This window comes from Phragmites australis, chromosome 10 (genome assembly GCF_958298935.1).
Source record: "Phragmites australis chromosome 10, lpPhrAust1.1, whole genome shotgun sequence".
NCBI lineage: Eukaryota > Viridiplantae > Streptophyta > Magnoliopsida > Poales > Poaceae > Phragmites > Phragmites australis.
The window spans coordinates 3869752-3941840 of NC_084930.1; the positions used below are offsets into that span (position 1 = coordinate 3869752).

The 72089-nt window shown below is 42.7% G+C and overlaps 3 protein-coding genes and 1 long non-coding RNA gene across 5 annotated transcripts in view; 3 read left to right on the forward strand and 1 right to left on the reverse strand.

Annotated features, from left to right (window-relative positions):
* Positions 1 to 5901: 5901 nt before the first annotated feature.
* LOC133930458 (patatin-like protein 3) lies at positions 5902 to 7816 on the forward strand. The gene is made up of 2 exons (XM_062377112.1): positions 5902 to 7004; positions 7106 to 7816. The coding sequence occupies exons 1-2, from the start codon at positions 6093 to 6095 to the stop codon at positions 7439 to 7441; spliced, it is 1248 nt and encodes a 415-aa protein (XP_062233096.1). The 5' UTR covers positions 5902 to 6092; the 3' UTR covers positions 7442 to 7816.
* Positions 7817 to 21187: 13371 nt separating this feature from the next.
* Positions 21188 to 27067, forward strand: LOC133883180 (cold-responsive protein kinase 1-like). 2 transcript variants are annotated; one of them, XR_009902827.1, is made up of 8 exons: positions 21188 to 21483; positions 23115 to 23300; positions 23423 to 23538; positions 23620 to 23830; positions 23937 to 24174; positions 24466 to 24616; positions 25155 to 25717; positions 25959 to 27067. XR_009902827.1 is itself a non-coding variant. In XM_062322412.1 (7 exons), exons 2-7 carry the CDS (start codon positions 23231 to 23233, stop codon positions 25512 to 25514), a joined length of 1146 nt encoding a protein of 381 aa, XP_062178396.1. In that variant the 5' UTR covers positions 21188 to 21483; positions 23115 to 23230; the 3' UTR covers positions 25515 to 25805. The 2 variants fall into 2 exon arrangements, 1 of the variants encoding a protein (XP_062178396.1); XM_062322412.1 differs by lacking the exon at positions 25959 to 27067 and having other exon boundaries at positions 25155 to 25805.
* Positions 27068 to 54771: 27704 nt separating this feature from the next.
* On the reverse strand, positions 54772 to 56237 carry LOC133930310 (uncharacterized). Its single transcript, XR_009911733.1, has 2 exons — positions 56032 to 56237; positions 54772 to 55789 (listed from the first exon to the last, which is right to left on the reverse strand). It is a non-coding gene; the product is annotated as an uncharacterized LOC133930310 (long non-coding RNA).
* Positions 56238 to 69114: 12877 nt separating this feature from the next.
* The window catches only part of LOC133883181 (metal transporter Nramp3), a 7112-nt gene continuing 4137 nt past the window's right edge, over positions 69115 to 72089 (forward strand). Inside the window, exons 1-7 of the mRNA XM_062322413.1 lie at positions 69115 to 69565; positions 70479 to 70640; positions 70986 to 71064; positions 71168 to 71208; positions 71377 to 71455; positions 71689 to 71793; positions 72064 to 72089. The exon at positions 72064 to 72089 is cut by the window's right edge and continues 84 nt beyond it. Of these exons, the coding sequence (XP_062178397.1) occupies positions 70512 to 70640; positions 70986 to 71064; positions 71168 to 71208; positions 71377 to 71455; positions 71689 to 71793; positions 72064 to 72089 (459 nt within the window). The 5' untranslated portion in view covers positions 69115 to 69565; positions 70479 to 70511. The remainder of the gene's footprint in view (positions 69566 to 70478; positions 70641 to 70985; positions 71065 to 71167; positions 71209 to 71376; positions 71456 to 71688; positions 71794 to 72063) is intronic.

A 72089-nucleotide genomic window follows, 5' to 3' on the forward strand; every position in this document is an offset into this window, starting at 1 on the left:
GCTAGCCGTGAAAGAGGATCGAACGCGTGAATTCTCTCCTGGTCAACCTCCAGCTGCAAGCAGAAGAGTACAAGATGTCAAGATCTTTGTCTGGATTTTTTTTTTGATGGATCCTTGCCTGGATGGTAGAGTTGAGACCTTGCATGACGATCAGTTTTTTTAAAATAAAAAAGTATAAAAAAGAGCATGAGATAAGGGTATGCATGGGAGGAAATGTGTGATCTTTGTCTTCTCTGAGCTCTGACCGACATACAGAAAGCTGTCCCAGTCTGAAAAAATGCCAGGATTTATTTCATTTTTGGACGGCAGCAGCTTTTATGCGTGCTTACCTGACAGTTCTTTTATATATTGCGCATACGTTGTGCGTGTGATCTCCGGGGGCACAGCCTCTGGCAAGTTGCAGGCCGGGGTGCGTGTTTTATGTACACCACTCCACTACTCGACAGTAACTTTATTCATTCACACTTCCTAAAGTATAATCATATGACTGTGGTACAATAGCGAGATTTGTGACTTGGATTTAGTTTCTGGTGAAGGCTTAGAGGGAGGTTGTGGGAGACAGTACAGCCTAACGGAGTAACGGCGGTGGTAGGTGTGGGGTGAAGCGGCGAGGCGACGGAGGACAATTAGATGGGTAGTGACGGGTGAGGGAAAGCGAAGCTAGGTTAGCACAGTGGTGGGTGACACCAACGGATCCAGCACTTAGGAGCGGTATCAGAGACGGGTGAAGGAGAACGAGAGGCGAGGATAAGCACGTGGAGGGTAGGAGACCGATGTGGTGAGGACAAGCACGAGAGAACAGAAGGTTGAAAAAGTGTGCAACACCATCGAATGCTGATTAGGCATTTGAGAACGTTGGAAAAAAAAAAGCATGTCTAAAGTATAGCATCGGCCTTATTTATTTATGGCTGTCAAAGAGAGTTCAGTGGATTTAAGGTGGTCCTTTAAAAACATTACTCCGCAGCCAAGTCTATTTATTATTCTCCAGGCACGCATGATTTGGCCATTTTTTAACTACTGAAAATATGAGCTTGGCAAAATTTGCAGACAGAAATACTTGTAAAGACAAGCCAGTTAGCTTGCAGGTCTGCACGATTTGGCCGATTTTGCTGTCAGAAATTCTTGTGAGGGAGTTCTGTGGCGAGCTCAAGCCTCCAGGAATTAAGGCTGATGCTATTTTTTAGTGTCTGGAATTAACGTTTGCTTCAGTTGATAACTCTCAGCCGTCTCATGCAAAATCGACGGTCTATCTAGTTTTTCCGTTCATCTTCAACCTCACGTTGCAACGATTTATCCTAACAATGTTCAGTGACTTCTTCCTTTTCACGATGCCATGACACGCTCCCTGCCTCCTGCCCTTCTCTGGTCGTCTCCGACGATGGCTCCACCGCTGGATCCATAATCGACGTCCCTCCCTCACTAACTTCTCGTTTTCGCGCTCCCCTACCATCAACCTTGCCCACCGCCGTCGCCAAACCCGCCTCATCGCACTGCCAAGCCGCCGCCCCTAGCCTCCCTATAAATCTAGCACCTTATCAGACAGCATCTTAAAAAAACCCCTTCACTGATCCAGCGGCGATACATTAACATGAACATCTGAAATATAGGAAGCCCGAAGAATTAATCCAAGGCAACCATACCATACTCATACTGTGTTTGCCATATGAATTTGTAAGCAGGGACGTTGGATGGATGGGTTGGGTTAAGAAGTCTTTGTGATGCGAATGCGACGTAGCGTCGTAGCTCTGTATTGCGAAAAAGGAATGTATATTTCCGCTGTTCCTAGTAGTTGGATAGATGCATGTACGCTAAATATCTCAATCTCGACAAGGATACGACCATGGGAAACAAACACATGCATGTAGCTAGATTAGGTTTTTTTTTTGTTAAAGTAGTTGTTCGCGTCAGCTGAATTTTGAAGCGCTTTTGTTTCAACACGGGTAGTCCTTTTCCTAAGGATCAAGTCATGCCATGTGAATATATCTCTTTCATGCAAACATATCATTTTCTCAGACGTAGATGTGTGAAGTTCTTTTTTTACTGTTCTCGAAGAACAACTTTACAGTTGATAGGGAAGGAACCATCCCTGCATTCAAGGAGTGCATGCAGATGCAGCCATCATGAATAGTCAAACATGGCCAAGCCTTAATCCCAGTCCGGCTGATCAGCTTTATCAGTTGAGATTTGCATACGCATGAACATATGCATCATACAACAGGTCTCTTTGACAGAGCTTCAATTTTAAAAATCTACTTTCAAGAATTCAAGTAGCTGGAGAGTTGTGGATACCTGAAAATAAATTTGTGTGCCATTTTATTTCTATTTTAACTAAAAAATATAAACTTCAATAATTTTATTTTAATCTACAATATCAAAAGTAAAGTTGAAGCTGAAGCTGTGACAAATACCAATATCATATTCCTCGCATGCCGCGTACACATTGAACATATGGAGCAGAAGCACACGTCGCATACGTGGAGATTCAAGAAGTGTTTTTTCACATGCGTGTTGGCCATTAAGCACGGTCGTATACTTAATCCACGTACTAGCATGCATAATTCGTCGCCTTGGAAAAAGGCGAAACAAACGTAAAGACAGCACAGGAGCAGAGAGGAAACAGATCAGAGGAGGCTTCATCAGTTCATCCCTCTTGCGCAGGGCTTGGCGACGCATGCTTGCTTCTAGGAAAGAGCAAGCAGACAGGCAACCCGGATGCGGACGAGACATGCAGATCGACAAGATTCGTTTAGCATTCGGCAGCTGCGATCTAGTTCTTCTCTCTTCTTTTTTTTCTTCTAAAAATAAAAGGAAAGTTTGTACGGGTGATGGCTCAACAGACGCCAGACGTCCTTGTCCATGCATGCACGGGCGACGCACCAGTATGTATCTCATTTTCATATCGCATCACAATCAGATATTATATCTGACAGTGATCGTGGTCTATCTGGCACCATTATATGGCCTCAAACTGTTCTAACAACAGCACATTACGCCGCTCATCTTGTTCCATGTAAATTCCATCTAAAAATATCTAGTACGTACTAGTAGTATTCAAGATATCTAAAAAATATGTAATTGCCTCTAAAATATCTAGTACTTCTGAATTTTCATGCGTATCCATGTCCGTTTCCATTTCCATTCCAGAGTTTTGAAGTGGTAAAAGAAGTGAAGAACTACTGAACACCTGCTCCCCCGTGAACTAAATCAAGTTTGCTTCAGAACAGCATGCTACTAAACCTAAACTAGTAGTAGTACTGTTCTCCAGGGGGGACAAGAGTTAGGAGGTAAGAACCGGTAGAGGTAAGTCAGAGATGAATAATACCGTAAACAGCACTGGTGAACAGTAGTCTATAGTAATTTACTGGTCATAAGGACAGCATATGAGATTACTGTTCATAAAGTACTATGCGTTGTGCTAATATTCATACAGTACTGTTCATGAAACTATGTTTACGTAGGTAAGCAATGAGTAGTGTTCACCCTGTGACTTATCTCATAATTCAGATGAGCCGATTCCTATGATGTAGAATGCAAGACCCTGTTCTCCAGTAAGCCCAAAAGTAGAAAAGCAGAGCATCCGAGAGAGAGAGAGGGGGGGGGGGGCAGGAAGAATTAACAATGTGCTTAGCATCAAGTTCCTTGTTTTAAAATTGGACCTTGCCTTGTGCCTACCTTACATCAAGGGACACCTTTATTTGAGTCTCTGCCATAGTCCTCCCAACTCCTTTTAGGCGAACCTCTCAAGAAAGATCCATGCGAAGCACAAGCAACGGCAAGGGGAGAGATCGATGCAATAATTAACGATCATAGTTAGCCTAAGAAAATAAATAATCAAGGACCACGGATTGAGTTGAGCACTTAGAAAACTATGGCGATGCCGGGCTAGTAGCACACAACTTTGCTTGTATATTTCTGCTTCGGTTGCCACCGAACCGTGATCCATGCATGCATGCATCCGTCCACCGGTTCCGTTTTCCCGGTGGGTCGCCGTCGCAAATGATTACGCCGGAGATTGTTGGATAGATGGATGGACGGACGCGGCGAGCGATGATGAGCGTGATTGCAGTGGCTTATTGGTAGCAGGGTGGGAGCACGGCTGGAATAGTATCATATTAATTGGGTAAGAGCAATACATCCGGCTTAAAATTATATAGTCTCTTATCTCATTGGCTATCTTTTGAGATGTAGAAAGACACTTACAATTTTACAATTAATATCCGAGTTTGGTCAATAAGATGTAGCCCTACAATCTTTATTCAATAGACACGAGTATGTATGAAAGGCTGATGTACTGTTTATGGCCATAGAGCATGACTCGTTCTTGTATGGTGAAAAGATGGTGAAAGGTTGACAGACGTCAATATGTGAAAGAAGAACCGATCCAACAATCACGTAGCGGTTGGTGATTAAGGCCGGCCGCGGATTGAGTAAAGCTTAAGCTGAGACGATCGAAATGGAGCGAAAAAGGCGTGGGAGCCGGAGAGTGGCGATAACTAGCTGATCGAGTGTGCCAACTGCTAAGCAAGCTAGAGAGGCGGGAATCATTGGGGGTTTCGCTTTACGAGCGCGAAAGAAACAAGGCTCGAATGATGCTCTTTGATAAGGGACACACTGCGTTTTTTTCTTTAACTACTAAGTTGGCTCACGTTAATAACGTGATTAATCTTCTTATAATATTTTATCATAATAATATTTAGTTAAAAATTAGTCTCTTTAATTTTTTATAAGGATAATGTTATTTAAATATAAAATGTATAAAATTAAAAAAAAAGATAAAAAAAATATATTAGTGGAAGAGAAAAATATTTATGCTCTAAATTTGTACCCAAATTGTGTGTGTATACATATTGGTTTGATTCATATATATTTTGATTAATTGTCAAATCCGTGCGTTGGGGTGAACGCAACCCAATTAAATCAAAATTGTTTTACTTTGCCCACGTTCGGTTTGATGCGACGACCTTGAGCTACATATCATTTCTTAATCTATTATCTTATTACAAATTTTGATTTTTTATTATGAATTTTAGCTATTGATTAATTATATTTTACATGGACTCTTTATTTAGGTACTTGATTTTTATAATAATTTGATTTTTTCCTAAGACTATATTTGATATGGATCTTTCTTTTTTCTATTCTAACCCCAATTTCAATTATTATTATTATTATTTATTTGTACTATTTATTTAGATATTTTGCTTACTAAACTGTATGTAAATTGAACACCTAATTTTCTCTAACTTTTAATTTAGAATTTAGCTATTATTAATCATATTTGATATAAGCTCTTTGGTATAGATTATTTTCTTTTTTCTAATTAACATGATGATTTTGTGACCTCAACAACCTGGCTCCTTTTTACATTTAAATAATAATATAATATATCGATCTTCAAGGGCATGGATATGTTTAGAACTTTGGATAGATTACAGGTACTATTTTACGTAGTAGTTTATTTCACTATTTCAGGCATGCAGCTTTGGATCGATGATGTGCGGGAGTAATCGATTGGGAAGGATCAAGTAAAGGTCCGCACTTCCTTGTCCTTAAAGTTTCTCCCAAATCCTCATCGAGTAAACTCATAGAAAAGAGTTCCATGCATATAAAATTAAAAAAGATGACCATAATATATGGTCCCATCATCCCGGATTATTCGGACTAACAACCAGCCAAGGACCATCTGATTCTTTTTTTAATTCCTGAAACCGAAGGACCATCTGATTCTACACTTCAGCTTGTGCAGAGTAGAAGCTAGAAACTGTGCATTTTAGCTTGTTAACAAAGTGAAGCACATTCATTAACCAATCGCCGTGCTTGCACAATACAAACGGAAAATGAAAAAAAGATTTTTTTTTTCAAAAAAAACAGAGCGCTAACCGAATTGCCGAAGCATTCAGTCGTCAAGCCTGGACAGAACAGGTCCGGTGCGCCGTGGCGGGAAGGTAGAGTGCCCGGCTCCAGTATAAATTCTCCCGGGAAGAAGCAGCCGAAGCACGCACACTCGCCTTCCCGATCGATCGCATTCTCTCGCGACACGAAGCATTCTCCACGACCCAATCCAAGGGCCGAGCCGAGCAAGCAAGAAACAGATGCCTCAGCCCACTAGGGAGATGGCCGACGCCTCGCTCGAACTGTTCGACCAGATGCTGCTGCTTCCGTCCCTCGCCACCGCCGCCGCGGGGTTCGGCGGCTCCTCCCGCCTCAGCCAGGAGATCTTCTCCATCCTCGAGTCCAAGTTTTTGTTCGGGGTGCCGCCGGAGGGGGCCTGCTCTGCGGGCCGCGTCCGCGTCCTTTCCATCGACGGGGGTGCTGACGGCGGCGCGCTCGCCGCGGCCGCGCTGGTCCGCCTCGAGCGCAGGCTACAGGAGCTCTCCGGAAACCCGGCCGCACGCGTCGCGGACTTCTTTGACTTGGCCGCTGGCTCCGGAGCCGGGGGGTTCCTCGCGGCGGCGCTCTTCGCGTGCCGGATGCCCGCCGAGGAGGCGCGCGGCGTCGTTGTCAAGAACCGGAAGGTGCTGTCCGGCCGCGGCGGGCGCGGCGGGCTGTTCCGGCGCCCGGAGGCGGTTTTCAAGAAGGTGTTTGGGGACCTGACCGTGCGGGACGCGGCCAAGCCGCTGTTGATACCCTGCTACGACATGGCAACGGCGGCGCCGTTCGTGTTCTCCCGCGCCGACGCCGTCGAGGCCGAGGCGTTCGACTTCCCGCTGTGGCAGGTCTGCGCGGCGGCGTGCGGGGTCGGGCCCGCGGAGGTGGCGTCCCTCGACGGCCGGACCAGGCTGCGCGCCGCAGCGGCCACCGGCGGGGGAGGCGCCTCGGCCGCCGTGGCCAACCCGACGGCCGTGGCCGTCACGCACGTGCTCCACAACAAGCGCGAGTTCCCCTTCGCCGCTGGCGCGGGCGACCTCGTCGTGCTGTCCCTCGGCGGGAGCGCTGCCGCCTCGGCCCTCCGACCCTCGTTCTCTAGCCTCCTGCGCATCGCCGGAGCTTGCCAAGCCGACATGGTGAGCCAAGATTCTTCTTGACTACCATTTCTTTGCAAAGACACCACAATTGTACCATCTCCACTTGCCAGGACTAACCGGACGCTGTCTGCGCTTTTTAGGTGGACCAAGCCGTATCAATGGCGTTCGGAGAGAGCAGGGCAACCAACTACATCCGTGTCCAGGGCAACGGCATTGCCACCGGAGAGACGGCCGAGGCGGCGCTGATGGAGCGGAGCGTGGAGTCCGTGCTGTTCCGTGGCAAGAAGCTGATGCCGCAGACCAACGCCGAGCGCCTCGACGGCGTTGCCGAGCAGCTGGTCCAGGAACACCACCGGAGGCTTGAGAGCAAGACGCCAGTGGTGTTCGTGAAGCCCTCGGCGACGCCGCGGACGTCGTCGGCGTCGGCGTCCACGCTCATCACCGTGTCCACCAACTCCTCCTCGGAGTCGCCCTGAGACGGCGGCTTAACTAGCTTGGCCTCCTTTTCTTCTGTTTATTTATTCGTCTGATGGCTTTTAGTTAGCGTGGCGCCGGCGCTCTGGTTTTGGTTGCCTGCCGGCGCCGCCTGGCGCTCGCTCCCGGTCCCGGCCGCCGTCGCCGCCGACGGCGATTGGCGTGCGGCCGGGAAGAAAGAGGAGGGTTGTCGAGTGACAGTGCCAGAGATTTTCTAGCTAGGGAAACGCTGCGTCGACGGCGAGATTTGTGTGGGTGTGCGGTGTGCGTGTGCTGCAAATGCAATGTACGTACGTACGTAGATTGTCCGGAGCTTGGATTGCAATGTAATGCTATCAGTGTGACGTTTACTGATGACAACTGTTCTTGTCCTGCAATTCACCAAGCATCACTCCTGAACACTGTGATCTTTTTTCGCTCTGAACATTTAGGCGTGAACTGATCGCTCGAAATACAGCAACCTGACATGAACTCATTGCCATCAATCTACTCACTCTGCATCCCAAAACAAAAACAAAAAAACCCTACTCCTCTGTAATCAGCTGCCATTTCGGAGAACAGACTCTGCCGACCGACACCGACAGCATCATTGATGTTTGGGAGGCACAGAGCTCACTCTTGCATTCTTGTTGGTCCGGGCCGTGCTTTCGCCTGGTTCATGTTTGAGGTGCATCATCGGCATATTTGTTGTTTCAGCCCATTTGATCAGTCCTTCTGGGCCGAAGCTCGAACGTTCTTGAACTCATGTAGTAGTACTCAGCGTGCTTTCTTGAAGATTTTCTTCTCCGAAAAAACTCGAGTTGACCATGATGTCGACGGACGATGATCTCCCATCGAAGAGGACAAAGGCAAAGGCGCCTGTATGGCAAGTAGGGTGTAGCAGACAATGTAGAAGACACGACACGACACGACTCGGGTGCCCTTGACACGTCACCTATCTTGCCCTGGCTGTTGTCATGGGCCAGTCACGACATTGTGCGACAGCTACGATGTCAGGGCTAGGAGCTTAGAATGCCGTAAAGGTTGTTTCTCGGAAGAAGAAGGAGAAGAATTCTTCGAAGACGACGAAGAAGAAGAAGCAGAAGCAGGGAGGAGGACGTCGTCAAGGTTGAACTAGCTCGTCCAACGATGCCAGGCTCTGAAGAGTTCATGGTACTAAAAGAAACTCCGTCCATTTACTTCCAGATCCTTCTGCACCGAATGATGAGTTGAATAATGAGTCTAGCTAGTACATGTCAGTAGTGTGTTGCTTCGTCACGCACGGATTACTCTTCTGCTCTAGCGGTCTACCGAGCTTGACTCTCCATGCATGTCTTCTTCCCATTGCTTGACGAGGAATGGAAATATTTCCGGCGAACCTTCTCGGAGCGAGCTGCAAATTCTGCATCCATGTCCACCCAAGTCTCTTGCCTCGTTGCAACTTGCAATACTTAAGAGTCATCGTCCTGATGCTCGATCGTTGTCATGTCCGCCGGCCAGAAGCTCGAAGCCATCCTCCTCATGAGCATATTGGCCACAATGTGTGTGTCCGTTGTCAGCCTTTCATTGCTTGATTGATGGGAACGCCAAGACCACCACCACCGTTAGCTCGCTCCCCCCCCCCTCCCCTCGAGCTCATTGCCATTAACAACTCCTCTGTTTTTTCCAGGGCCTAAAGAGCACGTCTCGCCAATTGGATGTCCTACACGATCTAGATGCCTGACGATGTGTTCCAAGTATGTGTCCATACGTGACTTTAATCGGTTTAATGGAGCAATAGTCTTTGCACGTGAGATTCAATCGATTCAATGGATTTCCTTTTTTGCAATCTTAATTTTAGGTTGTACTCTGTATGGACTCTAGCATGTATGTAACTAATCCGCACCGTTATAATATGGACTGCAAACTGTTGTCTTTGCCGTTGATGTAGCTATTGTCGATGTGTTGGAAATTGCACTATCATGACGTTAAGGAAGAAAACATCGAAGGACATACACGCGCTGAGCCGAGACAATTGCTTTGGCACCCAACGTCCTTGTGTTATTGCTGAATCTCAACTCGCTCTTCTATGTTCATGCCTTAACCCACTGCTTTTCTCGTTGATGGTTTTTTCTTCATTTGCCACCAATCCCTAATTGGACCACGTTCATTTGATTCATTTGCCGTTGAACTTGAAATATCTTGTCTTTCTAATTACCAAACACTCCAAGATAGCTGCCGTCTTGTTGTCATAAGAAAAATCTGTTACAAAACTCACATCATCACTGGTCGGCAGCTTTGGACTCATCGTGTTCGTAGAACTTCGAGAAAGAAATCAGATTTTTCAATACACCCTGCTAATTACCAAAAGTTAAAAATGTAAAAATAAAAGGAATAAAAAAGATCCTATGACAAAAAATTGTTTCTTTTTATTAGACGCTGTTGCTGGCTGCTGAATCGTGAGTACATGTCTCGTGAGCAGTATATTGGGACGAAAGGAGCAAAAGGAGCAGAGGAAGCTTGCATGAGCCGAGCTATAGTACCAGGTGGTGCCGTGCTAGAGGAGAGGTTGGAAGGGAGGCCATACACCTACAGCCGCGTCTTGATCACGTCCAGTGAGCACAACACCGTCACTGACTGCGATTCAGACGTATCAGTGGTCTCTGATCGTTCATATGAGCTCCCGTGGGTTCAGTGTTCAACGTCTTATTTTATTTCGGGAACACCAGAGGTAATACGCATTGCATTTGCGATCTAATCGAGTCATCCTTTTGATTTTTATTTCACCTGTACCACTAAACCGTTAACATCCATACGATCTGGTCTACTTCCATCAAGAAGCGAAGAGCCTAAGCCCTCACCGGTTTTCTTTTGGATTGCAATGGACCAAGGCATCCTTTTCTCTCATCGTTTTCTTTTTGTTGAGTTGAGTTGCCGCCGCCGCCGTCGGAGTCGTGTTCCGTTTGCCGCCGGGACAAGAGCTGTTCTGCTCCGCATGGCTCCAATCTTCTCTCTTTTCTTGTTAATGTTTGAGTCAGATGCCAATCCTAGATATTTATGCTAATCTAAATCTCGGAGAGATCACATCCTTTATATTTTATTGGTAGATTGTATCAGATTCTAAATCGGATTGAGGATTGACTTTTTTTTTTTTTGCATACGTGAACATGGTAGCTTTTATGTACCCTGATTTCTAATGCCAAATTTGTGGCAGCCTAGAGATATAAAGGATATAATATCTTGTTTGGATCTATTTGGACTCTAAGTCCTAATCATATTTAACTTGGTAAGTCTGACTCTTTAGTTTAATCTGTACTGTTAGATATTTATAATAATTAATGATATAATTTTTTTAGATTAACATAGTAATTTTGTGACTCTAAGAGTGACCATCATGGCTCTTTTTTTTCCCCTCAAATAATAAGATAATAGATACATCTAAATATTTTAAAAATTATTAATAGTAAAAACTTTAAAATTTTGATCGAACTTTATCTAAAACGTCGTATATTTAGATAGGAGGGAGTATTAGTAATAGTCGCATGATGCACACGTCGTTGATTAATCCGGCGGCTAGCTGCTAAACCAGTGTGAAATCACCACCGAAAAGGTGAGAGAAACGTGAGCCTCTGGACGAGATAATTTGGCCGGACACCCCAAAGGCGTCCATATCTGCCATTACCTTTCTCGAACCTTTTGGAAACCTTCATCGAACATTTTTTAAAGCAATACCTTCCTCGAACCTCATCTTAACGATGTGGAGACGTCGCGCGTCCCCATCGTTTGCACGTCGTCCGCTCGTCAGATCTTGAAGACATGTAACCTTCTACTACTAGATTACCTGCGTCAAGAGGATTTGAAGCATTGTTTGGTCGGGTACCACGTATAGTTTCTATTTGCTACAGCTGAAGGTTACAGATTTTTGCTGAAAAGCAGTCTTTGTTGAAACTTGTTTATGAGTTTTAGATTTTGGCTGTTGATTTTAACGAGAAATTTTTAGATTTTTAACGCACTAAAAGTCAGAAAAGTCACTCCTAATCAACTTTTAGTTTATTTCATCAAAAACTAGATTTTCAACCTTTTAAAAAATAACAATAAACTAGTCTACTTATTTCAGTTTTTGACTTATGAGAAACCTCTTACCAAACCTTACCTGAGGTATGGTAAAGTTTGGTAAATATACTGGTCTCCGGTAGGTAGGATGAAAGGTTGAAAAATTATTGTAGTTAAAAATATAGGAACAATAAACAACTGTCACATAAAATCAAGCAAAATGTGGCAACAGTCCCGTAGATTATCTGTACACCATTGACGGTCTCTTTCGAGAACAAATGGGCAGGGCCTGCCGAACTTTCGGCGATTTTTTTAATAATATTATTTTATTGAAAAAATATAAAATAACAGTTAAATTTAAAAAATTGTAAGAATAATTACATGTTAGCACGCGGAATATCGATAAGGGACATGTCGGTATTTTATATGTTGACACCCTACGTGGCACTGGGTTTGGGGGCCTATCGGCAAATAGAATGTTGGTAGGTTGTGAACTCAGCTAAAGAGGTGTGCTACGTAGGATGTTCGTGCAGCATACCGACCTGTCGATATTCCGTATGCCAATAGGTGACGCGTGACCTATCAACACACAGAATACCGACAGGTGCCATGTTAGGCCTGTCGACATTCCACGTGCCGACAAACCTTTATATAATCCACGACCGCTATTTTTTATCCCATGCACGACCGTACACATCGCGAGCGGTAACGAACAAGCGATGGCAACGAACAGGCGGTAGCCGATGAGTGGGCGACTGCGGCGCATGGCAGAGTGCGGTCGGGCGGAGGAATATGGCGGGCAGCGGCAGCCGTCGCATGGCTTCAGGCGACAAGCAGCGGGGAGCAGCGGTGGCCAGTAAGGGTTTTTTTTTTCTTTTTTAAATAGTTAGAAATTTAGGAGTATTTAGAAAATAGATATAGTTAGAAAAATTAGGAATACTTAGAAAATTAGAAAAAATTAGAGTAGTTAGAATAGAGTCGGAAAAATTAGTATATAATAGTTAAAATAGAGTAGGAAAAAAAAATCTATAATAGAGTAGAAAAATTAGAAAATTTAGGATAGAAAATTTAGAATAGAGTAGATCTAGTTAGAAAATTTGTAATGGTTAGAAAAATTAGTATAGTTAGATAGAAAATTTAGTATAGTTTGAGACTTTAGGTTAGAATAGTTTGAGGTAGTTCAGCAATGTAGAGTATTTATAAAAGTTTGAATACTTAGATAATTTAATGTTAGAAATATTAAAAAAATAGTAGGAAAATAGTTAGAGAAATATCGAGTAGAGTAGATAATTTAGTAGAATAAGGATATGAAATTTAGAGTAGAGTAGGTATGATTCAGAAATTAGCTATATATAGAAAATATAGTATAGTTAGTTAGGAAATATAGAGTAGTTGGAAAAGTTCAAATATTTAGGTAATGTAGAGTTAAAATTTGTTACTTAATATGATTTGAAAATTTGATATTATTAGATATACGTATCTTTTATCGATGTAGGAATTGTATATTTGAATTGTTGTGGATTTTCGTAGTATTGTATTTAGAATGAAAGGAGGAAAATATGATTCATTTAGAATTTATAACAGAAAAATTTAGATACATGTAGAATAGATAATTTAGCATAGAGCATACATAGTTTGTAATTTTTTAATCTTTAGTAGTTTGAAGTTGAATTGTTATGAATGGAGTAATTGTTTTTGACAGCAATATATTTAGAATGATATAGTATCAACAAAAATAGTATGTTAGTGATGATATTTGATAGTTATGTAGAATACAAGTGATGAGGTTGGATAGAATTTGTGGTCGTAATTGTTGTATGTTGATTACAATTATTTAACCTGACGGAGTATAGTATGGTTGTTGAATCAGGAATGCCGACCGTAGTTGGGTTCATAGTTTTTTACAGCCCTGGATATGTCATGCATTGTGACAATGGGGTGGATCTGAGTAACTTTCAGTATGTAGACACGGAATTACATAGTCCGAGAGAGATTCGGCAGTCCCAAGTGTTAGGTTGGCTGTATAATCTACTGCAATTCAGTCCGGCACATCAGCGGTTGACGGTGAAGGTTCTGATTTCTAGACGTTGAGAAACCGACTAGCAGTGGGAGCTCTTGGAGGTTACATGTTCGAAGCAATGACAACAATTTGTGTCACTGGGGTTGAGATGGGGTTTTTCCCACTGTATCCTTGTAGAAGCGAGCGATGTTGGATCCACAGAAATTGGACCTGGCACTGTAGAAGTTGTTGGTGAAAATGTTGTCCATGAGGAGGTGCAGGAGAGTGTGGTTCCGAAGGTACCTCTGCAGACTAGTGCATAGGTTGAAATACAGACTGTAAGAGAATAACGTAACGACAAGGAAGAAAATTAGGTCACGATGCGTGCTGATCAGGGAGAGCAGGACAAGGCGTTAGTGGACCATATGGAGGCAAATAACGACAAGTTCCACATATTTGTAGACTCAGGTGCAGGAATCCCAGAAGAATGGTCGAATTTTGCTTTGGAGGAGTTAATGGTGAACGATGGACACGAGTTGGTATGGGAGTATGATTCTATTGTGGTGACTAAATACCAGATGTTTCATGACAAGGTCTATCTGCAACATGCAGTAAAAAGATGTTGTCTCTCGGAGGCAAGGGAGTTCCATGTCGTAATATCTAATCCTCGGACATACGGCGTCAAATGTTTAGCTGAAGGTTGCACTTGGCGAGTTCATGGATTGTTGCCGAGGTGTGGCACAATATGTTTAGCGTCTATCGTTGAGCCACATACTTGTAACTTGAGCCTACCTTTGCACGCGTACAGGAATATGAGCGCTGATTTTGTTGCAAATGTGATATACCCAGAGATAATGAAGAAGACTAGTATGTCTTCTTTTGGAGTTATGCATGCTATCAACACCGGATTTGGGTACGAGATTTCATATGACATGGCATGGAGAGTGAAATAGAAGGTGTTAGGGAAGATATTTGACACTTATAAGGACTCATACCACAACTTACCTTTACTGCTAGAGGTTATTCAAGGTAGGAACCCGGACATCTGCATTTCTATTCATGATTTTGTCAATCAGGATGGAGTCATTCAGCATGCTGAGGGAGCACGTCCCCGCAAGGAGTGCACGGTATGTAGAGGTCCGCATGCGAGGGGGCAGTGCGAGTAGTATCCGGTAGACACTCTGGCGTCAGGCGAGAAGGTTAGGCATGTCCTGGTACGCTAGCCAAAGAAGAAGAAAAATCTTTCAATCGAGACTATTATTTGAAGAATGGTGTGACAGTTTCTATGTTGTATTACTAATTAGATGGTGTTCTATGTTTGTAATATTTGTCTATCTATGTGCTGAAGCACTGTAATATTGGTATATCGTTGTATTATATAATATTCGAATAACGTGAGTATGTATTATAATATTTGGAGCATGTTGTATTATATACTATTTGGAGTTACTGGATAACCTGAGTATGTGATATTATGTATTATTATTTATGTTTTATTCTCTCGTGTTCAATTTTTATTTTGCATATTCTATATTGCATTACTATGTGCTTGTCATATTCCTTATGTTATGCAGTGTAATATTTTTTGCTTGTAGGTATGGAGCTCATCGACCCTGTGATCAATGTGACGCATTGAACACACTTGGATGACATGGACCTGTACCCATGCTTGCGCTTACATACTTCGGACACCTTTTGGTGACTTGACCAGCATTGTATCCCGAGGTAATAACTTTGTGCATTATATGTTTACTGTTGTAAATCACCTGATATTTTACTCACATTCTTTATTTTTTGTAGGTTGAGGGCATTGAGTCTCCTTCCTTTGGCCTGTCTACTCAACCCGACTAGGGACCGGGCCCCTCGGTTTCCCCTTGATAGGGCACTGCTGATAGCATTGGTCGACCACTGGAGGCTGAAGACGCACACTTTTCACCTAGCCGTAGGTGAGATGACTGTCACGCTGCAGGACATCTCCATGCCACTTGGATTGCCTGTGGCGGGGACTACTGTGTTTAGGCCAGATGTGCATGCTGAGTGGAGGGACGAGTTCCTCACTAGGTTCCATGGAGTCATCCCTGAGGGTCAGCAGCTTGATCAGGTGGCCTTCGACATGACCTAGGGTCCATCAAAGGCCTAGGTCCAGTAGTTCCGGGTGGACCGCCTAACGCCAGAGTCAAAGGACTAGAGAGTGCGATGGCACCTGAAGGTGTACCTGCTTTGTTTGTTTGAGTGGGTCCCCTTAACTAACACACACATGGACACCGTCGATAGGCGTTTCATCTTCTTCGTGCAACAGATTGAGGACGCCCCCTGGAGAAGGTCCCTTAGTTCAGTTGGAGCTCTGCGGTTCTAGCGCACACGTACCGGGCATTGTGTGAGGCCTGCAGCAGGAGGAGTGCCTCTGGGTTGATCGCATTTTGTCCTTTGCTCCTGATCCTGTGGTCATATGAGCACTTCAACATAGGGCACCCGCACCTGAGCTCGTACGACGAGTCTTTCTACTCCTCGACGAGTTCGGCCTGCACGACGTAGTGGACGGCTCTGTGATGGGTTCCCTCTTGTGCAAGCGTGACGTAAGTAATACAAGTTAATACATTTCTTTTAGTACTGTTATTTCATGATGCTTATATGCTCGACACTTTTCTTTTTCATGCAACCGAGGTGGGCGACGTCGATGACACGCTCTTCGTACCCTCAGTTCATTGCTGCATTTGACTAGCTGTAGACAGACAGGGCGCACTGGACATCGTACGACCACGAGGCGGTCACAACACGCGCACCTCTTGGCCTCTCCGACTTGTGCCACAGAGACAAGGCTTACTGGTTTATGCGGCGACGGCTGGTGTTCGATGTCGGTCGAGCCCTATTACCTGGACAGAGTGTTTAGGTAGTTCGGGTGTCACCAGCACTTTTCGCTGTCACGATGGTCGACGGACAACACTCACTTGTAAGTATTTGTTGTTACAGGTTCTATACTATTCACGTATGAAGTTCTGTAATCGTAACTTCGTCTTGTAGGATGACGCGGAAGGGTCATGGCATTGCGTATGATGCAACTTGGAAGGGTAAGTTGCAGGCGTGGGTGGACGACTGGGCGGACGTGGCTGCACGTCCACGTCCCCAGCGGGCCTTACGATCCTAGGATGGAGGACGCATACTTGCGTTGGTTTCATGAGGTGACGCGAGTTAGGTGCTTCCCAGTGCCTTCCGAGCCACCGTAGCACAATCCAGAGGCGGTGTACAACACAATGGTATGTGATGATGTTTCATTATACTGACTTTCATTCTTTTTATTAAATGTGTTCTCTCGAACATTGAAACCGAACACATGCAGGGACATTGACATGTAACTACTAGACATCGTGGACTGCTAGGAGTCAGACCCACTGCGGGTTGACCCGAGCGAGCTGATGGCCGGTTTGCGTCATCTGGCATGGTGTTGCCTTGATGGGTTTCAACATGCTTCGTGCCTGAGGGTACCGTACGTCGTCGAGCCTACCACACAGGTGAGGCCGCCGTCACGCTCTCGGGCTACACCCCCACGCTTCCACACCGAACCAGCCTCGTCATCTCTGCCACCACGGCTGCGGTACATGTCGACTGGTGGTTTCCGCTCGGGTGCTTCCATTCTAGGTTCATCACTACCAATGGTATTACTCGGGATTGTATCTTTCATGTGAACTATACTGTGACGCACGACATTTGACATAGCTGTACCATGCAGCAGTTCCACCCTCCTTTGACGTAGTGTTCGGCTCGTCGTGCTCCTTGACAGACGACTGGTTGACGGAGCTGACTGACAAGGAGGGTCCATCGCAGATAGCGGGGGCTCCTCCACCAACACAGCTATCGCAGTATGACCCTGCCACCCTTGCTGACGCTGCACGGCCTCGGCACCCTCTGCGTGACCCCTTGATGTACTTCACCGACCACGTACGTCATAGAGCAGCAGGTCGGCAGAGGTCACTGAGTGTGCCCAAGAAGTGCGCCTATGGCCATGGCGACGCCCCTTGACCACGTCTTTAGATAATACTTATACATATTTATATTATTTCTATTATGTGTTTGGAATGCCGTGTATGATATCTATGTCATTATTATGATATTAGTCATGGTTCTATTACATGTGTTCCCAAAACGTAGCATTGTGCAAACAAAATACTACGTTATATGACATGACGGAGCTTTATGCATGAAATGACCACAACACAAAGCTTTATGCATAAAATGACCACACATCTGTTGTGAATCAGGCTTTAGATACAAAGTGACCACATGACTCTGCTTTAACCATGAAATGACAACCTCTGTCCTGACTCAGGCTTTAGACACGAAGTGACCACATGACACATCTTTACTCATATTAAATGATAACATCTCTGTCCTAACTCGGGCTTTAGAAATGAAGTGACCGCACGCCAGACCTTTAGTCATAAATTAAATGACATTACATCTATCCTGACTCAAGCTTTCACACATGTAGACATGAAGTGACCACATCACATAGCTTTATGCATGAAATGACCACACATATGTCGTGAATCAGGCTTTAGACACGAAGTGACCACACGACTCAGCTTTAACTAGAAAATGACAACACCTTTGTCCTGACTCAAGCTTTAGACATGAAGTGACTATATGACGAAGCTTTACTCATAAATTAAATGACAACACCTCTGTCCTGACTTAGACTTTAGAAATGAAGTGAGTGCACGTCGGACCTTTAGTCATAAATTAAATGACATTACATCTATCCTGACTCAGGCTTTCACACACGAAATGACCATACGACACAACTTTAAGCATTCTATCCTGTAGCTAGGACACATCCTCACTACACGTAGTAAAATGATGAGAAAACACTCGTCCGTGACCTTATCCCTTATTCTATAGTACCTTGCCTCTTTCTCTATCTGTCGGCAGATGCTTTCGACATACGCGCGAAAGGAATCCCTGAGACCCACCCTGCCATCGCAATAACTCTCCCTCCAACACACTTAACATTTCCTTCCAGTATTCCCCCCTTGTGTATATAAGGGTAACCCATCCATGGCTACTTCATTTCCAACACAGTCCAACGCAATCTTTTCCATGGCTTCCGAGTCTGAGTCTAGGTCTGACATGGGTAAGGGAAAGATGGACCCTTACGAGTTATGGCACGACATCCATGATAGATGCAAGCGTGGGGATGAAGAGCGAATGAGAAATGAATACCCAGAGCAGAAGAATCGGAAGCTAAAGTTGGAGATAGAGCGCACAACGCACGCATGCCACGGTGCGACTGCGGTATAATAGCAAGCCTAAAACCGTTCATGTTTGTCACAGTTGCTTGGTTCCGTTGTGGGGTAAGTGTGCATGACATACTGCCGTGCTACGAATTTCATCTAATTCACCTGCTTCCCTCCAATAGTATGACAAGCCGAGGTGCAAATATGAATAATACGCATACGAAAAAGAGTACGCGAACATCAATTACGGCTATGATAAGACCCAATAGATATTTTCTTGCACCCGACAATCTATCTTTCCGTAAGACATGCTTCATTTAGTGATGAAGTACTACATGACATTGTAACTTGTCGTAGAATGTATATGACTAGTGTAAGAGTCGGTGCATATTGCCTTAAGTACTGTAGCCATAGACAGGCAATGAATGCTAACGATAACCCTTATATGTGATGTACTTTACTTTCATCAATGAAATAACCATAATTTATCATTCTACCAATATGTTTTTTCTAAGCCCAATGCTTTCATAGGATTCCATGCTTTTCATGCAGAGATAATAATAACTCCTTCCTGAACTGTTGCAGAATGAAATGACCACACAAAGCAACATATTTCATAAGGAATCTCTGCCAAGCATCAATGCCACAAATTCTCCAGCTTTCACAGGAAATCATATGCTCCAGCCCCATTCAAGCCCGTTCACTCAGTCCATGCACCAGCCCCCAACTACTATAAATAACCCCACCCTTATTCATAGATAGACCACTCATTCATCGACTCTCTCAACTACAATGTCTTTCTCAGCTCCACCAAATCCACCCAAGAAACATTGGAGGATTTTCATCCTACGGGGTGTCGAACCACTGATGTGCTTCTGTGGTGACCCTCGTAGGCTTCGCGAGTCCCAAGATATCTTCTACACCTATGGTCTGCGCTTCTTCATGTGTGCTAACTACAAGTACGACAAATTTTGACAGGGACCATACGAGTACCCACCAGTATAGCGATATAGATCACTCATGTGGGCCTTTCCATACAATTTCATGCACTCTCTTACTAATCTCCCATCTTGTTTCTTTTATCCAATCTCCTCCATCTATCTGCAACTTCATGCAATAGCTCGACATGGAGCAAAATTAGCACCAGAAATAGTAGGTGGATATGGAGATGAGATGGAGGAGGAAAGCTTACGAATGCCATGAGTACGAGCGACATCCGAAGGAACTACGGATGAAGCGACATGATGAGGAGCGCATCAGGAACACCACGAAGTAGCACGCCGTGGCTCAAGCAAATGAATCAGAGAGGGAAAGGAAGGGGGAGAGGGCCCGTCGCACTAAGGCGGGGGGCCTGATGCCCTGAAAAAGGGTAAATCTCTTAGGTGCACTCAGTAGAGAGCATCTATTGTAATTTGACCTATTTTTATTCCTAAAGGCATGTTAGGTTTACCAGTAGCATGCTATTATGTTAATCTTAGGCGTACCGTATATGCTAAATCGTCATTTCTTTATGGTTATAGTCCATCTACGCAGCGACAGTAAACCTTATGTTCCATGTAATGTTTACTAGCGTATGTAACTTCCGTGCCGGATACTATGATAATTGTGCTTTATAACTACTATTGTTCAAAAATTTAGATTTTGTATCCTCCCAACGCTACTTCACTAAATAAATATTCACACAATTTTACATCAACTAAATTAAAAAATATTGATAAAATTACATCGAATCAATATTGGCAAAAAATGAACCACTCCGTGATACCGTTTGGACAACCCTTTTAACTTCTTTTATAGGATCCACATTGAGTTCTGACAGTGCCTCGTTAAATACATAATATTCTCATAATTATTAATAAAAATCTTTTAATAAATATATTATTCTCCTAATTATTAATAAACAATTAATTAAAAAAGATAGCATAAGCCCGTAGGCAAATGAAGTGCTGATAGGTCTATTGGCATTCTGTTTGCTGACAGCCCTGTCAACTATCCGCTATCGCGACACCTTTATCTGTATCTATCTGGATGCCTGTCGACACTCGGAATGCTGATATGCTTTTGATTTGTATTCCGCGTGTCAACCGGCCTCCATACCTAGTGCCACGTAGCCTGTCGATATGTTAAATACCGACAGATCCCTTATCGGTACTCCACGTGCCGATAAATATCTATTTTTGAATTTTTTTAATTTGGCAATTATTTTTACAATTTTCAAATAAAATAATATTATTTAAAAAATTCCATCTACTTTCTACTCTGCACATTGCAAAGTTGCAATTGGATTACCCGGTCTTACTAAATCTGAATAAACTTTCACCTTGGTCAAGGCAAATTCAACTCAACTCTGCCTCCGAGCTCCAGCTCAGCAGAGCGCGGCTTCCGTGGTGCCCCACGCGGTGACGCGGCCGAACCCACCGATCCGGTGACTCCGGTCCCGGCCGACCGCCTCCCTAGCCGGGTCAACGCTTTTGACTCCGCCACCCTCGTCACGCTTAAGAACATGGCTTCTCTCTCCCCTCTCTCCTTCGTTCCATTCCACCCTCGTCGCGCTTCGGAGAAGCCAGAAAACTTCCGAACCCACGAAAAGCCGCCATCTTTGATCAATCCTCTGCCCCCGCCCGTGTCCGTGCGGCGCCGCCAGAGCCGGGAGCCTCAGGCGAGTATCTTCGTGGGTCTTGGCTGGCGCGGCCGGGGTGCTGCGGTGCGCTATTCTGGCGGTTTCCGGTTCGTGCGAGGGCGGGAATTTCGCTTCGCTGAGGTCACCTTGCCCGTTGGATTCGTCTCTCTCGCCGTGGCTCAGGTGAGTTTCGCCGTCTCGTTGGTTTTCGTAGGGAAAGATTCGTTTTTTCCCCTTTCGTGTTATCTTGTCTTGCCGGTTGTGTGGCTGCGTGAATCCGCGATTCTTGATCCTGTCTCTTCTGTTCCCTTGTTGGTCAGGGTATTAGAAGGTGATTCCAATGCTCTTTCTGTGTCACTGAACAAATAAAGGTGCATAATTCTGGACTAATCACTAGATTACCTATTGTCTATGGACAACTAAGTGAAGAAGAAATTTTACTTCTTATCCGGACTCTGGTTGTCAGTAACTCGTAATGGTGAAATTTTTGAGGTTGTGGGAGGATGCCGGGTGTCGATGCAGAGTAGAAATGTGGAATGATGTAAATTGGCGAGGCAATTAAATATTGCGTGCAAATTAAACCCAATCATGCATCGCTTGCTTGAAGAAATCAATTAGAGGCCAGCGCATATAATTTTAAGCTGTCACTGTTCAGTACCATGGGCTGTAATCCGTTGTTCTGCTGCTGTATGCCTGTATGGAGTATTTTTCTTAGGTAGGGTTGTTTACTAGTACGATTATTATAGTTAGATAAGCAATGACATACAGGTTGGATACATACTTCCTTTTTTAGTGATACAATTTAGGTAGGGTTGTCTTCTTCTTCTTATGTTTATTGAAAGGATGAAGCACGCACGTAGTGTTTTTCTTTTTCTTCCGAAGTTTTTTTTTGGTATGTTGGGAAAGGAGCCTGTTGTTGACGCTTGATGCCCATCTAACTATTATAGGAGACATTTTGGATTAAAGAAAAGTTGTGGTGTGCCGAGCCTACTGTATTTGATCGTAATCTTCACTTATATTGGTACTACAAGTGAAGTAGCAATGTATTCAATAAATGGTGATCAATAGGGCCAATGATCTTGGCTGTGCTGACGTGTTGGTTCTGTTTGTGAATGGTTAAACTCCATATATGGGAGCTGAAAGCATTGCTTTGTACTTCAATGGTTTTTGTGCCCTTGTTCATGCTTCAAGTATATTGTAAATTATGTGGTTAATGGGATTTAGGAATCTGGAAGCTTGGAATTATGATATACATAACATAGAAAAATTAGTGGCTGTGGAGATAGTTTATGCAAACACATGCAAATCAAGAGCATATCTTTGTGCAACAACCTTTCTGTGGTTAAACTTATTCTGAGAATAAAAATTGAGATTTACCATGCAAAACAAATAAGAAACTCCAATCATACCACCAAACCAAGGGTATTTTTTTTGGATTGCAATGCACACACAACATCATATACGTGTACTATTTTTAGTATCATGATGTTTCTGAAATCTGATTAAGTTTTCATTATTAGCAAAGTACATTGGATATCCTTTCAGGCTCCAGTTACCACGATTCTGAGGAAATAACTTTTTCCCTATATTCATTCTGTCTGCTAGTAGCATTAAATTTCTGCTTAAGTTTTCATTGTTTGCTAAGTAGTAGATATCCTTTCAGATCCCAGTTACCACCATTCTGTGGAAATAATTTTTTCCCAATCTGTATCTCGAATTGATAGTTGCAAGGCATGTAGATAGTTAACTAGTACATTGTGTGCACTGCTTCTTCATACATAACCATATCCTTTGTTCCTGTTCTCGTGTTGCAGGATACAATGGCTGCTGTTGAATGTTGATGAAATTTGTTCATAGATACTGAACCGCCATCTCAATTAAATGAAACACAGCACAGCGGTGTGTACCAATAGTTTGAAACACGTTAGCAATGAGTTGTTGTTTTAACTTTTTCAAGAGGAAAAGGGGGCCCCAACAACAAGATGATCCATCTAACGATTGTAAGTCTCTTATGCCTGCAGTTATATAGAAAATCATTGTTTCGAATATCATATTGTTGTTCTCAACTTTTCATGAATTTGCCTCCTTTGTGAATTGTGACACTAAAGACTTACTTCTGCAGGCTTCACTGGTGCTAAGAATATAATAAGATACAGCTATAGGGAGCTGGCTAGAGCAACAGCAAATTTTGACCAAGCCAATAAGATTGGTGAGGGAGGTTATGGGCCTGTCTACAAGGTAATAGCATAGCCTTTGTCAATTTGATAATGGACCGGAATACCTTACCAGTATCTGAAATCTTCCAACTTACCACTTCAGGGAACACTAAAGGATGGAACAGCTATTGCAGTAAAGGTTCTGTCTTTACATTCTGGACAAGGTGCAAAGGAGTTTCTTAATGAGCTGCTTGCAATCTCTGATGTAGTACATGAGAATCTTGTCAAACTCTATGGCTGCTGTGTAGAAGGAAGCCACAGGATCCTTGTTTACAATTATCTTGAAAATAATAGTCTTGCACATACCCTTCTAGGTAGTTTCTCATTACTGAATCCTTGATATTCTTTTCTGGAGTATACTCCTTTTTCCAAGATGAAATGCTTAGATGCTGTAACATTCTTGTGCTTGCAATTTTATAGGTTCAGGCAATAGCAACATCCAATTCAACTGGAGAACTCGAGTAAACATTTGCCTAGGTGTTGCCCAGGGATTAGCATTCCTCCATGATAGTGCGTGCCCTCACATTGTTCACCGCGACATCAAAGCGAGCAACATACTTCTTGATAAGGATCTTACACCAAAAATCTCTGATTTTGGTTTGGCAAAGCTTCTGCCTTCGGACGTATCACATGTTAGCACAAGAGTCGCGGGAACACTGTAAGTGAAAGTTATTATTATTGCCTTACATCTGCTCTGCTGTATGTTCTTTGGTAATTCCTGTTCTCCTTACCTATAGCCCGATGCTAGTTTGATGGTCCTTTCAACTTAGTTGTGAGAAGCATTTACAACTAGAATTGTACATATTTACCTGTCCATTTATTTAGAGAGGTTCAACTGATCTAATTGAGGAGTGCAATGAAAAAATGAAACCAAACTACTATGCAATCGCTCAGAAATGGTATGTGTGGCGCTCGTACTCCTTCTCTCAGCCTGTAGTTCTTTTTACAGAGGTTACTTGGCTCCTGAATATGCCATTAGAGGACAAGTGACACGGAAGGCAGATGTTTACAGCTATGGCGTTCTGCTTATAGAAATAGTCAGTGGAAGATGCAACACCGATGAGAGATTGCCCTATGATGACCAGTTTCTTCTTGAGAAGGTATGGAATGCTGCTAGTACAAACAACATACAAAAGTTATCCACTTGACATGAATTTTGTTGCTTAAAAAATTCATTTCCCCTTTTTGCTGATTATACTCGCATGTCTGAATGTTTGACAGTTTAGCGCAGAGAGTTTCTGCCCTACCTTTTAGATCATTTTTTTTTGAGGTACCTTTTAGATCAAATTAGTGCAAGGAACAAGGAGGAAAGAGATCAGTAGTACTATAAGCTCGTCTTTTGCCGAGTCCCAGGCTGTATGTCGCTTGTCTTTTCGCATCTTTGGCCTTGGGCCTGGCCAAATGGCCTGTAATCTTAAATGTAGGCATCCTTGATGCCATTCGTTCACTCTATCTAATTTAATCGCCCACATGGCGGCTTTCAAAAAAAAAAGATCAGTAGTACTATCAAATTTTAAGTTAGCTCACTGTAATGTGCCTGCCCTACCATGCTTAGCTGCCGTTTTATATAGATATATAGTAGCAGAACAAGAAGCCATATCAAAATTTCTAACTAGGTTTGGGCTTGTGTCATTGCAGACATGGAGATATTACGACCATGGCTATCCGGAGAAGATCATAGACAGTTCCCTGGGCGACGACCTGGACGCCGACGAAGCCTGCAGATTCCTGAAGGTCGGGCTCCTGTGCACCCAGGATGTCACAAAGCGCAGGCCGAGCATTTCCACGGTGATCTCCATGCTGAAAGGCGAGGTGGACGTGGGAACGGAGATGATCAGCAAGCCCGACATGATCAGAAACTTCAGGGACCTCAAGCTCCGGAGCAAGGCCACGTCCTCCACGCTGCTGACCTCCATCATGGCGCGCTCTTCACCGCTGTCGTCTGAAGAGACGACACGGACCTCCATCACTTTCACAGCGATATCGGACCGCGACTGATCGTCGATGAGGTTGTCTTGATTGCAGAAGTGCAAGAACTTCAACTGTGTAGCGGAAAACGTAGCATGGACCAGAATTTTTTTGGTGGTTGTATGATTTGTGTGGATAGATTTACGTCACCCCAGTGATAGTGCATGAAGAAGTTGGTGAGCCAGCCAGAGCTTCAGAGACAGAATTAACCTGTGAAGTAAAAAATCTCAAACGTTAGTAAACTGTACAGTGTTGTTTTTTTGCGAGTATCTGTATGTTAAACTGCAAAGACAGTAAAGGCATCATCCTAGTGCTACTCTACTCTACTTGTAGCATGTTCATGTGCAACGGCGCTTACAGGGTAACTCCTAGTCTCCTACAGATTAGAATGCCTGCACACGGTTCTGTTCTGTGCTCTGTACCTGCTCCGATCGAGTTCCTGTGTGTCTTGTGACCAGTTCTCTTCTGTTGCAGATGGATCCAGGCGCAGTGAAGTTAGGTCAGCGCAGAGGCTGCGCTGGTGTCTCGCCGGCGTCCGACACGCGCGCAGGCCTTGGATCGGGCAGGCAGGCACAGGCAGCATCACGACGCAGGCCGGCGCTGTGCTCTGAGGATTCTAACGTGCATGCATGGCTGGCCACAGGGCGCGCGGCAGCCGCCAGGAAGTGTCCTCCCCTGCATCAGCACTCGCCATCACCGCCACTATGCCCAGTGCCCGCCGTCCCGGCCTGCACATACATGAAGATGCCTTCGTCTTGGAAGCGTGATTACTGATTAGCGTGCTGCCGTGCTCCTGTGTGTCACTGACAGGCTGGGCCCACTCGAGCTGGTTGGTATGCTGGGCCTGCATGAGTGTGACCTGTGGCTCAACCGCAGAAAGTGCGCACTGGCAAAGACAGGAAGGCCTGGGGCTTTAGGCATGTGGATCCACTAAGGATTTCTTTTTGCAACTAATAATAACAATTACCTCCTCTCCAAATTTTTTTTTCTCCTTTTACTAGTATGCTGCACGTGCTTTGCACATCAGATGCGGGAACGCGCAGAACCCACACAGTAGGGCGCGTGAAGTTGTGGGAGTGCGCAAGACTTAGAGCAGAGCTCACGGAAGGTAGCAACACCAGTCGTGCGGATGGGAGCGAGTGGAGGCGGCGCTCTCTCGACGACGGTGGCACCCTCCTTGCGAAAGTGGAGGAGGAGGCGATAGAGGTGGCGTGGATCGAGCGAGCGGGGATTGAGGCGCGGAGCAGGGTGGCTTGCAGCGAAGCGGCGAGTAGGGGAACGGCGGCGGGGAGGGGGAGGAGAGGTCCGGGGTGTGGGCCGAACTGGTGAACGGGGAGGAAATCGAGTATTTATCGAGTGATATGAGTTGGATAATTTCTACGAAGTTTAGATGTAGTCTGCAAGATGTGAAGGTAGATCATGTAAGGTTGAGAATGGACCATTACATATTTTTTAAATAGTAGAGATACTCCTATTTAGAAAGAAGAATGCATGTACATGCACATTATATTGGTCCAAGCAATACTCTTGTATTAATCTACATATAAATACTCAACATATGTTGCTTTGATATTTTTTTACTAGTTCTTGATGCATGAGCTCATTCTATGTCTTAAAGATATAAAGCCATCCCCTTTGTCCTTCGCTGTGTCCAGAAAGACTACTTAACCACCTGCAAGAATGAGAGGGGAGATCAAGGCCTGATCTTCTCTGGTCCATGAAAGCCACATAAATGCATTTTTATTGGAACAATTGGCAGGAATCACGGGTGAGCTTATGATTACACCCATTTGGTTGACATACTTGGCAATAATAGTGTGTTGGGTACGTAGATATTTAGAAATGGCTTTGCCAGTGCCATGCGCACAAAAGAAAGAACGATGACGCTCATATAGGTGGTGTTCATCTAGAACTTTTGAAACGGAAGGTTGCAGGAGAGCTGCCATAATCGTGTGTTAATAAGTAGGGGAAGCCCAACAGGCCAAAAAAAAAAAAAAGAGTTTCGAGCTGACACAATCAAAGCCAGAGGGAGAGAAAAATGCAAAAAAAACTAGAGAGAGAGGGGGATGAGTCAGGCTAATCTCGCGAGAAAAGACGCCTAAATGGTGCGCCCCAGCTATGGTCCAGATGTGTGTCCATCTAGAAATTGATCCATTTCATAATGACTTTTGCTATCCTCACCGGATAGCTAGGTAGTCAACACCTACAAAATATAGAAAATGACCTAGATTTAGAATTAGGGTTATGGTTAGGGTATTCACCAGGGTGGTGTTGCGTGTAAGAGTATAAGTGAATTGTCTAATTTTTTTCTATCAACTTAGGTTTTTGGATGAGTTAATCGGTGCATGCAACTCAATATGATATTAGAGTCAGATGTTTCTAGTTCGAGCCCTATCAAACATAATTAAATAAAAAATTGTAGTCGACTTCTATTTTCACGTTTGAGATCTAAGAGAGTCTTCACGTTAGAAGGGGTGTTGAATTATTCACATTTCTCTATCAATTTGAGTTGGTTGGTACATGTAGCTCAATAATTTTGACGTACATAACTGCAACCAAGCAACATTTGCCTGACTAATGAGACGCTGCAAAATTCTTATAAAGAAATAAGTGGGAAGAGATGCCTCATTGTTTTGAATGATTATGGAGTCCAGATGTTAATACGTGGGGAAACTTGAAGGCTTGCCTTAAGCAGGGTGGCAGGGGCAGAAATAACTCGTGACACTGAAGTAGCTCGAATTATGACCACTAGCGTATCAATCCGTGCGACTGCACAGACTAAAAATTTAGCTTACGGTTGAATTATAGATATTTGTGTTAATAATGATTGTATGCTAAGATACATCAACTATTTATATTTAAATATTAGAATGTAAAATATAAATATATATTTTTTTCATAATATTGGAATCATGTTTATTATTTGTGATTTTTTGAAATTATTATTATTTTTAATGTAAAATATAAAAAATAATGATTTTTTGAAATTATTATTATTTTTAATGTCGTCACCGTATCTCATATTATTTTTTTAATTCATTATAAATTCTTGATATTATTTTTGTGTGATAATCCGTAATATGTTTGTGTTCTGTTGTTTTAATTTTGTAATGTTTGATTATAATTGATTTGAAAAAGTGTGTTGATTGCTAATGTAACTAAGTTGGAGTTTGCTAACGTAATTTTGTTGAACAAATAGTATCTACAACAAAAAAGGAAGGAAAAGCAAGGCAAGAAGTAGTCTTGGGGCTGAACTCTATGATTTATTTTTTAATCTTCTATGTTATTTCGTCTGGTTGTTGATCTATAGTTACAGTTAGTCAATCAATTAATTCGACGGTTGGATGTTTTGCTTTTTTATGAGAATTTCTAGAATTTTCTTAGGATTAACGTGGAGGCACTAAAAAGAGCTTCCAATTAATAAATATAAGATGGGTGCAGTTGAAGCCCATAATCTTGAAAATCCGGGTGACAAGTATTTGACTGGAACAATCCAGAGTAGAGCATTCAGCTTGCAAAGGCCAAACAGTGATGCTTTTGATGACATTACTGATAAGATTGTGAACAAATATGCTAATTCTCCTTTGGCTTCCAAAACCTTTGGTTGTATAAATGTTGAGTACCAAGACTAGTATGCTCGAATGGAATGATATATTAATCAAAACCAACATTTGCAATGAGAGGACTATAATTTGACATATACTCATGCTTATTTGATGCGGAAGATTTGATCCGACTGTGTATGTCGCATGACGAGTGGCACCTAGCCGACTGTGGATCTAACTTTGGCTGCTCGCCGGCACGGCAATACACTACTGGGGGAGTGGCGTCAGATGGGGGTGACCGCGGCCGGTGATTTTCCTCATCTCCCTTTATACTTATCCTCTATATCTTTTATATAGGAGTTTTTCCTAAAATATTTTCCTCTATATCTGATTCCCTCTATATCTCTTTACTCTCCAATAGATTATCTAAACCTCACCTCTTATATCTCACTCTTTTTTATTTTATTGATATTTTGTAAAAGGATAGCTCGCATGTCAGCATGATGTGGCTGAATAAGGGATGAAAGATGTCTATTATATTTAGGGGATGGGGAGGTTGGTTTAGAAGATACCTAAAAATAGAGGATGGGTTAGGGAAGCTATTGGAGAGGGTTTTTAAGCTAAATTCCTTATATTTGACTATAGAGAATGAGATAGAGGAGCTATTGGAGATACTTTTAGTTCGCAGCGACGGTGGCTTCATGTGAAACAGAGGCAAGGCTACATGTTTACCATTCACTATAAGACTAATAAACTTTCCTAATGGTTTCTTTGCAAATGACCAGCGGTTTATAGTTCTTAGGCTAAGTATCTACCATAACTATGGGTAATATGTTTGTGGAGAATAATGTTATTGGTAATTTGTTAAAACTTCAGAGAAAGGTAAAAATTATACTATAAAAATTGCACAGCACTAAAGAAAAATACCAAAGAGTCCTAAAACTGTCATCCACTTGTTAAAAACTGTAGGGAAATATGGAAACTCTTGTGGTGATTACAGAAAAATATAACTAATTAGCCTAGAGTAACAAACTAGTAAGCATGCACGTATAACACATGTGGAACCAGAAGATTTTCACGAGATAAAATAATTTATTAGGTGAAGCACGTGTAAAATAACATTATGCATTCTTGTAACTTGTCCATGCCTACTTATAAAAAACAAAATAACAAAAATCAATTAAACATGTCCTGTGACTATAAAATTCCTCATCTATATCCAGAAAATCCTTAACCCATGTTTTATTATTGTGAAGATATATATTTGAGTGCACGAACAATTCAACATAACATATAATTGAGTGCACAAACTTTAAGCGTGCCATAAAAATAGTATGCCCGAGATGGGATTCACATCACTGAAAAATGGAACACACATATATATCATTCAAAAAATAAATATACATGTAAAACAATCACCTAGTGAGCATCAAACATATATAAGATGGACGAGGTTAACGAGCGATAGGCTACACAACCTGCCACGTTGCCTTTCACGTGTCCACCTTCTTCCCTTCCACCGACATCCATCTTCCTCCCTTCCATTGGCATCGCTCCACCACAGATCCCGTCCCACCCACTAGCCACCGCCTCGACTCCGCCCTCCCATAATCTCGTAGGTGTGATGTCCCCACCCACGGCCTGTATCCACCACCCACCGGTACAATATCGCCTTTTGCCTAATCAACCTCCCTCCCGATTTCTATGTTCAGGGAAGAGAAAAGAACTTTGGAACCCGGGAACCCCGGCACCCTAACCCCACAATCACAGATTCGATCAAAGAGCTCCCCGTCTGCTGCAAACTCCATCACAATCATAAGGTGTGTTGGTGTAAGTATCACCTGCATAATTTAACCCCAAAACAATTAAAACCATGTGATTCAGAAAAGAAGAGAAGACTACTGAAGCTAATAGGGTGAATGCACAATCTAATTTCTTCGTCCATTTAAACTTCACTATAATTCAAACAGACATTTTTTAACCTTTAAGTTTTGAGATTTTGTACGAATAATCACTACATATAACATAACAAGTATCTAAAATGCATACATAATTCGTAATAAATGCAAGGGGAATAGCCTAGAACGAAAGAAAGGGAGTAAGGACGAAGGAAAGTAACAAAAGTTGCCACCTAATTAAACAACATCAATCAAAATATTCCCTCACTATATGCAGTTAAGGGGGATCAATAAAGTCTCAAACTAAACTACATAATATATTTTTCAAGAAATCCTTTATCCGTCACCCTTTAAAACTGCTCCCTAACACTAAAATGGCACCAAACAACATGTGATAAAAAAAGGTGAAGGAAAATGGTCAATAGGGCAAATGTTTTGGTCCACACGGACATACCTCCTTGAATCTAATGATGTTGGGGTGGTGCAGCGAGCTGTGGTTGATGATCTCCTTGTACGCATTTTTGTCAATCTGCATAGCACAGATCCCCAAAACAAACAAAATTAGAGCTACGGTGCAATCCACCCAGACCCAGTGATTAATTCACCTAAAACCGAACAAGCCGTAACAAAAAGTTTCAGAAAAAAAACAACAAACCCGGTGGCCGCGCTTGATGCACTTGACGGCGACGAGCTCGCGGGTCTAGCTGTTGCGCATCTGCCGCGCCACCCCGAAATTGCCCGATCCGATTTCCCGCACCGCCTCGTACTTCTCCATGCCCACCTCCTCCGCCTCCGCACCCCACCCCTGGGCTAGCCGTGGCTTGCATGCCCTGCGCTTCCCTCGGCCTGTGCAAGCACGGCCAGGACATCCCGGCTGTGGACTCTTGGCCATGGCCGTCTCGTTGAAACCGGAAGCACCGTGCAGCAGCTCGAAGCGATTGTCATGAGAGAACGTGTGTCGATTGAAGTGGAAGGAAATAAATTATCAGATGGAAAGAGAAGTATAGTACGAAAGATAAATAATTGGTGATTGATAGTATTTTTGAAAAAAAATGGAGTTCAACTTTGCATAATGACAGTTTGATCATGTAAGATGGACGGTAGAGATCGTCTAAATCTATCATAATTAATTAATTATATAAAAATATAGAGATACGTGGTAATCACGAAAATATCATGATAAATAGATGGTTAAATCATAAGCATACTACTCCTCCCAACAACCGGTAGTACGGGACACTGTAAATGTGCTCTAAAATAAAAGAGCAGAATACCTTTACAGTGTTTGGCTGTCGCTTCATGTTGCTTGTGCATGTGCTTTGTTTTCCTTCCTCGGTGATTCTCCTCCGCCTGAGAGCGATGCAGCGAACTACGAGGTGTTCGGGCGATGTGTGACGATCGAAGGCCCTGTGGACTTGCTTCATTATTCCTTTGTTGGTTAGGGTCTTATCTGTATTTTGTCAATGGGTCTATATACTTCATGGTAATTTCAACTTCTTCCAGGGTTGTATTTGCATGCGTGTTTAATATAACTGGGCTTCCAGCCCCCTTCCGAAAAAAAAAGGAGCAGAACACCTAAGCTTGGGTAGGCTTGGACTGTGACTCGACGTGAAGTACAAGATATTAATTCTTCCTCTAAAATAGATGTTTAAGTACATATTACCGTCATCATGTAAAATTAGGGATACAAGTGGATACTCAATAGATAATTCTTAGTTACTATTTAATTTAATTAAGTATGAGTAAATCTTTAATTTATTTTTTAATTTTTAGGTCGATCAATCATCCCAAAAAAATACAAACTTGCCTCCCTATGCAAAATGCACACCTCTCATCATTTTGATGCTGAGACTACCGATGACACTTCCAAGACCCGCAGATTATAGGTGAAACTTACTTGCATGTACTTTGGTGCATGCTTTAGTTGAGCTTAAGATGCACACTTTCCATATAAATTTAGGGCATGTCCGTGATTATAGGGATCATACTACCAGCTCTGGATTTTTGGAGAGGTACATGACACGCATGAGCAGGGCCTGGATATTGGATGCATCTACGACGTACACTTTGCAGGTAGGGGACAGAAGAGGAATAGACATATAGCACAGTGCCGGCTTGTTGCTCATCTCTGGTGGTCGTCGTCCCAATCCATGGATCCTCCTACGACGTCTACCACTCGTCGTCGAGACACCAACGTGTCCATCGATCTGCACACACAGCATGAGCATGCAGTAGACAGAGGACACGCCCACTTTTTTGGGAGCGGCAGTGGGATAGGATGGGGAGGCACGAGACGAGGGAATTTCCCTTTCGGTGGGCGATGGCTTTTGGAGGACATCTCACAGGCCTTGGAAGGAGAGAAAGCTGCTGGGTGCATGCATGGCTAGCTACCTTGCTGAGAGGACAATGCCACAGCCAAAGCGCTCTCTCTCTCTCTCCGGGAAGAGAACAAGGCAAGCCAACACATGCATTTGCAGCTCAGGTGGAAGGCCGGGGAATGCAGTTGCAGTGCATCCTGCGAGACAAAGTCTTCTGTTTGGCTTGGCGCGGCCCCCGGCAGTGCCAAAGAGCATGGAGCTAACCAGCGGGCTAGGGCATGCGCCGCTTCGTCTGCGCAAGCGCATCGTCTGTGCATCAGTGTATGCATAGCATAGGGAGCATATATATTATCCGCGCACATAGTCGTGTCATGAACAGACATGCATGTACGTAGTATATTCTGTTCAAAGGATCATGCATGCTCACGCTGTCTGCAGCTTGCATCTTTGTACTAGCACTCAACACTGACAAACATCGATCGCTGTATACAGTGCCCATGCACAGTGTAAAAATCATACTTACGCATCCTTGGAGCAAATGCTGCAAACCATCCGAGTAGGCACTCTGCTAACTAAGTTCCAAATTCCAGGTCAAATTGAAATTTACGCTGCTTCCTTCCAAATCAGTAAGGAATCTTTCATGCTTGGCGTGAAGCAAATCTAAGCACACCTATCTCTTGGATTCGTACTATGCCATCCTTGCACATCCCATGTATATGTTTTATTTTTCATATATATAACGGACGAAATTCTTACGGCCTATGCATCGTGAAACATTTACCGGTACCCTACTTAGCTAAGAGGGATGTTAGTTGATTTTTGTCTGAATCTGTTTTCCCAGCAAGGTGTAAGATGTTTAGTTAGGCATGGAATACAGATGCTCTGCAGCATGACGTCTTGCAGAATCAATCTGTCTGGGGGGATATCTCTTTCTCAGTACCTCACTAAAAAGGACAGCTCTAACAGTTATAGTCAACAGCTAACAATTATTTACCACCTAATGTTCATCTCACCTTAAAGATAGCATAAGAGACAACCTCTCCAACACTCTGTCTCTAGCACACTTCCAAACTAACGTAGGTCCCATGCATCATTATTTGGTTTACTATTACCCGTCCACCCATCGTTCTTCCCGTCGCCTCTCTCCTCCCTCTCGTTTATCTGTACGTGTCCACCGTGCACTACTTAAAAATAGATAAAAAAGATATAAAATTAATAACTAATACTGTTATTTATAATAATAGTGACGAATCATAGTTATAACTCATCAATTATTACCGATCATTAGTGATGAATCATCTTAAACTAGATATAAGTGATGAGTTAAATTGTAACCTGTCATTTATTATCAGTCATAAGTAACGGGTCGTACTAGACCAGTCACAAGTGACAGGTTAAATTGTGACCCATTACTAATAATTAATTTGATGAAACAGAGCAGATAATTTTTTTTAATTAATAAATTATTAGATGTATTAGTCAACCAGTTTCCTATCATAACTTAATTTTTTTCTTATATAGTAAATATGCACATAGCATGATGCTATTTTTTTCCCTTATTGTTTCTCACCTCAACAACACTAAAATAGAAATCATTGTATATTTCTGCTCAAGTTTGATGTAAGGGGTAGCGGCTATGGACACACACGCGCGTTACGAAAACGGTGCAAAAACTTCAGAGGACGAGAACTCAATCTTTCAGATTGTTTTTGGCCTCAAAAAATTCGTCAAACAAGATAAATTTAGGGAGAAACAGATATAACTTTTTTAAGATATCCATAGAGTCAAAAACATCAAAATCAGAGTCCATATGCAAAAGTTATACCCGTTTTATCGAAAATGCTCCAGATCACCTATTTGGTAACATGTTCATTGGTGACAGGTCATAACAGTCACATAATCTGTCATAGGTGACGGGTCAAGGTTATGACCCATCACCTATGACCTTTGGTAACGAAGGTTAAAAAGATAAAATATCCGTTTTCTATCACAACAACGTGATAGTCGAGGTGGTAAGGGGTACACATGCGAGGCGTCGCAGGTTTGATTCTCACAGAACGAAAAGACTGAAAGCGGTTTAAAAAATGGTGTGGCTTGTGGGGCATATGTGATGGGCCCTATGTTGGGTGGCTCGGGTGATTTTTTTTTAACTTTTTCATGTCAAAAAACGTGAAAAGTCATAAGTAATAGGTCACTGTTACGACCTGTCACTTATGTTCAGTCATAAGTGATGATGGGTCACTGTTACAACCCATCACTTATGATATTTATAAGTGACGGGTTAATTTGTAATCTGTCACCTATGATTGGATTGGTGATAGGTCTTAACTCGTCACCAATAATGACTAATCAGTAACACATTTAGGGTGATGGGTGCAGGATATATCACTAATGACAGTTACCACCTATCACTTATGACCTTTCACGTAGTGGTCCATCTCTTCTGCCCCCCTGATTCCTACCTCTCTTGCCTTGTCGGCCACCAGCAGTAGCACGTCGAACGCACCCTCATCCCCTTCCAACACTCCCATCTGCTCCCATTCAAGCTGCCGCCGGACAGATCTTGTTGGAATAGTCCCATGTTGATTATTGTAACACCGTACTCTACAACTAAAGCATAATTTTGCCAAAATTCAAAATTTTAGTAGCATCTTTTTTGTATTTTGAGGTATATAACTAGCTCATCAACCTAAACATCATAAACAAGATATAAACGATAATTGAAAAGCCTCACGACACAACTACCCAAACAACTCCTTATGACATAGACAAGATAAAATCTCATTTACACAAAAAGCTTATCTCAAGCAACAATGTCGTACCATTAATTACGTTTCATGATACGAGTTGGATTACAAACAAAGTGATGTGTAAGCTTCTATACCCCAAGTTCGTTATGCTCACCAAAACAACCTAGGCATACATGTAAGAGAATTAACAGGGTGAGATAAACCTAACAAGCAACAAGTACGTAGGAATCGGTGACGTCTTAAGAGGGAGTTGAATTAGGACACTTAAAACTAATAGGCTCTAAAAAATTTACAAAATAAATTTATATTAATTTCTATCTAAATGTACTCTAGGTTTATTTAGTGTGTCTACTCTACCGTTCAAAAGAGACTGTAAACTATCTAGAAAGGTAAATTGTAAGTAAATACAGAAATGTAAACAAAGTAGAGAGAGCAAATTCAACACAAGGGATTTTTATTCCGTGGTATCGATGGCATAAATACCATTTCTAGTCCACGTTAGAGCTCCATTGAAGATATGCTCCCGGATAGCACCCGGTCACGACCCTTGAGCCACCAAGGCTTCAAGCGGATAGCCACTAAGCCACCAAGGTAAAGCCTCACAACAAGCCTCTCTTTTGATCACTTACCACCGTCTTCACTTCAGAGCTTGAGCCACCAAGACAAAAGTCTCCGCGTCCACGTACAAGAGTCTTGTCGCCACTCCACATCAAGTCGGAGGGTTAACAAGCTTGAGCCACCAAGGCCTAAAGTGCCGACGAGTCACCAAGACTCTAAGGTGCCGGTGTACCACTAGTACGCTCTAGGATCACTTCTTGATCCACTCTCTAGGTAGCAACACCTAACAATAATTCTCTATACGCCTATAAGCACTAATCACTCTCTAATCATATGCTTAATTGGCTTACATGATCACTTTAAGCACTTTGGTGGTTTTGATATCTTCTCAAGTGTATATGAGCTTCTCTAGATTTCAACACCTTCAAATGACCTAGTGAAGGGGTATTTATAGTCTCAACATTGAATTCAATAGACCATCCAGCGTGTACATCCTTCAAAAACTAGCCATTAGAACCCCACTCAAACCTTCTGTGAACACCGGATGTTCCGTCGTTTTCACCAGCTCCATGCTGGATCATCCGACGTGTACACTTGAGCCGACTGAGCTACTTCTTCTCTGCCAATCTTCATCGTCAGACCATCCGGTGTATACAACCATGCCAAATTGTCGTTGAATTCTTCTTTGCAAGAAATACTCCGACGTGTAGGACTTCGGAGCGCCGGACCATCCGGCGTGTAGCATCTTCAAATCCTTCCTCAGAAATACTCTAGCGTGCACCTTCTTCATACATCAGACCTTTCGGCGTGTACAAGTGCCATGAGCTGAAACACTCCAGTGTGTACAACACCTCTATCACCAGACCCTCTGACGTAGTTTTTTTCTTTCTTGGGACTTCTCCAATTCAACTAATCTTTGTTCAGGCTTCGGTGGCTTCTTTATGTATTACATCCATTAGACCTACTAAAGTATATATTTGACAAACACGTTAGTCATATTGACTATGTTATCATTAATCACCAAAATCACATATATATCCTAAATATGGTTGCTACAATCTCTCCAAGGGTATGTTTGCTACAACAAGCAACGAGTATGTATATATACATATATCACATATAGGTGAATAGTTGGTTTGGCAGATGCTTTATCATGAGGTAAAATACCATGTAATTGTTCATGTCCTTTTATACCTTGGTGATAAATCTTTAAGCTTTTGTGTAAAGGAGATTTTATCTCGTCTGTGTTGTAAGGAGTTGTTTAGGTAGTGGTGTCGTGAGGCTGTTCAATTGCCATTTATATCCTGTTTATGATGTTTATGTTGATGAGTCGGTTATACCTCAAAATACAAAGGAGATGTTGTCGAATTTTTGAATTTTATGCTAAATTATGTTTTAGTCATAGAGTAGGGTGCTATAGTTATGGAGGGAGTTGACCTAACATAAATAGTAGGGAAGCCCCTCACCTCTTAGGCTAGCTTTTGGCTGTAGAAAGTCTCTCTCTCAGGTTTGAGCCAACAATTTCCTAATTTTGGCTAACATTGGTATCGGAGCTTGGTCCACAATCTTGGCCCACTGGACACTAAGGTGGTGAAGGCCCAGTGGACCGTGGGTGTCTGTGAGAGGTTGGTCGGTGCCGAGGTGCACCAATGTGTGATATGGAAAATTGTTGGAGTAGCCCTACATTGGTTATGGGGGGAGAGTTGACCCAACATAAATAGTGAGGAAGCCTCTCACCTCTTGGGCTAGCTTTTGAGGTGCAGAAAGGCTCTCTCCAAAGTAGGTGCCAATAGATCTTGTGAATGTACTAGATGTCACATTGAGAAGGGGGGGGGGGGGGTTGAATAGGCGATTCTTGAAAAATAAAACTTCGCAGCGGATTAACAGAATCCAAATAATCCGGGTATCCAGAACTTCCAGGGTCCAAAGGTTCCGAGCTCAACTCGAATAGTCCGACTGGAACTCAAAATTCAAATCTAAGTAACCCTAAGCAAGTCTAGTTGATTCTAAGAGTTACCACAGGTTCCAAAGGTTGTATAAAGACTTTTTCACCAACAACCTATAGTCACAAACTCTCAAACACAAAGATCGGACAAATTTCCCTAGAGATCAACTAGAACAAGAATAGAAGCCAGAACACAAATGAAACAAGGATTTGTTTCATGAATTTTGGATCCAATGATTCTACATCTCCGTTGAGGTGCTCACAAAGAGCCGGGTCTCTTTCAACCCTTATTCTCACCAAGCGACCACGAAGATCAAGCTTGGGCTTACTCAAAACTTCCTCTTCCTTTGCGGAGGAGAGGATAATCTTCATAAACTTCCTAGGGCACTACACAAGCTTGGATGCTCTCTGAGTGATGCCTAGCCGTCTAGGAGCTCCAAGCTCCAAGAGTAACGAATGCAAATCGACAGTTTGATGATGAACTTAAGTGCTCAAATGATGGAGTTATGCTCACTAGCACTCAATCTCACTTTCTCAACCCAACTCTAAAAAACTTTGCAAGATTTGATGCACTAGAGGAGTGGGAGGGGCTATTGAATGGCTATGAATGTTCTTATCTCGAGTTGGTTCAGCAACAGCAACAAATGAATGGAGGGGGTGAGGTGGTATTTATACCCTTCCCAAGAAAACTAGCCATTACAGTATTTTTTTACTGACCCAGAGTATCCGGGTTGAACTCGGATACTCTAGGTAAAGCATTTAGACATTAACTGAACACCCCTACTCGGAGCAAAGTCTGGAGACTCCGGCAACCCAGAACATCCGGGGCAACCCAGAGCATCCGGGTTGGCTTAAAAACCAAAACCGAGCACCCCTGCCGGAGCTAAACTCGAATACTTTGGCAAGTCAGAGTATTCGGGTCAGCCCGAAACATCTGGGTACAGATAACACTTAGAACTTTTCTGTGTTCATGGGTGATGGTGTCTCTCAACTTTTAGGTTAACAAGGGTACTTTGAGCACTGAGATATCTTCAAGTCTATTTACGTGCATCCCTCTTAATAGTACAACACACTTTTCTTTTTGAGGGACACCAACGCCTTTTAACATCTTCAATGGGACTAGTACTTGTTCATAATATTATTAAACTCATTAGTCTCTTAATCATTTGTCATCAATTATCCAAAATCCACATAGGGGTCTAGATGCACTTTCAATCTCCCCTTCTTTGTTGATTGATGACAACATGATTAAAACTTACAAAAGATAATTGAATTAAATATTTTGAATTCTAAGATATATAGTGAGCTCCCCCTAAATGTTGCATTGATTGAAGTTTGATTTTGACATCAAATGCACATATTTAAAAGAATTTTTTTCAAGAGCCCCCCTATATCTTAGTACCCGTGGGGTATAGAGAGTGTGAGTGAATATGATAAACGTGATGCTTATGACATAATATATCACATAAAGAAAAAGAGAAACAAACATTACACCATATATTATCATGAAGATTTCACACTAACATACTTAAGTTCTTACGAATTTAAAGATCGACATCAAGCAAACCACACATAGTTCATCACATATTACATTAAGTCTTATATGTCCAACATTGAAAGATAAATATTTTAAACTGGTAAAGGAGATAGGACATTGCCCAGAACTTGGATACTCCGGGTGAGCTCGGAGACTCCAGATTCAAGCAGAATAGATAGACTGATAGAAATGATACATTCTCTCCTCCTTTGGCATCAAGCCACCAAAAAGAAAGAGAGGTTGAAAGAGACAGATCTAGTCGCTGCCCACATAGTCCTCATCTCCATCTCCATTGCCGCTAGCGTCATCATCATCATCTTCAGAGCTTTCCTCGACACTGCCCAAATCCTCTTCTTCCTCGGTCTCTTCCTCCTCAATGTCTTGAGCATGAGATGTTTCGACACCCTCTGCAGCAGTTTGAGCATCATCATACCAAGCCCAAGGGTCCTCAAAATCTTTGAGCTCACTCACTTCTTTATTGAGGCTCAATTCGCAAATGAGTGTGAATTATTTTTTTCCTCTCCTTAATCTTCCTCAACCTAAACTTGGTCTTATTTTTGTGCTCCTTTATCTTCACAACATTATGAGTACAAACATTGAAAATAGCCTTGAGAACACTCTTGATAAAGGAAGGTGAGTCGCGAGAGGAAGAATTTTGCCTTGGTGCTGCTCTTTGTGCTGCACTAGGTGCTGTCCTTGGAGGGGAAGGTGGCATAGGAGAAGTTGATTTTGAGCTTACCAACCTATAAGGTTCATGCTTTACTTGTTTGAAGAAATTCTTCTTTGTGATTTTCTCGATTATAAACATGATATAGGGAGCGTAGGCACAACTTTTACTAGGTGTGTGGGATGTAGTATGTATCTCTTCCTAAAGAAAATCCACAACACTAAAAGGATCACTCTCATTAGACATCCTAGCAAGCAAATTCCTTGAGTTCCCTTGAACAGTAGAGGAATCATCACTTTTGGGAGCTAGAGTGGCACGAAACAAAGAATTAAGATACTTGTAAAATAGCCTTATGCCCTTAGTTGTTTCATACATCACTTCATCACGATCATCATACATGAAGTCCATTTCTTCAAAGGAGAGGTGCTGCTCAACATGGATCTTGGACTTTCTACTGTCACTGGCATCAAATTCAAACAGGCGAGCAAAAGACCGATAGTTGATCTTGTACCTTTCTTCTTCGATCATCCAATACATTGTTTGATTTTCTTCATGATCATAGTAGAGTGTGGCATAAAATTAGGCTATGACCTTATCACTCCAATCACATTTCAAACCCACGATATTCTTGATTCCTTTGTCCTCACAAGCTGTTATGACCTCATTGAATGTAGGATTATTTTTGTTGGCCATATAGTCCTAATCGATCCATTGCATAGGAGTGACCGATTTCTTCTTCTTGAGAATCACGGTTTCATAGAAGTCAGCTTGGAAATCATTCCAAAAGTGATGATCCGATATATTTTCCTCATACTCAAAAGGATCTTCATTTCTTTCCTTCTTGCACTTGCTGGATTTTTTCATATAGTCTACCACTTTTCTGCCCAACTGACTTGAATGCACAGATGCATGGTAGGGTTTGTGAAGCTTTAACGGTGCTAAAACAATTCTTTCTTCTTGTTGTTCTTCATCCTCTTTTATGTCATCATCTTGTGCCCTTGAACCCGATGCAACTGCCTTTCATTTGCCTCTCTCTGCTGCTCCCCTTCCTCCTCTCGGTGGCAAAACATCACCATGAGGTACGTTTGCGGTTTGAACCATCTCATCAATGCGGATGCTACTTGAATTTGAAGCCCGCACCTTTCTAGCAAATTTGCAGATACGACCATAGCCACCACCATGGCCACTCTCGCTCCCACTGCCCTCAGAAGCAGGCGGCTACGATGGTATGTCGCTTTATGCTAGAGGATCAAAATGAGCATTTGTCCTCCTTTGATAAGCTCGACCAAAATCCCTCTCATAATCCATCTTAAACTACCCTGAGATAGACAAGGATGGTATGCTTGAGATATGAGAAAGATTGAGCAAGAATTGGAAAGGAGGAACAAAACTAGATGGACAGGTTTTGGACAACTCGAACTATCCAGGTTGCCTGATCCCGAGCACAAACTTAGGGTTTTAGGGATTTTTCCAATGCATTTGCAAACCCTTGAGATATATGATTCTAGGAGGCATAAGGAGCACAATCACTGAAGGGAATAGACTCTTAAGGTAAGCATTGAGAGATCAGGATGAACGGTCATTAGGTGTACCTTGAGTTCGAATGGCGATCCTGAAGTCGATCCGGAGGGAGGACCGGAGAATCCGACCATGAGAGGGGATCACTTGATGAAAACCTTGGAAATCCCACAGTGAACCCTTGAAATCGCCAGAGGTGGCTCTTCAAAGGTGAGAGGATGAGAGAATAGGGGAATAGATGGAGTGAAGGGGTAACTCTTCGGATTGGGGGTAAAAGATAGGATAACTTGGAGTATCCGGGTAGACTAGGCGACTCTGGGTTGATATTTAAAATGAAACCGAGAGGGGTCACTCGAAGGAAAAGTCAGAACCTCCGGGTTGAGTGATAGAATCTGGAGTATCAGGGTGGACCCGGAGACTCTGGGTTTTGTCAACTAGATAGAGATAGGTAGAGTGGTGAGGACTTTCAGAATCCAGATACTCCGGGTTAGGCTGGACCTTCCGGGTTCTGAAGGATTGCAGAACCTGGATTTTGAGCTAAGAATTGATACTGATCTTTGAGAGATTTTATAGTTGGACAATTAAGACATTTTTACCACTTATGATCAGCCAACAAAAAACAATGCATAACAATGATCACAACAATGCATAACAATGATCACAACTAGCAAAATATTATCATGAGACAAAAGAATCGAATCTTTTTGAAAATAGCACCAAAATTATTTTTTTGCAAATTTCTAGCTACTAAAGCTATAATACTAAAACAATCAATTATATGCAACATAGCAAGTCACGTTGCGAGAATCTAGGATATTTAGCTCACTTCTTAACTCGCAAAACTATTACTCGCCTAGAGGCTTGGTGAGGATATCGGCTAGTTCGGTTCTCACATGGCGAATATCAATATCTCCTTTGGTTGAGTGGTCTCTGAAGAAATGTTATCGGATGTCAATATGTTTAGTTCTTGGGTGTCTCACAAGATTGTTTGCTATTTTGATGGCACTCTCATTATCACACAAAAGTGATATTTGGTTATATTGTAGCCATAATCTCTCAAGATTTGCCTCATATAAAGTAGTTAAGCACAATAAGCACCCGCGGCAACATACTCAGCTTTGGAGGTGGATAGGATTATGGAATTTTGTTTCTTTGATGATGAAATGTACGAGATGTCGCCTAGAGGGGGGGTGAATAGGCGATTCCTGCAATTTAAAAAACTTGACAGCAGATAGCTGGATCCGGATACTTCGGGTTATCCGGAGACTCCGTGTTATACAGAACCCGAATACTCCGGCCTTATACGGATACTCCGGATTATACAGGAAATCAAAACTGAGTAACTGTTGAGTAAATCTAAGTGATTCCAAGGGTTACCACAGGTTCTAGAAGAGGTCTAAGTACCTTATCACCAACACCCTGCAGTCACAAGCACACTAACAAGTAGATCGGGAAAAATCCCCAAATATTAACTAAAGCAAGTTAATGTGCAACAAAAATGAAATGTACAAGAATTTGTTCTCGAAGTTTGGCCACTTCATAAAGAGCAGCCTACACCTCCGTTAAGGAGCTCACAAAGAGCCGAATCTTTTCCAACCCTTTCCTCTCCCAAGCGACCACAAAGATCAAGCGAGGGTTCTTACTCAAATCAACGAGGGTAACACAAACTTCCCGTGGCACTCCACAAATTTGGGTGCTCTTTGGGTGACGCCTTGCTGTCTAGGAGCTCACAGCTCCAAGAGAAAAGAATGCAAATCAAAAGCTCGTTGATGACCTCAAGTGCTCAAAAATGGAATTTTTGCTTTCTAGCACTCAATCTCACTTTCCAAACCCTAATCTTCAAATCTTGCACAAATTTTTAGCTCTGGAAGAGTTAGGGAGGCTATTGGATGACTTTGGAAGTATGTGTGCACGAGCTGGTTCAGCAGCACCCCAACAAAGAGGGTGAGAGGTATATATAGCTCACTTTAAAAAACTAGCCATTACAGTCTATTTTGAACTGACCCAGATTATTCGAATTTACCTGGAGACTCCTGGTAACGCACGAAGACTTAGGCAAAATACACTGCCCGGAGCCTCTCAGGAGGGTCCAGAGACATCAGGACCCAGAGTATCCGGGCCAACCCGGAGATTCCGGGTAACACACTTAAGGTCTATCCAAGACTCTCTGGCGGAGTCTCACTTGGAGACTCCAACCACGAACAGAACACCGAAGTATCCAGCCTAACCCGGAGACTCCGGGTTAAGCACACAAGGCTTTTACCTGAGACTCGCTGGCGGAGTCTCCGAGGGAGATTCCGGCCGCAACTAGAACACTGGAGTATTCGGGACAACACGGAGACTCCGAGTTGAGCACACACGGCTTTACCCGAGACTCGCTAGCGGAGTCCCACTCGGAGGCTCCGGCCACTAACAGAACCCCAGAGTATCCGGGCCAACCCAGAGACTCCGGGTTGAGTTTCTTCGACTCAAACTGAGACTCTCTGGTGGAGTCTCACTCGGAGACTTCGGCCAACTAGACAGAGTCCGGAGTATCCGAGCTAACCCAGAGACTCCGGGCTCAGACAACAAAAACTATTTCCCAGTGTCCGTGAGTAATTGTGCCTCTCATCTTTTGGTCATAAAAGGATATTTTGAGCACTGAGACATCTTCAAGACTATCTACATGCATCCCTCTTGATAGTACGACTATCTTTAACTCAAATTCAAAATAAAATAAATTTAAACCTATTGAGTAACTATGCCACTTCTCTTTTCTTTTTGAGGGATGCCAACAACTCTTATCTTAACCAATGTGACTTAAAACCTGTTCATAAACTCAGCAAACCATTAGTCACTTAATTATTTATCATCAATAAGCTAAAACCCACTTAGAGGACCTAGATGCACTTTCAGAGGACCAATACACCAAGGACCCACCCAAGAATTGACAAGTCCCCGAAGTACTCTTCCTATCCACTTTACAACCGGCATAATCGGAGTTTGAATAGATAAGGTCAAAGGTTGAACCTTTAGGATATCATAAGCCAAGGTAAAGAGTATGAACCAAATATCTAAGAATTCTCTTAACGACCACTAAATAATACTCTTTTGGAGCGGCTTCAAAATCTTGCACAAATGTACACACTAAGCATAATATCCAGCCTAGATGTACAAAGGTAAAGTAAAGAACCGATCATGGAGCGATATACCTTTTAATCCATGGCCTTGCCATCTTCGTTGAGATCGAGATGTCTATTTGCTTGCATGGGAGTCTTGATTGGCTTGGCATTCTCCATATCAAATTTCTTGATCATATCCATGATGTACTTGATTTGACATATAAATGTTCCTTCCTTGAATTGTTTGATTTGAAAATCTTAGGAAGAACTTCAATTCCCCTATAATTGATATCTCAAATCTCTTTGTCATAATCCTAGTAATTCTTTACAAAAGAGTTGATTAGTAGAACTAAATATAATATCATTGACATATATTTGGCAAACGAATAAATCACTATCAACCTTTTTAGTGAAAAGAGTAGTATTAGTTTTGCCTATCTCAAAGCTCTTTTTAACAAGAAAATCACTAAGTCATTCATACGATGCTCTAGGTGCTTACTTAGGCTCAGAGAGCGCCTTATGTAGTTTGTACACATGATGAGAATACTTGGGATCTTCAAATTTAGGTGGTTGCTCCACAAACCAATTTGGAATTTGGTCCATTTAGAAATACGCTCCTTACATTTATTTGATATAGCTTAAAATTATGGTGAGTAGCATAGGCAAGCAATATACAAATTGACTCAAGCCTAGCTACGGGAGCTTAAGTCTCACCAAAATCCAAATATTCTATTTGCGTGAAGCCTTAAACAAATAACCTTGCCTTGTTTCTCGTCAAGATCCCGTTCTCATCTTGTTTATTGCGGAAGACCCATTTGATGCCAATCACATTTTGATTGGGCCTTTCCACCAATGACCAAACTTCATTTCTCTTCAAATTATTGAGCTCTTTTTGCATGGCTATCATCCAATCTGGATCTCCAAGTTCATCATCTACCTTTAAAGGTTTTAAAGAGGAAACAAAAGAGCAATATTCACAAAAATTTGCAATTCTAGAACGAGTGTTACCCCTTTTTATATATCACCAAGGATATTTTCAATCGAATGACCTCTTTGGATGCTTTGATGAACTCTATGATGAGGTACTTGGGATTGGGGTTGAATGTCTTCCACTTTATCATCATCAAGGAATTTGTTGGAGTCATCATGAGTTTGATCTTGACTTAGGTGTTGATCTTGAGTTGATGTAGGTGACTCCACTTGAGTTGATGAAGATGGATGAACTTGATCATTATTGGCCACTTGTAGCTCTTGAGGCTCTTAAGGCTTGATTTCACCTATTACCATCTTCTTGATTGCCTCACTTGAAATTTCTTCATCATCTAAAAAATTAGGATCAACTTTCTCCACTTGGGAGCCGTTAGATTTATCAAATTTTATGTCACACGTGATTTCAACACAATCGGTGGTTTTATTGAAAACAAGATAGGTGTAGGCATATGATCTATAACCAAGTAAGAAATCTTTATCTACCTTAGGTGCAAACTTATCACTTTTGGCTCTCCTATTTAGAATGTAACACTTACTACCAAAAACTCTAAAGTGAGACATATTGGGTTTGTCACTGGTTAGAAGCTCATAGGCGGTCTTCTTCAAGATCTTGTGAAGATACAGTCGGGTGATGGCATGCATGTGGTGTTGACAGCCTCCATCTAAAATTGATATGAAATCTTGTACTCATCAAGCATGGTCCTTGCCGACTCTATGAGAGTCATATTCTTTCTCTCAACAATCCCGTTTTGTTGAGAGAATTAGGGTGCCGAGAATTCATGCTTAATCCATTCTTCGTCAAGAAACTCTTCAACTTGTGTCTTCTTGAATTCACTTCTGTTCTCGCTTCTCACCCTTTTGATCTTCATATCAAATTCATTTTGGGATCTTCTCACAAATTTCTTGAATATAGTTTGTGTTTCACTCTTATCATGTAAAAAGAACACCCAAGTGAAACGAGAATAATCATCAACAATAATCAAACCATATTTGTTACCATCAATGCTTATGTAGATGATTGGTTCAAACAAATCCATGTGAAGAAGCTCCAATGGCCTAGTGGTCGTCATCACATTCTTGATGGGGTGAGGAGCACCAACTTGTTTTTCGGCTTGATATGCACTACAAATTATATCTTTCTCAAAAGAAACATATGTTAGTACTAGGATGTGCTCCCCTTTTAGAAATTCAGATAAATTTCTCATACCAACATAAGCTAATCGGCGGTGCCATAGCCAACGCATGCTAGACTTAGCAATCAAATAAATCTTAGATCTCGCTTCATCAGTTAAAAAATCAACAAGATAAAGTTTACCCTTCATACGACCGATGAAAGCTATTGAGGAGTCTTTCTTTCTAGAGACAGTCACACTCTCATTAGTAAAAAGATAATTATAACATATTTCACAAAGTTGTGATATGGACAATAAATTGTAGTTAAGAGATTTGACTAATAATACATTTAAGATAGAATGTTCATTGAAGACAGCAATTTTACCTAAACCAATTACCTCTCTTTTCCCATCATCACCAAAAATGATATTTTCATGAGATCCTACATTTCAAATGATGAGAACATTCTCTTCTCTTCGGTCATATGATTGGTGTATCTACTATCAAGCACCCAACTTGATCCTCCAGAAGAGTATGCCTATAAAAACAAGTTAAGCTTTTATTTTAGGTACCCAAATTTATTTAGGTCCTTTCATATTGGTCACAAGCACTTTTGGAATTCATACATTCCTTTTCACAACTCGATCTTTTGTGTGGACACTAACATATAGAGTAACCACCTTACCACGATGGTTCCTCTTCAAAATATAAGATACATAAAAATTAGATTGAGGTGCATGACCTTTAAGTTGCTTTGCTTGTGTGGTGAGATCAACTTGCTTGCCTCCCTTGCTGAACTTGAGGCACTCCTTGTCATTTATCACCACACACTCATTTGGTTTACTTCTATGCATATCAAATTCAAGCATTCTCTTTTGCTTGTTGTTCTTGGTCTCAATGGTCTTGTATAGTGCATCATTGGAATTATAAGTCTTGATGCACCCATACTTAACCAAGACATTTAGCTTCTCATTTTCCTTTGTAAGCTGGTAAGGATTGAACATTAGTGGCACAAGTATTTATATCAATATTGTAACAACGAGAGCGACCTTGACTAGTGGAAGCATTAGAGAGTAAGGCTGCATCATTAGATGGAGGGGGGCTATTCCTAAAGGTATCAATTTGCATTTCAAGAGTTTTATGAGTTTTATCCAAACATTTACAATTCTCTTGAAGTGTGGCATTGCTACCCTCTAGACTAGCAATTGACATATTGGTCAGATCAAGATCTTTAGTCAATTTCTCAACTTTCTCTTTCTCTTTAGCAAGGAGCTCCTCGAGTTCAAGGTTTCTCTCATTTTCATGGATGAGCAAGTCCTCTTGCTTCTCAAGAATCTCCTCTTGACTCTCTATTGTTTTAATTAGCTCTTTTATCTTAGATATGATATTTTCACTCAAACATTTAAGTAAAGATTTATAACTACTATCACTATCGCTATAGCTATTTAGGAGCTTGGGTTATGATTTTACCTTGTGCCCTTTTGTCATGAGACACTTGGGAGTGTTGTCTTCACTAATATCATAAAAAGTGACTTTGTCAGTATAGAGGAGTGGATGGTGGTGGTGGTGATCCCTTCATCATCGGTGTTGAGGAGTACCACTCTTTGCCGATGTGAGCTTGACCTGAATATTTCTTCTTGTGGGTCTTGTACTTGTCCTTCTTGAAAGACTTGTTCTTCTTTTTTTCATTGTCCTTGCTCTTCTTGTTACGACGCTCGGTGATGAAGTGGCCAACTTCGTCATACTCATAGCAAACTCTCTTGGATGTTCTTTATTTGGACTTGTCTCTCTTGTACTTTCTGTAGCCACCCTTCTTCATGAATTTTCTCACAAAGAAAGCAATCTCTTCATCATCTGAGCTCTTATCTTCACTTGAGACTGATTCTTCAACTTGCTTGCTCTTACTTGACTTGAATGCTACTTCTTTGTTCTTGGATATTGAGCTTTGCTTGACAAGATTCTTGACTTCATTGGCTTCCTCCTCCATAAGCTCATGAGCAAGAATTCTACCAAGCACATCACTTGATGTGAGCCTCTTGTAGTCTCTTCTTTCTAGGATGAGAGTGACCAAGATGGCATTTCTTGGTGCAAAAGCTCTTAGCAATTTTCTCACCAACTTGTGATCATCTAGCTCTTCACTTCTAAGCTCTCTAATCTTGTTCACTAACATCATCATACGGTCATACATTACTTGAGGGGTTTCATCGTCTTCCATAACGAATCTTCCCAATTTGCCTTCAAGCAACTTTAGCTTGGATTCTCTCACACTTATGGTGCCTTCATGTGTAACTTGGAGTATTTCCCATATCACTTCAGCCTCCTCAAGCCCATCCACCTTGTTGAACTCCTCGGGACTCAAGACACCAAGTAATACACTTGCGGCTTGTGCATTGCAGTGGAGGTTTTGCTCTTGTTTGGGAGTGAGCTCTTTGTCTTTATCTGGTAGCTCACAACATGTACATACAATATTTTAAATACTTGGATGAAGAGAGATTAGATGTAATTTTATTTTGTGCCTCCAAGCGGTATAATACATGCCATAAAAATATGGCGCACACCCGGACGACATGAAAATATAGGAGTTAGAAGTATTCAATTTATTATAATTGAATTCGATTGCAACTCCCATGCCTTTACCGTCACCCGACTTCAAAGCATCATCTTTTGGACTTTTCTGGCTTCCTAGACCTTTCACACTCTTCTCCTAGGATGTCGACATCTTCAATTCTCCAAGTGGTGAATCTTTGTAGGAGATTAGACTCTGGTACCAATTGAATGTACTAGATGTCGCCTAGAGGGGGAGAGTGAATAGGCGACTCCTGAAAAATAAAACTTCGTAGTAGATTAACAGAATCTGGATACTCCAGGTCAATCCAAAACTTTCGAGGTCCGGAGGTTCTGAGCTCAACCCAGATAGTCTAGCTGGAGCTCAAAATTGAAATCTAAGTAACCCTAAGCAAGTCTAGTTGATTCTAAGGGTAACACAGGTTCCAAAGGTTGTCTAAACACTTTTCTACCTACCACTTGTAGTCACAAACTCGCAAACACAAAAATTAGACAAATTTCCCTAAAGATCAACTAGAATAAGAAAGAAACAAGAACACAAATGAGACAAGGATTTGTTTCCTGAAGTTCAGATCTAATGATCTTACGTCTTCGTTGAGGTGCCACAAAGAGTTGGATCTCTTTTAACCCTTATCCTCACCAAGCAACCACGAAGATCAAGCTTGGGCTTACTCAAAACTTCCTCTTCCCTTGCGGAGGAGAGGATAATCTTCATAAACTTCCTAGGGCACTACACAAGCTTGGATGCTCTCTGAGTGATGCCTAGCCGTCTAGGAGCTCCAAGCTCCAAGAGTAACGAATGCGAATCGACAGTTTGATGATGAACTTAAGTGCTCAAATGATGGAGTTATGCTCACTAGCACTCAATCTCACTTTCTCAACCCAACTCTAAAAAACTTTGCAAGATTTGATGCACTAGAGGAGTGGGAGGGGCTATTGAATGGCTATGAATGTTCTTGTCTCGAGTTGGTTCAGCAACAACAACAAATGAATGGAGGAGGTGAGGGTATTTATACCCTTCCCCTAAAAAACTAGCTGTTACAATATTTTTATACTGACCTGGAGTATACAGGTTCAACCCGGAGACTCTGAGTAAAGCATTTAGACATTAACCGAGCACCCCTGCTCAGAGCAAAGTTCAGAGACTCCAGCAAACTGAAACATCCGGGTCAACCCGGAGCATCCAGGTTGGCTTAACCAAAACCGAGCACCCCCTGTCGGAGCTAAACTCGGATACTCCGGTAACCCGAAGTATTCGGGTCAGCTCGGAACATCTAGGTACATACAATACTTAGAAAGTTTTGGTGTTCATGGTGATTGTGTCTCTTAACTTTTAGGTTAATAAGGGTACTTTGAGCGCTGAGACATCTTCAAATCTATCTACACGCATCCCTCTTAATAGTACGATACACCTAAACTCAAATTTAAAAATAAAATGAATTTAAATCTATTGAGTAATTATATACCGCTTCTATTTTCTTTTTGAGGGATGCCAACACCTTTTAACATCTGCAATGAGACTAATACATGTTTATAATCTTATTAAACTAATTAATCCCTTAATCGTTTATCATTAATTATTTAAAACTCATATAGGGGACCTAGATGCTCTTTCATCTTGCCGTCATCAGCCAAACTCGTCAGGATCTGAGCTACCCCTCCCCCCGCGCTGACAAGGGAGAACTGCTCAAGTCCAACATCACCTCCCCATCTACATCGACCTTCGTGAGCTTGTGCGACTGCTGTTGCGGGAGGTTGAAGTAGGCACTAGCAGTGGAATCGACCTCGTCCTTAAGAATTAACACCCGACGATGGTGGAATCAATCTCAGCCATAAGAATTAATGCCCGACGATTGCATAATCAACCTCAATGATGGAAATTGCAGACTCGCGGCATCCACTCTCCCTCTTGCACTGCCATCCTAGAGCCACATCTACTCGGCGATGTGGATCCTAACCTCCGGCACCGACAACCCGCCCTGCCCTGCCCCTAGTCGCTACTGACCTCTTCGTTCCGGTGTGGCTCCTCCGAAGACAAAGAGGGAGAAGGGATAAATGTGTCAGTGGGAAGGTCCCAAGGACAGCAGGAGAGAGGGAGAGAGGATGGGTGTGGGTGGACCACGTAAGCGTCGAAACTCGTGCGTGTAGTATCGATGTCGCACAAAATATGCAATCATAGGGGTAAATGATTGCGGAAGTTAAATTCAAATTTTAATTCACCCTAATAAAAAACTCAATTTAATCTCATAATTAGTTCAGGACATATTACTATCATGTCACTAAAAACAATGTACAAAAAGGTATGTTGGTGAAATTACCCTCAAATTTTAAAAGTAGAAACAAGACAATGGTATGAAACTATTCCAACAAGAATCAAATATCTCTGGATCAAGAGTTATGACATTCACAAGACGACTGACATATGACAGATGGTGAAGAAAATAGATTAAACCCTAATTTCATGATTACGCAAGAATTATGAAAATAACCAACCAAATTTTGCAGAACCTTATCAAGATGCTCTAGGGTGATTTTGGATGGAATCAAACAAAAATAAATTGCATTGACCGAAGGATCCACCAAAAACCAACAATGAATGGCAAAACGAAAAAAAATTACAAAGAAAGAACGGAATTACCAACTCATCAACTTACAACATCTCATCTTCATTGCATGAATGAGTTTACAAGATGCATCTCCACAACATTTCTAAAAGAGTATCCACAAAAGTCTAACCCTAGATGAGTTCCCCCTTTTTTGCTAAAAGAAGAATCATATATTCTCTATTGGTACTGTTTGTTAGCCGCACAATACTTTTTATTGGCACAATAACAAACATGTTCAATGTTTGACACGAACTCGGTCTCAACCGCTCGACTAGGCCACGACCTCACCCGCACGAGCCATGCTCCATATCCGCGCGTGGGTCGCACTCCGTCTCCTGTCCTGCACACTGTTTTGGCGCCCGTGGGCCAACATGATGCCGCCCATCCTGGGCCACTCTTGCACATCCGCACCTGGACCGCTTAGCTGCTCCGACTAGGCCGCCGGCTTAGGCCGCCACACAGCACTCTAGTGAGCAGGCCGTACCATGCGCTTCTGCCTATGGGCCTCCTTGCACGCGCTCACGTCTAAGCTGACTGCCTCACATGCTTACCTGCCACTAGGCCTTGTCAACAGTACATGCTCACATGTACCTCATCGCCAGACGCACCACATGTACGTCCAATATTGTTGCGATGTTTCTTGCCACAACTTCAACTCCACGGATTGTGCATGACCCATACAAATTTCATGGATCTTCACCATCACGACTAGCCCGTACATCTCCATGTACACCTCACAACATGATCCATCTCCGCCACACCATAGACCGTACGCCTTCCACATTCGTCTCATGATGGTGCAATCCATCTTCACTTGGAACGTTCCCTAGTCGTCTCGCGTGATGTCCGGATCTCTTTGACATCAGTTCCTCCCTAAACCAAATTCCGGTCATCGACCACATTCACCCTCAAGATACATATGCATGCGAACAAAACCAACAACCAATTTCGAACACAAGTATTCAAACTTGACTCATATTAATTCACAACATAAATATGCTAATCACGTTGTTTACCAATTTCACATTAAAACTATTTTTTCAACATTTATGATTTTGCATGTGACACTAGCGCTCTGCCATTTTCGTCCTCTCTCTCCTCCACCTTGAGACGGAAAAATGGGTATTTGATTTTTTACCACTTTGTCACTCGGTAGACTATCATAGACTCAGGAGGACTCATTTGTCATCTTTAACGAGAAATTATCACTCCCGTACAGTGGTAAAAAGTTAAATATTTAAAAAAAGACATAGCACTATAAAGCTAGCTAACATAGGCATTCTTTGAGCTACCCCAAACAACCTGTAGGGTTGTACCAGAGGCATATTATGGCATCTCCGATAGTTATCTTTGCTATATATTATTTCTCGAAGCACATTTCTCAAAAGATTATGTTCATAATTCTTCATACATCATAATATTTAGAGCTATCTCTTATTTTATCTTCTTTAACAGCTAGCTCTCCAAGTTTTTCCTTTATGGTAAGTAAAATTTCCCTTCACATCAACTTCATCTCTATCTCCACTCAATTATCTTTTCTCTATATGCTACAATAATAAGAACTAGCTATTATTATAGAAGATAAAATAACCATATACTCATAATTCTTCATATAACCACTTGTATAGAGCGCACACACCACAAGATGCAGTCAGATTAGACCGTGCATGTACGTAATCATGCATCTCGCGTGGTCGCCTGCAGCTTTATTTACTCTTTCCAATGCAAGTTCCGAAAGCTCATGCTCCTGAAAAGTGAAAAGCCTTTGCTCCATAGGCGACTAAACACTTAACAGATGTTTATTAGCACATATTGGATGAATTAATATGCGTTAATACATAGACGACGCTACATAGTTCTGACTAGCTAGTAATATCTACGAAGCTAGAAAACAAACGTACTGTCTATACCGGGGAGTAGTCATCTCTGATTTTTGAATACCAGACAAACTTGTTCCCTATTAATCAATCATTTTGATTTCAGTCGAACATTCAGGTCAAGAAGACAAGAGATGTTCTATTCACCACCTGCAGGTCGTTGCATATACAGATAATAGACACTCAGCATTGATATGTACAAGTATCAATAGAGTAAAACTCATTGAATATCATGTTTGAGCTTGTTCAAACATGTACATGTATTAATATGAGAGAGAGAGCTTGTTCAGTGGGTCAATTCAAGACAGAAACTGCTGCTATATATGCATGGTACAACATAGAGAAACCACATTACATCATATCTTAGTACCAAATAAAAGTGGAAATCCTTTATATGCTTGTTTGCCTCAACGTGCATACCTATTTTCGTAGAAAGCCTCACTTACAGATAGGATCGACTGCCACTGCAAGTATAAATATCAGAGTTGTAGTCTGATAGTACATTATGATTTATATTGTTTGTGTCTGTAACTTTGTATAGCCATTTAGAAATTAGACAAGCACACATATACAAATTCAATTCAGAGAGAGAGAGAGAGAGAGAGAGTGATTTTGTGGAAAACGATATTTGAGAAGCATATGATGAGTACAAGAAACAGTTATAACTAATAAGAACAGTGGAAATACACTTAATTAGGAAATACATTTGAGGATAAAAAGAACAGATGGACTGATGATGGCCTAGCTTATTTTTATTCAAATTTCTCAGTCAAACAAATTATTGGTAAGTAGTAACTGAAGCTTGTATCCACTACACCTGGCCATTTGCAACAGAAATTTGAAGTACGTGTCAGTTTTCCCAAATGAGATACAGATATATCCGTTTCAGTTGCACACTAGTCCAGATAAGAACTCAACAACTAAACTTCAAAAATACCGTCACAGGGAGATGTGTGTGGCGTGCACATCTACAAATTCCTATCGCCATAAAAAGTAGACAAAACTGAACAATCACAAGGTAATTAAATAATTGTCAGATTGATGATCAATTAGACTACATCGAACAAAGAAGGGGCTGCTTCATTTCCAGCAGGATTCCTACGTTTTTTTAGCCATTTCTATGCATTCAAGGGAGATAGAAGAAATTAACAATCTCGGAATTGGAAACAGGCATGTACCACACATGTAAACTACAAGAAAGGAAAGCCGATGATTTAGGACAAAATAAAAAGGGCAATAGTTGTAAACCTCTCCTAATGATCTGGATCAAACTTAAAAGAGAGGAAAACATCCAGCTTTTCTGAATCCTTCAATCGCCTGCGCAAATAATTTAAAACCAAGATACGAGAAGACAGACGACGCGGCATGAAATACGTGTATCAGCATCTCCAAAAACCAAAATAATTAAAGAACCAAATTAAAAGAGAGGTAGAAGGGATCATGGTATGCATGCTTGGCTCCTTGCACGCCACCCATAGCATCCAATCACGCCACGGATTGGGCTACATGTGTGGCATACAGGGAGCCAGGCACACACGAGCTGATCGACCAAACCTTACCAGCTTGCCTCCATGTCGTCCCACGATGAACGACCCAGAGAGGCAGCTAGCCGGATGGAGATCGATCGACCCCGAGCCAACAGAGAGGCTGATGCATGAGCAGGAAGGAGATGAACAACAAAGGCGGGAGCAAATCCTGGCACCATGAGACAAGGAGACTGGAGAAAGGAACTGGTAAAAGCGTGGGCTGCTGAGGGAGGAGAGAACAGTGGACGGAAGGGTGAGGTAGAAGCAAGGGGGAGAGGCTGGATTTATAGAGGGGGGACTGGGGAGGCGACGGTGCGCCTGCCTCTCTTTTTGTTGTCACTACTACTACTTACTCCTCCTACTACTAAGGGTGGCAACAAGTCTACTCCCATGGATTTGGCCAGAACAGATCTGATTCAAAACCCGAGTTCCTAATTTGGTCTCGAAAAGAATATCAGGTCTAAAACGACTCCTGGCCTTGACCCTGTCGGGGACCCGAGACCTGACAGGGGACTCGAGACTTGGAGGGGCGAATCTGGATCTTTCTCGGGCATCGGCTCGTCTTCCCTGCGTGACGTTGCCGCTCCCTCACCGTTGGCCCATAGCCCTTCCTCGTCGTTGGCCCATCGCGCCTCCAGCGCTGTGCCTCCCACGCCATCGCCCTCCCTCGCCACGTCGCGCCCTCACCACGCCTCCCACACTGTCGCCTTCCCTCGCCGGCTCACCGCCCCTTCGGCACTAGAGCCCTCCCGCGCTCGCGCCTCCCTCGTCGCTCCTCCCGCGACTCCATTGCTGCTCCTCCCACATCGTCTGTGGCGTTGGAGGGAAGGAGGAGATGGAGGAGCCGAGGAGGACAGCTGACAATGGCACCGGCTGCAGCCGCTGCAGGCTGCACACAAGGGATAGGGACGGGGAATCGGGGAGTGAGCAAACTATGGACTGGGCGTGTGGTGTGGATCTGTCCGGCTGTGGTGTGGCTCAAGTTTCGGGTGGCACCCGCGGATACAAAATAGGATCCAAACCCGAACCCATTTTGGGTCGGGGCCCTGACCCGATAGCCCTGTGGGGCTATTTTCCCACTGAATCCAACCTCATCGGATCTAAGACCCGTGGGGACCTGATCCGATGGGGCCAGCTGCCATCCCTAACTACTACCCAATTGTTATCTATTCTTTGTTACTGTTCACCATAAAGGCAGAGATGAGAACCATGCTAGATGTATATGCAACAAAACCTTACAGGCGTGAAGTATATATTCTGGTTTTATTTCGAATTAATCAAAGGGTGTAGGAATTTTTTTATGGCAGAAAACTGAACTTTACTATAAATTAATATTTTTTAGTACAGAGATAATCAGTGGCATGCATGGCACAAAGCCTCCTGAGCAGCTTGCACCACCCACAGCCACCAATGGCAAAAGAAAATGTAGTAGTAGTACTACCAAAGACCTCGGTCATTCCCCATCTTTGCATGCATGCTTGAGGCTGGAATGGATGAACTGCTCAGAGACTCACCCTGCAAGCCTCATGTGTGTAGGCTGTGTGATATTCTCCTAGGCCCCTCATGCACTGGTACTGTGGACTTTGGCTCTTGATGGATGGATGGATGGATGGTGACTACATGGAGAGAAAATTGTCAAGGAATGACCATTTTATTCCCGGTATAGCAGAAGGCCAGAAGCCTCAATATTCAGCGGCAAGATGCGTGTGAGAGAGAGGGAGACAAAAGGGGATAAAAGCAAAGCGTGTCTTTCTCTCTCCTCTTCTCTCTTGATTTTTCTAGGTTTTCACTTGTTAATTGGGCTTTGTCTGGAGCAGTTGGATGTGCTCCAGTCCTGTCCAGATTCTTTATACCAACCTGTCCGTGCCAATCACAAAAAAGATCAGATCATGCCTCCACATACTTGCACTTGTACCCAGGCCAAGCTAGACGCCCAGGCGCCGCTGTCTCTGACGAAATGTGGTAGGTCACCTCGGTCCACAAATTTGGACCATGCTTGCATATCCACTGTTCTCTGTCTGCTTTTAGTTTTTTTTACTGAGGTTATTGGACTGTACACATGCATCGACTGTTAAAATTTTCATTTCAATAATACCACCAGTAGTCCTAATGCACTATTCGGTACATATGATCATGTTTGCAACTACAGTTGGTACACCAGTATTTATTCAGTATTTCAGTAACTACTGCAGTGTGTGATGATAAGACGTGCATGTGTTTAGCTGGAACGGTTAGTTACTTCTCCATTTCATATGTTATCTACATGAGTTGTGACCTGCAACATTAGGTCTTTCCTGGTCCAACTGTTAAATTGGGCATTGTTAACTGGGATCCAGATGCATGCATGCTGGCGCTACTAATCTAGACAGTTTCATCGGAGGACAAGAAAAGCTCCTCCTGTGTTTGTTTAATGCAGGTGCTGTGCTGCTCACACATTTTGACTAGTAGCTGAAGTCTTGGCATGCAAGTGAAGACTTGTGTACATCGATGTAAAGCGCCGTATATATACATATATCTAGTGACCGAAAGCTAGCTAGTTGCATATATGGCTAGATTAGTTGGTTTTTGGTTTGGTTAGAGGCGGACGGTGGCCTTGCTGGGCAGGCAAAAAAAGATGGGATGGTTGGCTTGGAGGTAACGCATGGACGATAGTTCTTGGGGCCTTTCACCCTCCAGGGAGGACAAGAGAATGTTCTCCAGATTAGTAGTTGCGATGGAGATGCATGGTTTCACATGCATCGTATCGCTCGCGTCCACGCAAAGCAAACAAAAAACGATCGCATTTGCTAGCTGCAAAAGTGTGTGCGCTGATTATGCACCCCGATCTGATCTCAGGTTATTGGCTTAATCACTTTCATAGGACAATTAAGCTAGGTGACGTAAGTAACTGCATGTAAATAAACATGTTCCACGTCACAAGTCCTACGACCTGTGAAAAGAAAGAAATAATACTCTTTTAAAAGGTGAAAACTAGTGGTAAAAAATTGTTTAACTGAGTTGCATAAACATTTTTACGGAAAAGCTTAAGCGCTATCAAGAAAAAGTGGGTAATATATTTAGCACTATCTCCTATATATGCGACAGTCCTGAAACTATATTAAGTTGCATGTATCCAAGACCTTAAGCTTACAAAGAAATATGGCAGCATATGCAGTTTGAAAGTTTAAAGAAAGCATAAATAAAGGGCTAAGAATTTTGCCAGAAATTAAGAAAGATAGTTCCGGCAAAAAGAAATTAAGAAAGATACGAACAAATGGAATGCACTGTGCAGAGAGGGGGGGGGGGAGAGAGAGAGAGTTTGGGTCAACGGTCAGCGAAGCAGTCAGCGAGGATGCAGAAGAGAACATTTGGAGCCATCCTACGGTCGGATTCTGCGGGGCCCATGCATGTCCCCACAGTGCAAAACTATATACGGCAGCGTTCGTACAGGGTATGAATAAGGCATGCATGTACAGAGATCAATGCTGCCGGACTTGCATACATGTACAAGCCCTTGCGAGAATCATGGAGCTGACTGTGAGGCAGCAGCCTTTTGTAGCTACACATGCGTGCATGGCGATTTCATCATGCGTGCATGTGAACTATTCAGTAATTACCGTCCTCCTAGAATATTCTTGTAGCAGCCTCATTGTTCGTCAAAGTGTATTTCTCAAACTCTAAAAACATATATGACTGATTCAGACAGGTTTGTAAGAGAAAAATAATTCTTTCATCCCACGAGGCAAGAAAAACATGCTCCTAAATATGTTACTTCCAGGTTTTTTTTCTCTGGTGGCCTAGGGCTCCTGCTCCATCTGTTTATGCAACACTAGCAAGGAGGCTCGTGTTAATAGCACGGTTAGTCTTGCTGTAATATTTCAACACGATAACTTTTGATTAAAAATAGTCTTTTTTATTATTAATTTTGTTTTATTTAGAATTTAGACATTTTATTTAGATATTTTGCTTCCGAAACCGTATGTAAATTGAACTGCTAATTTTCTATAATTTTTAATTATGAGTTTAGCTATTTATTAATCGTATTTGATATTGATTCTTTAGTTTAATTTGGAACATTAGATGTTCATAACAATAGATGGTGTAGATTTTTTTCGATTAACATGATAATTTTATGTAGGACCGAAAGTGATGACTAGAAGGTGGTGAATAAGCACCTCAAAAATTTTTTTAATGAAACAGATGATCTTCTTCTATTTTTAATCACTAAATACACCTTAAACCTTGAGCGGAAGCAAAATACTCAGAGAGACAAAGTATGATAGAAAATTTCAAAACAATATGACTCTATGGATGGAATATGAACCATAGGTTCCATTCAAAACTATTTTATGTGTCTTTATATCTAAAAGCTCGCAACTTTGAAGATTAACAAAACAGAGACAAGATCATCGGGTAAGTAAACTCTCTAAGATGATGGTCTAGAGGCAAGAGAATTCAAGACCCGTCATATATGCATGTGTATGTGAATTTTATGCCTCTAGCATCAAGAAAAACAACTTCTCGAGATGTTAAAATTTCAGCTAAAAAAGAAAAATTAAAATCAACAACAAAACATCAAGAACTTTCAAACTTGCAAGGGAACTAATAGAAGAAAACTAGAATGAAGAGAATTCAAGCATATGCAAAAACTTAAACTCCATTACTCAAAGAGATTATCCCTATTTTAGGCTAAGTCTGGAGGAGAATTTAAGCATATAAAAAGATTTATCTCTCAAAACTCTCACATATTATATAGGCTAAGTACTCATCTCTCTTTCCTCTAAAACCTTAGCACAAGACTCTTATATAGATGGCTCAAGGGGGCACATCTCCAACCAGTCATACTTCTCTATTTATAGCTTAGTAAACTTACCCTCAAATTTCCTTGATTGGTTCCAAAATACTTCTTTCTTGTAGTACATTCCTACCTATCACTGGAGGTATTTTGGTCTATTTTCTCCTTCATCCATCGGATGATCGAGATGCCTTCACGACTTAGCTTCATCTCGATGCAAGCTTTACGATGATGCCACGTACACTCCATCCGCCAGCGGTTTTGCAGCCAAACCGGGAAAACGACACACACGCTTCTTAAGGCATGACTCATAGCTGCTTGCTTTGACCTCAACAAGTCTTCCGATATTGACGCGTGTCCTCCGTCTTGCGATCTTGACCATCGGTAAGTCTCTCTCACTCCCGATCCCTCGGGCCGCCTTGTCCATTGCATCGACATCCACTTCACTTGACTTTGTCAACACACCGCCTTCATCAACCTTCATCACTTGCCTTGCTTGGCCTCCATGTGTACTGCTGGGATCATCCTTGACTCCGTCTGGCTTCTTTGATCGTCTGGCACCAAGCACCCCGCTTAGCCCCGATCACCCACCGTCGACTGCCAAGTTACATCCATCACCTGCACACCATGATACTAGCAAACATGCATCTTTAGAATCATATAACATCATCACATGTTAGTCCAAATCGAAATCAAGTTGAAAAAGATCAGACGTAACAAAAATATGAACATCGAATGGTCCACACCAGTGCAACACCAAACCATTCAGTGAGTATAACTTCACCGGAACCCGATTTGCATTCCTCTCTGAAAAAATTAGTCCGGTGATCATAAAATCTCAACACCGAACAATTCGATGAACACCTCAACATTTGCCTCAGAACTGAAAGGTTTCGGTGATACTCTCCGGTGTTCACACGTCCATCACCGGATCATCCGGTGAGTACATTATCATTGGAACTTAGGTTTCTAACCTCTCTGGAAATCTTTGTCCGGTGAAGCCTCCGGTGATCACCTGTGCACACACCGGACCATTCGATGAGGCTATCGCACCAGACTTTTATATTTGCATCATTCTCTGGGAAAATTAGTCTGGTGCTCACTCTCACCCACACGATACCTTTCGGTGAATGGATTTTCTCTGCCTCTGGTGCTCACATCTACCACACATCGGACTATCCAGATAGTGTAAGCTTTCTGCACCGAGGCAACGATACAAACTACAGCTCTTTTCAACTTTAGTTAGACAAAATCAACATTACAGTATATAAACATGCATATGCTAACCAACAAAAGCCACCTAAACATCAATCACTCATCACACAAGATAAACTAAGACACATCTCAACTTAGTTTCTCATTTTATGAATTTAAGAGTAAATATAGTAGCTCCTTTTAACACTCAAATAACAAGATAATAGATGAAGTAACCAACAGATGCTAGTGCAAAATTCTTTTCGAGATATAAGTAATGGTAGTACAAGGGAAAAAATAATAAAGAAATGTTTGTGTCGTACATCTGTCACGAATCCATGAGATGTAAAGAGAGAGCACGATCCATTACAATAAGCACGCACGGTCGACTTAATCTGCTCCACGTACGCCATCACCAACAACCAACACTTGATTTGCTGGAGGAAACAGACACGTGCGAGCTAACTTTTCTCTTGTCCTCTTGCTCTCACACCGTCTATTGGCTGACCCATTTGCAGGACTAATATATATATATATGGATATATCTTGAGAGCCCGTCACAGGAAAAGATTTGCAACGATGGCGAGATGCATCGAAAGCAAAGATTTCTCGAGATATTCCAACCTCATGCTGCCAACCTACCCCATACGCTGGAGATAAAAAAAGATCGAGGAGCCGGGCTTTTGCAAAGAGGAGTTGATAGGGAGGCATCGAAATCCCTATGCATGGCTAGCAACTACTAGCATATATATCAATATAGCCTATCAATATATGTGTGTGTAGTAGGATAGGAGGAGGAACAAGAAGATATAGATTATATCGCATGCATGAAAAGTAAGGCTTTCATGTTAAGTCATGGCCCCTCTTTGGAGGACACCTTTTGGTGTTTGGCCGTTGCATCATGTGGCCCTCAGACCAATCAGAGAATGTCATCGAAAGGTGTTGGACAAAAGATGAGAGGGAAAGACGAAAGGTGATCGATGGAGGCTCAGGCCCTGTCGTCCCGTCCCGGCCAGGCAATGAGACCTAGCTAGAAAGCTCATGCTACGTGCATAGGTGAGGGAGGCCACCCGAAGGGAACTTGGAGTATAAAACTTTCATTTCGCGTGCATGCAAAGCCCTCTTTTTTTGTTTTTGTTTTCTGAATCCACCATGCCAATCGAAATCCGTATGAACCGATACGTACGTGAGGACTGAGGAGCGATAGATGACCAATGGCCCATGCAATTTATCAGAGGCTTTGAGTTTTGTGACTTGACAGAATATCTCCGAGACGAACTGCATAGCTGTAAGCTTAAAATGATCATGCATCCTGCATTGCAAGGCTGCAAACCCGACAAGATCGAGCAGCCGAGCTTCATCACCACCGGTGGTCAACAAGCAGCTAGACATGTGACCACTGAAGCAAGTGCCCACTTATATTGTCCAACTAGTTGAGCTTGATCGTATGTTCCTCCTTAATCAATGAAGCGCATGCTTATGATGCTTACCTTTAAAAAAACAGCTAGACATGGACAATGTTATCAGCGAGATACGTACTCCAGGTCGAATGTTTAAGAGTCCGGCCCGAGGTTGTAAATGGGCAATGGTTGCCACTGCCAGGGCGTGCTCTACTCGTCATGGGCCTGCACAGCTGTGGTGGGCTTGAGAGTTCTATGCTCTACAGAAGCAAAACCTGCTCCGATAATTTGCGCATGTACACACGTTGTGCACAAGAGAATACGTAGCTCAAACTTTAAAGAGATCTTGGTTTTAAACACTGCCTTCCCCTAAAAATTGTGGGCGTTTGCAAGGTTTCGTTCATCACTTGGTACAAGGAGTACCTATCTTGCAATATGCTGACGATATCATATTCCTGCTGCGCCTATGCTAGAAATATGAAGTTTATTCTTTGCTTGATTGAACAAATGTCTGGGTTAAAGATTAAGTTCTATGAAAGTGATATTTATTGCCTGGGAGCACTAGTAGATAATCAAACAATGGAAGAGGAAAATTTCACCTGTAAAAGTGCTGCCTTGCCTTTACAGTATTTAGGAATGCCAGTGGCAGCTAAAAGATTCAAAAACAGTGACAGGAAGCCTTCATAAAATAAAAAGGAGAGTAAGTTATGCTTTTTAATGGGGTGGGATTTATATTAAACTGGAAGCACATTAGAGCATCTCCAACCGACTACTCATATTTGATCCCCTATTCCTCTTATTTATGGACTCCTCATCCAGATTTCATTCCCTATTTCTCAACGCGTTCCAACCGACCCCTCATATTTGACCCCCCCTATATTCGAATCACATCTATTTTATTAATATTTGGTAACTCTCTCTCCCCCTCTCTCTCCCCCCTCTCTCCCAAATGAGGGGTTGGATGAGGAGTCCCTAGATATAGAGGGTGAGGGAGGAGATTTGAGGGTTCCTCAAATAAAGGGGGTCGGTTGGAGACCGATTTTCATCGTTTTTTCCTCAAATATAGGATAGGGGGTGAGAAGAGGGCTCGGTTGGAGATTCTCTTACATCCCAACTTACAACCAAGTCCATGGATGAAAAGGAAATAAAAAAGTACACACAACCTTCTCCACGGAGCATCCCATCGACCGCCGTAACACTTTGCTACAGGGACACAACATTGCAGCCACTAACGCAGAAGCTCAACCCTCCAGCCAACCTTGCCCTGGAAGAAGCCGCAAGAGCCAACGCCACAGACCAACTGCCAGGATGCATCTAACTAAACGAATATCAACAGCGACATCATCGAAATCAGTCGAGGAAAATAGATCTGACGTGGTCGGAGCGAGGTCTGGCAACCCGAAAGCATATCAGACTTCGTGGGAGCAACCCCTGACGACCAAAGGACAGGAAAAAACACCCAGGGGATCAAGAGTGTCCCCCCAAATGCAGGAACCCTACCTACAAACCTATCACCGTTGTCGACAGCGAGCTCATGTAGGCCAAAGACACCACCGGATAGACATAGGCACAATGCAGATCCAAACGTTGCTACACTTTCCTCACCGCCAATTCCCAAATCCGAAGCTCCTCAAACAAACTCCCACAAACTGGTGCCCCGATGAGATTTGCAGTTGGTCGGCCAGAAATGGCCCGGTGACGCGCAACACCATTGGCAAAACACCGGTGATCTAGTAGACCATACCCATACGCATACATAAACCTAACAGAAACACATACGTATACGCATACGCAACACCTATCACACCTACAAATCCACGGGTGCATGTGCCATGGTTGCCTCCGCCACCCACGCCGCGATGAGCAGGGACAAGGTCCTTGGTAACGTGAGGGTGGCGACACCACGACGAGAGCTCTGGGATAGCGTAGAACATTGCAAGACTAGGGAAGACAGGAAGCTTTATTAGTGCACTCACCAGACCACCTCCAAGGCCACCACCGATGATTCCGATGACGAGAATGATGACAGAGACCGTGAAGGCCATGACGGCGGCAGGAGATGCAACACCCACATGAACCTCCACCTTGGGCCAACTCCAGGTCACATTGGAGAAGACGAAGACATTGAGCTCGTGGACGCCCTTGGCGCGAGAGAGCCACACCGTCTCCTCTAGCGGGTGCCGCCTGACCTCTTTGCCGGCCAGCGACGACACTTGCACGTGCGAGCCCACCACATGTTCCTGTCCATCACCACCGCGGGATGACGACTCAGCCTAGCTCAGCCGGGCGAACAGCAGGACAAGCGATGCGGTGTGATGGCCGGTGGCACTGTATGACGCATGACAAGGGCGGAGGCAGTGGAGGCCAGCGGCGGCGACATAGGCTGGCGCAGTGAGCAAAGGCGTCGAGGAACCTAGAACTATACTAGTGCTATGCAAGGGAAGGGTCCCTCGCCCTATAAAGGGGAGGGGCCAGATCCAACCTGCGACGGAAGGCTTCTCGAGATCTCCTTTTACTGTAGCACGAGGCTATCCGAGGGGCCAAGAAAATAAAGGGTGGGTAAGTATGTTGTTGGCAAGGGAATTTGGTATCTATATTGGTAGGTTAACATTGCTGAAGTATAGTTTAACCAGTATCCCTTTATATATGATTTCCTTCTATAGATTACCTGTTGGGAGTTAAGAAAATGATGCATTTCTTTAGAGCCAGACTATTATGACAGTCTGATCAAGGGGTTAAAAAAATATCACCTAGTCAACTGGCCTGAGGTGTGTAAACCAATGGATCAGCGTGGGGTGGGTGTTTTAGATCTTGATACCATGAATATAAGCCTCTTAGGTAAATGGTTATGGAAGCTAGATAAGGAGGATGGCCTGTGGCAGCAGATTTTACGGAAAAGGTACTTGTCTCAACAAACTCTATGACAGGCCAAAGTAAAAGTTGAGGATTCTCACTTTTGGCAAAGCCTGATGGAAGTGAAAGAAAAGTTTATTCCTATCTGCAGAGGAGTAGTGAAGAATTTGGCACAGTACAATTTTTTGGCAACATCATTCGGTTGGTATTGGTCCCTCGTCACAAGCCTTCCCTAGGCTGTATGGTTTAAATCTCAGTCATGATATTACTGTAGCAAAAGTTTCTGAAGAAGGGTGGAGTTGTATAAGATTCAGGAGATTATTGTGGAGGGAGACTCTACAACAATTACAACAGATGCAAAAATTATGCTCTCATGTACATTTAGTAGAGGAACAAGATAAGAGTATATGGAAGTTAACTGGTAATGGTCAGTTTTCTGTACATTCTTTCTACTTGGCATAAAAAGTCCAGCGGATTCATTTTCCACATAAATTTATTTGGGAAGTCAGGTCTTAAGATGGCTTTATGTGGTTGATGATTTATTTGGTAAGTCAGGTTGCCTCTTAAGAAGAGCTATGCCATGTGAGGAAAAACATAGTTGATCGTGTGAATTCCGGTCTCGATTGCTCAGGCGATTTCAAGAATCGGTGTTGATCTCGCCGGGTCCTCCCCTCCGGCTGCCTCCTCGTTGCCGGAGGGGGTGGGGATCAGGTAGATCGGCGCCCGGAGAAGCTTATATATTAGATATTAGTTGTTTTGGCGGTACGGAGCGTGGTGTTCCGGTTGGTGCGCTACCGGCGGTGGCGGCGATGGTAGGACTCAATGTGCGAGCCGTTTCGTCTTGTGCACTGGGTGCTGAGGTGTTGTCGTTTGTAACCTCACTGGCAAGCCCTTCGGCGTTGCGTCTTCACGCCTAGCTTTTGATCTATGGTGGTTCTAGTATTAGCTGTAGCTTGTAGAAGTAGCTTGTCTGTTCTTGCTTTTGGGCATCTCGGCTGGGCTTGTTTCGAGCAGGCCAGGTTTGTAGATCTAGGTTTCCAGGTGGAATCGTTGATGTAGGGGTACGTGTGTTTGTTGCGATTGGGGGATGTTTTCATCCCTTGGTTTGCAAGCTGGTTTCTTTGGTCGTCGGTCTTTAGTTCGTCAACGCCAAAGCTTGCCTGGGCCTCCATCCTTGGTGCTGCTCGGGGTGGATAGGCTAGAAGCGAGTTTCCTCTACCGGATTTGGCGAGGAAGTTGCTGATGTTCTTTCAGTGGGTTAGATATGCTCCGGAGGCGACTCCAGAGCATTGGATTTCACGGCTTTACAATGTTTGTGCTTCTTTGTCATCTCCGGTAGGATGAGTGGATGATGGTGAGTACCCTGCTTTCTTCAATCTGCGCAGGGAATCGGAGACAGAAAAGAAGATGAACATGATCCACATGGGCTTTTCTGTTATTTTACTTTTCTCTAGAGTCCTTTATGTATTTGGGGATGTACTGTGTTAATGTTTTAATATAATCCCCCCTTTTGCAAAAAAAAAAAACTGTGAGCCATCTTTTCTTTTCTTGTCCTTTGGCTCATTTTCTATGGTGTGTGACCCAAATGGCTTTTGTTTTTTAAGCTATTCCTGTTGATCTTCACGATATGCTTGGGGGATGGTGTCAAGAGTTGAGAAGAGGAATAGAAATTTGATTATAGTTGGAGTTTCAACGTTGTGCTGGACTATGTGGAGATAGAGGAAACAGAGTTGTACTTCCAAATCCGACTGTCTTAAGTAGATCATAATCATTTTGTTTAAGTTTTTTAATACCTTTATTAATCAGTTTTGGGTAAGATGGTGTTCTCGGTCTTGAGGCCTAGTGTATGTGTGATCTTGAGGTAATAAGGTGGGTGTGCTATCTATGTTTTTGGTATAGTGGTGAATGGTTCTTGTAATGAAAAGAAATTTGAGTTTTTGCCACTTTAAAGAATGGGTTCAGCAGATATGCCACTTTAAAGATTGATGACAAGGAAATTAAGGAGGCAACATTTTGAATGCTAATTCTGCGAAACCAATATTAGAGTGGCAAATCGTGAAGCTCATTCTTTAAAGTAGCAAAAATCCAAAATTTTATGTAATAAATGATACAATTTTTTTATTAACATTCCAGGGTTTCACCCCTCTTATCGAAAACACATTGCCTTCTCCTATATAAGTTACACCTGATCTTAAAACTCATCACCCTTCACCTGTCTCACCCAACACTGAAAGGACTACCTGTTAGCCGTCTGCATCATGCTGTGAGATCAATTCTTATCAGATTATAGAAACGAGGTTTTATCAGAGCAGAAAGCTGGATACTTAATTAACCGCTAAGCGCTTCACCTGTCCGCTCAAGTAAATGTACAGCGGCATACATAATATAACAAGTACCGGACTCTAACAGGTTGGTGGAGAGCCGCATCAAAAATCATTATCAAAGAGCTTCGGCCGTATTTCAGCGGAGTTGTGATCACTTTCTGGTGGAATATTTGGAAAAAGAGAAATAGGAGATTTTTTTCAGCAAAAGAAAGAGGAAGCTCTCTTGATGGCTCAGTTCATCAAAGAGCAAATTGACACTATCTTCCTGCCGTTTTCTTCTCTGTCGCTTAGTTTTGTTTCTCTCTAGTTGTTCTCTCAGTTGTGTCTCAGTTTTGGCCCACCGACTTATGAGTTGTAGTGTTTTGGCCATGTGTTGTCGTCGTCGTGATTTGTTTCGACCTGTCAACTCTTCGTTGTAAACCTTTTTTACTCCTGCTCTAATAAAACGATAAATCTCCTGCTGACTTTAAAAAAAAAAAGAGAGAGGATAGACCATACATGTGCCGAGCAATTGACAGAAAAAGGTTTATAGCACCGGTTCCAGATTCTCGCCACTTTGGCGTTCGTTCACGAGAGTACGAGACGAAAGCGGTTGGTTTGGTAGCGTCAGGACTTAAAGCGAGAGGTTGGCAGAACAGAACCCGCCGGCGTCACGACACCGAACCCCGGAGCCGCCCGCCGCACGATCGTGCGACCGGCAGGGACCCGTGCCCCCCTCCGATCTCGCCCCACCCGATACTCTCGGCTCGAGTCAAAGCGTGCTCGGACTCGTGGAGGAGTTGTAGCTACCGACGTGGCCGTAGCAAAGCAGGCGGAGAGGAAGGGGAGGTCCTACTCCGTCACCGTGCAGTCCCCGTCGTGACCGCAAACCGAAAGAGAGAGCGGGAGACGGGGCGGAGACGACGCGGGACGGGACGGGACGTAGACGACGCACGCCTCTGGTCTGCTCTGCTCTGCTCCGCTTCAGTCCTCCGCAGCCCGCCTTTCCACCGCCGCCTCCTCCGCACGGCGGAGCCCCGCAGGTACTGGTTCCCATTGGGATTCCTTGTCCCCTCCGGGTCACGCGATGCGCACCGCCTCAGATCCGGGCACGGGTTCCCCGCTGCGCTACCGGTTTCGTGCGGTGGCAGTGGGTAGGTTCGGTTTAGTTCTAGAATTACCATGGTGATCACGCCAAAGATGAGATTTTTTTTTCTGAACATGGCCTCGACGGGAGATTGAATGTCTCGTAGGCTTGCAGCTTCAGTAGGAGAGATGCATGTACGCATGCATGCGCAAGTTCCTCTGGGTTGGCTTTGTGATCTTGGAAATAGTTCTTGGTCCTCAAGTTGGCCTATTGTTCTGTGATCCTGGATCCTCCTCTTTTGGCCTCCAGATTCCTTTGTTAGTTTAATTATGATTGATAGTTTTTTTTCCAGCTAATGGTGTTTGTTAATCTTGCGTTTGTGGTGTCCGAGATTGATTGGTGACCTCATGCCAGTTGTGATCCTTTTCCTTTGTTTAATTTTTTTCTCCTGCATGTAGGATTCTGTTCCATTGCTGAGCTAGTGTATGGGATAAAGGTTGAGTCTTGCATTTCAATATTACGCACTGTTGTTTCAATATTCTTTATGCTGCATTGCTGATCGCACGTTCAAGCGTCTTTACCTCTGAACCGCTCAATTTGCTCGGAGGAATATGTCATTCTGTGTAAAGTAGACATCTCGTGTCATCTTTACCTCTCGCGTTTTCCTATTTGCTAGATCAAGTTAGGTTGAATTTACTACTTTTCGATGTACACAGTGCTTCTTTTTCTTTGATCCACTGTTCTATGGTCTTCGTGTTCATTTATCATATCCTCTACTGCTAGTGGCTATGGTTCTTGCTATCCTACTGGATACTGTCATTAGGAAGCGTACCTATAAATAACTCCCCCTTGCTGCCTTGTGTTTGCAGCACAAAGCCTGAGGCTTCTTGCGACAGAGTGAGATGAGTGGCCCAATGCAATGCTCATCACAACTGCAGTTTATGACTAGCGTTGGGCGGAATAATCGCTCTAATGGCCCTGGCACTCCTCTTATTGAAAGCATAGATGTTGATCAGATTGTTATTCCAGAGGTATGGTATACTTTGTATAGTCCTTGCTTTGGTTTTGGAAAGAGCAAGATGTCACCATCACAGCTAACATTCAAGCTGACTTGTGAAGCTCACGCTTCCTTTCTCAGGATAATCCTCCTATCTGAATATTTTGTCACGATGTGTGCTATTTGTAGTTTCTAACCTAATGTGCCAGAAAGGATGAATAATTGAACATTAGTGTCTGTTGCGAAATAGAGACAATATTGAGCGAGTGAATGAGAAACACTAATCTACTCATATTGCTTTACTAGCTTGTGTATCTCCAGATGTGCTGGCTTCAGATTGATGAGAAACTAAGTATTGGCTGGTTTGTGACATTGGCAGAAAAATAGTTGGAAGAACTTATTCTCATACATAGGGCCTGGATTTCTCGTCTCAATTGCATATATTGATCCTGGCAATTGTAAGATTAAAAAGATTCACTTTCATTCAATTTCAGTGAGTATCTGTATTTCTTCCCTATCTCTTATGTACTTTTGACATTTTTTGGGGGGTATGTCTTGCAGTTGAGACGGACCTACAGGCTGGAGCACAGTTCAAATATGAGGTGTGCACTAATTCTCTTGTTTCTACATATGTATTATTTTTCCTTTTTTGGTTTCATATACCTACCCTGTCTCGCCTTTAAAGTATGGAATAGATTGAACTTCCACCCGTCAGTTATACCTCATGCTTATCTCTAACTAAAAATACAATCATCTTGTTCTGTTTGCAGCTTCTTTGGATCATACTTCTCGCGTCCTGTGCTGCTCTTGTTATTCAATCACTTGCAGCCAGGCTAGGGGTTGTGACAGGTTGGTATTATGACCCATGCGAATTTGGAAAATACCATCGCAGAGATCACCCAAGTTGGAAAATACCATCGGTGTTTCTATGACATCTGGTCCTAGGGTCCACATGTCATCCTCACAACCGATGCTATTTTTCAATATAGGCTCTTTTGCAATGGTATCCGTCTAATTTTTCCTTCATTATTTCTTTGCATGTGAGCATTGCTGATCCTTTGTGAAATTTCTCTAAATGATAGGGAAGCATCTTGCTGAGCATTGCAGGGCCGAATATCCCAAGGTTACAAATTTTATCTTATGGATTCTTGCAGAACTTGCTGTTGTTGCATGCGACATTCCTGAAGGTATTGAAACTTGTATATTTCAGCTCCTTTTGCATTTTTTGTGTTTTTGCATTAAGCACACAGCTACGTGGATTGTATGGTTCATACGTTTGGTAAAACTGCAGATGGTGTAATACTAATTCTAAACCAGATCTAAGTTGGAAATTACAGTTTCTTATGTGGAAAATGTCCATTAAACTCACGAATTGCACAACTGATTCTTCTTGCTCTTTTTTTATTTATTTTTCTGGTAATGTCTGATCAGCTAAGGCAGTTGTTTACTCTTTTCAGTAATTGGAACTGCTTTTGCTCTGAAC

Excerpts from the sequence above, each read along its gene's own strand:
- LOC133930458 (XM_062377112.1), top strand. The coding sequence starts at position 6,093 with ATGCCTCAGCCCACTAGGGAGATGGCCGACGCCTCGCTCGAACTGTTC. Across the intron at positions 7,005-7,105 it reads GAGCTTGCCAAGCCGACATG|GTGGACCAAGCCGTATCAAT; the intron begins GTGAGCCAAGAT and ends TGCGCTTTTTAG.
- LOC133883180 (XM_062322412.1), top strand. The coding sequence starts at position 23,231 with ATGAGTTGTTGTTTTAACTTTTTCAAGAGGAAAAGGGGGCCCCAACAA. Across the intron at positions 23,539-23,619 it reads GTTATGGGCCTGTCTACAAG|GGAACACTAAAGGATGGAAC; the intron begins GTAATAGCATAG and ends TTACCACTTCAG. Across the intron at positions 24,175-24,465 it reads ACAAGAGTCGCGGGAACACT|AGGTTACTTGGCTCCTGAAT; the intron begins GTAAGTGAAAGT and ends TTCTTTTTACAG.